Source organism: Diadema antillarum, unplaced genomic scaffold (genome assembly GCF_040938485.1).
Source record: "Diadema antillarum isolate AM-2024a unplaced genomic scaffold, OU_Dant_1.0 seq00000961_RagTag, whole genome shotgun sequence".
NCBI lineage: Eukaryota > Metazoa > Echinodermata > Echinoidea > Diadematoida > Diadematidae > Diadema > Diadema antillarum.
In genome coordinates this window covers 609-72697 of record NW_027271808.1, presented here as the reverse complement: position 1 = coordinate 72697, position 72089 = coordinate 609, and the positions used below count along the sequence as shown (strand labels likewise).

Genomic DNA, 72089 nt, shown 5'->3' with positions numbered 1-72089 from the left:
AAGATAGTGGTGGCTGCCACCATTAACGGTCATAGCCAAGTGAGGCTACCAGACCCCCCCCCCCCCGGGTGGTTTATTCTTTTTATTATGCCCCTAGTTTTTTAAAACGGGGAGGAATGTAGTAGTAGCGCCCCCTGGTGGTTGCTGGTTAACCCCCCCCCCCTACCCAAGGGGAGCATATAAAAGGGGCAACATCTTCTGGCGCCCGCCAGTTGTGACCTGGAACCTGATTGAAAGACATACTGACTGAGCTACAAGACAAGTTACAGTTGCAACTCACCAGTAGTGCCGGTAAGTACTACCGTTACTACAACAGTATGTTGTGTACTGCGTTCGCTACCACCGGTATGTATACGTAAGAACAAACGGAAAGCTGAAGCGAAATCATCACTGGAAAATGGTGCTCAGGGCAATATTACGGTGAGTTCACTAATCATTTAGTTAGCATTTGGTTGTCATTACCATCAGTCAGGTTTCAAAATCTTCATTTCAGTACTAGAATACACCAAAAAGAATGATAATCTTCTTCTACACTTGCTATTACTGATATACTGCCACTGCCAGTGCACTGAAGGGACAGTTTGAAGTCGGTGCGGCTCCGTGCGCGGACGGACCCATAGAGATGTATACTAATAATGTTCTTAGTATGGTTGGGTGTTCATAATACCGCCACATTTTACTCGGTAGCGTAGCCCAGTGAAGAATCGAACACCGTTGCGCGTAGACCCAAGCGTACATTTTCTTTCTGTACGCGCAATGCCATTATAGTGCGCGGTCGGCCGATATGGACCCGGTCGGTGTGTTGCACACCTACCATACTTACCCGACCGGGGTCAGGCTAAAGTCGGACTCGGGGATAACTCGGCTTCGCTTTGACGGCGGGATGAGCTCTAATGGTTGTCCCTCTGATTGTACAGTGTTGTCCTATGGGAGCGGCCTGTACAAACTAGCGCTTCGTGTTCTGGCTACTCGCAGTAATGGTCCGAGTTGTTACAACGCGCGCATCAAAAACCTCTTTTGCGCGCATGCAAAATTAGTGTGCGCCGATCAAGCACCTCTAAAACAATCAAAGGCGCTTGATAAACAATAACAAAAACTCCAAAGACCGCGCGTCTCAGCAACTGAGGACTGCGCGCTGTCATTTTTGTTTTGTTTGTACAGGATTACGTCAGCACGCACTTTCCTGTCCATTCAGTTAGGCCTCATTTGGTATTATGCAGTGGCCAGTAGAATGTGGCAATCACTTACTGCGTGTAAATTGTCTGAAGTAGGGTCGAATTTTTCCCGAGACCGAGATAGTCTGGAGCCTTCTTGAATAAAAGTCGGTTTTCCTACTATTATTATTTTTCTCAAAATACTCCAAACCGACTCATCATTCCGGCAAACCGCGTCAGCCAGGTAAGTTTCTTAGTGGACTCTTTCGATATATTGCAAGAAAAAATGAAATGGTGCTATAATAGACGGGTTCTCAAGCACTTACCGAAACTTAGTTTTCACTTTAATCACAGAGTTAATTACAAATCGGTATTCTGAGCGTGTAATTAAGTATGAAAGTTAATGATACCAAAGAGTGTCATTAACTACTCCGATATGAATGAATGAATGATTTATTAACAAATTTAAGTTCAAGTTTACAATCACAGATAATTTATACAATCATTGAGGATACAATAATAATACAATTAACAGGAATACAAGACATGAAAGTATAGAATCAAACTTATCAACAATATGAATATGAAAAAATTTGGTACAAATTTGGTAAAAGGGTCCAACAAATAGCAACGCTAGTGGACGTTGGCCCTTGAATACAGAAGAAGAACATATAAATTCAACAAGAAAATTATTTACATTATAAACAAGTATATTTACACTATGTACAAGATTAACATTTTGAATTTGATAAGTGTACTTATACATTACTTATATTACTAGAATTGCAGTTTTTGCTTTGTGGATTACAAAATAAACAGATCTATTCCAATTATGTGTATTCTTCCAATAAATTATTTTTGAAGACTTTACAAAAAAATTTATGAGAGAATAACGTAAATCAGTTGAAAGATTGTTCCATATTTTAACACCAGAATATGCTATTGATCGCTTCCCTAATTCTGTTCTGACAGTTTTTAGTTTAAAATTGCACATTTCTTTGTTTCTTGTTTCGTATGTATGGTCAATATGAGAAAAATAATACGATGCTTTATGAGGTAGGTTATCATTCACTAGAGCATAGATAAATATTCCAATTAGGTATCTATATTCCTTAAATACATCCAATAATTTTAGTTCAAACAATAAAGGTGCTGAGTGATGCCTGAAATTTTGGAATGTTATCACTCTCGACATTCTCTTTTCTAGAATTAGAATAGGATTTAAGAAAGTTTTGTTTGTTCCGCCCCAGACCTCCAATCCGTAGGTTATGTGAGGTAGAATAAAAGCATTGTATAACAGTAGTAGTATTTGTTTGGAGACGAAGTGTCGTATTCTGTACAAAAGTCCTATTTTTTTTGCTTAAAACAGTGCATACATTATTGATGTGTTTCTTCCAATTTAAGTTTTCATCAATACAGATTCCGAGAAAAGATATTGAATCAACTGACTCTAAAACAGATTTGTTAATTGACAATTGACCAAATATTTAAATTTTTCTGCGCCTGCTTATGAAAATCATATACATGTACTTAGATTTATTAATATTAACTGTTAGCTTGTTTGAATTACACCATGCAACCACATCTTTTATACTCTTACTAACATCTGCTAAGTTTTTTATTGTGCTCATTTGCATTGAAAGTATGAAAAAGATTAGAATCATCGGCAAATAATCTAAAATTGAAATATGAAGTTGAATTGGGCAAAGTTAATCATTAATATAGATGAGAAAAAGTGTTGGACCCAAAACAGATCCTTGAGGAACACCACACGAGATCAATTTATTTGAAGATATGCAGTCATTATAACATACAAATTGTTTAATGGTATATCACGCATTACAGAGTTTTTTCTCGGCCACAACGCGTAACGATGCTTACCGTCTTCGGTAACCGAGAAGCGGTTGAGTCTTGTCATGGTATCCGTAGAATTCAGAGAAAAAAAAGAAATAAAGGCGATCTTCGGGGAATTTTGTCATTAATTTTTATATGAGCTCTTCGCGTGCGTAGATGAAGGGTTGTAATCAAAGACCGCATAGTGTGCGCACGGAGCTCTTGCGTTGTAATTACAGGGGGTGTGTGGAGGAGCGCGCATTCAGGGCTTATTTGCGCGCGTGATCATCATTTTGGCTTCCAACAACGCGTCTGATTCGATGGAATAACAATTAGATGGGAGGAACCTAAGATATACTATAGACCGATTCTGTGACGCGCTATGTGTATTTTTGGCATGGGCAGCGCCATTAACGCGGTGTCTTAGCCGATTCTGTGACGCGCTATGTGTATTTTTGGTATGGGCAGCGCCATTACTGCGGTGTCTCAGCCGCCCCCCCCCCTCCCACTCCCCCACCCCTCTCCCTACATTAGCATGCGCACGGAATGAAAAACTGATGCATGGTTGCTTTAGCCAACAGGCGTCTCGTACTGAGTGCGCGAATGCTTGCTTAGTGCGCGAACCTTTGTTACAGGTGCGCGATAAACATGTTGCCCGTGGGGTGGGGGAGAGGAGGGGGGTCGGCTGGGACACCGCAAAATGAGCTAATGGCTGCGCCCTGTGCCACGAATTGTCTGCTGCCCTCAGCGAACCCGAATCGGTCTATAGGGGACTTAATCATACCGTAATTACGTCCTCAGAATACCGATTTTGCCCATGATTAAGGGCCTATTAACTTCTCGACTTAATTACGAAGCTAATCACAGACTTAATTACGACTTCAGAATACCACCCCAGGGGGGCATTTCATGAAGGAACTTGTCGGATAAAATATCTGACAAGTCAATTATATCCGACAAGGTTTGAGAAATTCTTTAGTCTGATTGGCTGATTTCTCTGAACTTGTGGGATATAATTGACTTGTCGGACATTTTATCCGACAAGTTCCTTCATGAAATGCCCCCCAAGAAGGTGAGTCCCAATTCCCAGGCTGGAGAGACCGAATTCCGCGTCCTCGAGAGGGTCGTAATGGTATTCCTCGTAACGATGGAGATGGTATACCGGTAGTAGGCCTGTCTGGTTGAGGACGAAATTGGCTGAACAAAATGCCCCAGATAATGCCCAGCTGCCGCATGATAACCATGCTGGTAGTGTGAGACAAAAGGAATATAATGACAATTAAAAAAGAAAAAAAAAGGGCCACCTATAGGCCTATAATATGCGACAAAGGTCGAATAATCTAAAATAATTGGCTTTTTTGTTTTGCTTGTAATTCAGTGTCGATTAGAAACCGTGGTAGAAGAAGTGCGGGTACTATAAGCCTACCCCTTATTTTTATTGTTACTGTAAAAGTGGATATTTTCGCGAGACTAATTTTTCGCGCTCGGCCAAGTAAGAAGAGTTTCGCGTGTTTTTAAATTCCGCGGAATCAAGCCATCAGCTACTGGAAAACATGGCAAGCAAAAATATTCGCGTGCTTTTATTTTCGCGCTAGTTTCTGGTTGCGCGAAATGCGTAAAAATTTCAACACCGCGAAAATTTCCACTTTTACAGGTATATAGCTCTACATGAAACCCGGAAGTGGCATCAGAAATATAAACTGGGCTCCGAGCACGTGAGATGATGATTTCGTATCTGCAAAGTTTCTATAAGACTTAATAAGTTAGTTCGAGTGGAGTACCTATAAGCACAGCGGTGGGGCTTTTTTTCCCCTAATTAAAACTTGTGAATGCGGCCCAACCAAATGGCGTTTGATACAGTGGCGCTGTCGATTTCCACAGCAGCCATACATAATCTTTTGTCCTTTCTTCTTTCCTTTTTTCCCTTTGTTCTTTCACCCTTTTTATTTTTGGAATCGAAGGACTTCCTAAGAAATGTCCCTCGACTGATTTAACCAGGACTCTTGAGTCCTGGTAAACCTAACCTAACCAAGTAACCGTTAACGTTTGATAGGCCTATAAACAACAGTAACACTGACTTAGCCCTGTATTGACTTTGTCTTTGACCCACTTACTGAGATGGCGAGTCTAACTCTTTAACGTTAGTCTAAACGTAGTCGTTAGATCTGTCAGTGTCAGTGTCACCGGTTATTGTATATGGTGCCATCTCTAAAGTACTTTAACAAGTTGATGTTAGATCTATGTCAACTTACTGATTTTGTAATAGTGGTACTGTCATCCTGTTCGACATCGCCGAAATATCATCCGTGATGTGTTAATTTCGGGTCACAAAGACAAAAGTTGCCAAGATCTAATAGTATTAGATGTCTAGATCTACATGTAGTCTAGATCTAAGTAATATAAAATCTGTGTAACTTAAAAGTCAAAGGTCTAGACTTCACTTAGTCTATAATTAGACCAGACATTCATGAGGCAAAGGCCTATTTAATAGATCTATTCTTATTCTATTTTAACGTCAATTCCTGCTAACTCGCCACGTGTTATTCCTAAGGCCAAAGACTTCCGGGTTAGTGATTTTTTTTTTTATGAATACCAAAGAGCAGACGTGTTTCATTTGCATTCTTGCACAGACTTCATGAAAATATGTGCAGTATCAAAGAAATATGATGCATATGACAATGCCACTGTTTTATAGGTGAATGGTTAATACATTTAAAAGCTGAATGATCATGTAGAGTCTAGGTCTAATTAAGATGTTACAGTCTCTGATAAGAAACAGGTTTGATTGTCGTAGACTGTTTCCCAAATACAGGTAGTAATATTCAGCTATTTCAATGCAATGCCTTGTTTACAAGTACATGTAGATTTATATTCATGTGAATGATAATTCAATTTCTACATGAGACTTACTAAGTGCTAAACATAATATCTTGCATCATTAAAATGTGTAAATGACGAGACAATTTGAATATGCATCAAAGACGAACAGCAGTATATTTTGACATTCTTTGATCCTGCATAGGCCTACCATTTTGTTTTATGTTTAATATAAATAGAGTAAAATAATTTCAACTTCAGTTTTGTTGGCTGATTTTTTTTTCTTCTCAAAATTAAAGTTGTATCTTGTACCATGATGTTTGATTTTAATCAAAAGTTCTTAATTTCTTTCTTTTCTTTCAGATGACTGGTGCCATGTAGTAGCGAAGAGCTGGACTGTCTCAGAAAAGAAAAGGAAAAGTACAGGGTCGTGTACATCATCAACGGATGTGAATACAATGGTAATGTAGAGTCTAGGTCTAATCAAGATGTTAAAGTCTCTGATAATAAACAAGTTTGATTGTCGTAGACTGTTTCCCAAATGCAGTTAGTAATATTCAGCTTTTTCAAAGCAATGCCTTGTTTACAAGGACATGTATATTTATTCATGTGAATAATAGTTCAATTTCTACATGAGACTTACTAAGTGCTAGACATAAGATCTTGCATCATTAAAATATGTAAAAGGCGAGACAATTTGAATATGCATCACAGACGAACCGCAGTATTTTTTGACATTCTGTGATCCTGTATACCATTTTGTTTATGTTTAATATAAATAGAGCAAAATAATTTCAACTACAGTTTAGTTGGCTGATTTCTTTTTCTCAAAATGAAAGTTGTATCTTGTATCATGATGTTTGATTTTAATCGAAAGTTCTTAATTTCTGTCTTTTCTTTCAGATGACTGATGCCATGCAGTAGCGAAGAGCTGGACTGTTTCAGAGAAGAAAAAAAAGTACAGCATCGTGCTTATCATCAAGGAATGTGAATACAATGGCTTAGGAAAGAAGACAATCTACAGATAGGATAGAAGGGAGAAATTGGGATGAAGGGCGACAACATTATTCATTTGTCTCCATCCGTAGTCACACATGCAACTGCAGTGTGCAGTTTGTGGGCTGCTGTGAAAAAAAAAAAAAAATCACAGGCAGCCCAAGCGGGATTCGAACCCACGACCTCTGGATTACTAGACCAGCGTCATAATCACTGGACCACCGGAGTGCCGTAGCACTACCTTTACACATGAATAATTAAATATAAAAGGGCTTGGGGGCGCTTCAAAGTTTACTGCTCTTATAAGATATGTACATGTCATTTGCAACTCAACTAAAGATGATTAAACACACTGAAATTCTTACTTTAATATTCATAATTTGTTTTTTTTTCTTTAATAGCTTGGGATGTACACTTTATACACTGTATCGCTCTACATTTCACCTACAATATGGAATTCTTTACGTCGAGATGTTTGTTTTAAACAACTTTTAACTTTAAAGGTGCTGTAAAACAGTGGCGGTTCTTTTTTTTTTTTGGTGGGGGGGGGGGGGGGGAGTCAAATTAGCCTTGGCCCCTCTCCACTGTCCTTTTTTTTTCCCCTTTAGCTGCATTTTTTTAGTCATCACATGAAACTTCGTCTGCATCCACCCCGTAGTTTTGCTGATGACCTTTCTTTTTAATTATTTTAGCCACACACAATTTTGGCCGAATTTCCCCACCCCTCTTGTGAATTTGCTAGTACATGTACTAAAACACATTCTCAGAATGTATTTATAGTACTGATGGATTAAAGGATTCACGGGGGGGGGGGGTCAGCCAAAATTTCTCTTTTCTCATATGTAACAAGCCTACGAGGCGAAAGGCTGATATTATTATGGGCTTTCTACACACATTTTTAGATGCTAATTATTGGTTAACATGAGCACGATCATTTATGTTGTGATTAATTTGTTTCCTTTTCATATATGTATGACTTCTATTAGAGACTTAATTGGCTTGACACTCCTTACATCGACCTATTTTAGACACCCATTTCCTTCTCTCTCTCTTGCTTTTTCTATACTGTCCTGTGAATAGTGTAACTACATGTACAACATGCAGTACCTCTTCTCTTTTGTATGATATACATCAAGTTTCCATCTGAGCATATGGATGTTGCAGCACTCTCAAGCTTCATGCATATGCAGCAACATCTTTGTGTGTTCATATACATAGTTATGCTTGATATATCAATTTGAGAATGTTATTCTTTCTCTTGTATATGTTCCGTCCGCACTCTATAGATGTAAATGTACATTGTAAGATTTGGTGTGCATGTTCGAACTGTGTTCCTCTTTTTGTGAACACACAAGAACTGATATAATAATGAACTTGAATTACACATATTCTTGAATCTTGATTCCATCTCCATTTGCCATTAGATATTTATTGATTTATGGAGCTCTTCCACAATTGTTATCCTTCCCATTGTCATTACTCATCTCTGAATAATTCAAATTTGATATTTTATTGAGGACCAATGTTTCTTCGATTACATAATGTACCTCCTCAATATATTGCTGCAAAAGGCATAATAAAACATGACCATTATTATATATTCAAAATGAAGCTTGAAATTCTGATAGTGTTGATATTCATGTATTTTTAGGAGTTTATCAGTTTCGAAGAGTGCATGCAGGATGAGTTTTATGTTTTTATATGATCAAGTGCAGCTATCATAGAATCTGTTGAGCAGGAATGAGAAAGATGGAAAATGAGGAATTATGAGTGAATTCGCATGCGAGCCAAATGACAATAATGACACCGATAAAAATTGTGACAAAGTAAAAGTCACAAATATGTGGAATAATAAGAAATAAAGAAATTAATAGATTATTTCAGAGAAAGAAATAACAGAGTGCATGAGTATGAAAGATGAGTAAATGCAAGTAATTATAACTGACTGGCACGTCTTTTTCCCAATATTTAGCGGTATCCTTCATCTTAGAACAAACATTCATAATTATCATGAAAGAAGTGAACTGAATTTAAATTAAAAATAATGTGAAAAAATAAAAAAGTAAGTTAAAAAAGTTATTAAAAAAACAGTAAAAAGTAAAAAAATATGAAACACAGTATACCGAGTACATGTATTACCAAATGATAGATGTTCACATGCAAAAGTGTTAAATAATATATCCACAAAAAAAGGGGGGCAAAGAAATCTTTGGAACAATCAACGACAGCTCTAATAACAATACTAAATGAAGATGAAAACAATGACAACATCATTGCATGACAATTAATTTCAATTAATAAGGTTATTGTTGATAAGCAGGTATAGCCCTAACAGTATTTGCATGTAAACACATACGAAAATGAAATAGCGACGGTTCGTAAATACACGCGTATTGCACGTTACCTATTGCACAGGCCCTACAGCGCGGGTCTCCGGCGAACCGGCGTAATACAACTTACGTCGGTTCGTGAGACCCGCGCTTAAGTACATAACCTATGGTGCGCGCAAGAAACGATGGATTTACGAACCGACGCAGTGAGTTTGAAGACAGAAATATCGTAATTTTTTTGAATTCACACTAAAATTACACTATGGATAGGAAGAACAACTTCCACTCTCATCACCCTGTCAAAATTTTCACACACAAGACAGGAAAAGTCATTGAAAACGTTGTCTAAAACTTGTGAGATCTTTAAACGCGATTTTCTCAGAATTGCATTTTCGCTCAAAAACGAAACGTCGGTTCGTGAAACCACCGACGAAATTACTGCATTACATTATTGTCATAGTCTGTCAATATTGTACAAATTCATGCATCAATTGCGCCTGAAAATTATCCAAATGGAAAAAGAAGAGACAGTAATTTATTGTAAAGTTTGAAAAGGGATTGCACATGGCTCTTCTCCACAATTGTCACAAACTATATCAGTGTATTGAATGATAGGATAGCAAATCCTTTGAATGGATATGGTTTAGCAATTTAATTCAATCGATTTTTGTAGACTCTGTCATTCAATGACAAGATGCATCTGTATAGAGGATTCCGTTGCGTTAGGGAAATTATTCATGCCTATATGCATGATTTTATCAAAGGGACGAGATTTTCAGTCTGTACTCTTATGATTCAAAACAAACCAACAGAAATTCACGTTTTTCCATTTCAATTTTATTTCCCATGACCCCTCTTTTGTTTTTATGTTTGGTGCTTTCTTTTCGTAATTCATCAATCTTATTATACAATGACATTAAGAAGTTCGCCCATATTTATAAAGTTTTTCTCCTTATATTGTGGTAATGATTTTGTGTTCATTTTGTGTGTGTGTGTGTGTGTGTGTGTGTGCGACTGTGTATGTGTGCATGTGGGATGAAAATTCATTACAATTTCTAAAGTGACATCTTCCATACGCAGAGCGCGTTTTGAAAAAGCACTCATCTGAGTGCATAGACAGGTATAGGGCTAATACACGCAAAGTCTAGTTCATGAGCCCAAAGCTGCGCAGTAATATCTCGGGAAGTAAAAGTAACTCATCAAAATGGAAATGTAGGTCGTACACAAGGAGTAGATGCAGAAATTTTACATTTCTGTACACATTTTACATAGGTACCTTTTGAGTTGAAAATTAGCTGTTTTTCACCTTAGGATTCAGTACTCCGCATAAGGACACACATTTTCGCGCGTTATATGAACGGCGCGGTGCGCGCGAACAGGCAGGGAGAGGTCCCATCAGAATGACCTACTTCGAGACGTAAAAGAACCACTATTCCTGTCGCACAACCAAAAAGTAACTCCTTAAAATGAATAATCATATTCTAATGAATATTCATGTAAAATATCTAGCCAATTGGAAAAACTTTCCCATAGGTACCTCTGCAATATTCATATTCCTTAGCTGCTGACGGAATCTGCCTCTGATACACTGTATTTAACGCGTGCCGCACTTTAGGATACCGCATTCTGATTGGCTAATAGGTTTTCGGGCAATCGGTCACCGCGTGATCATTTCATTAATATTCATCACTACTCACGCCACTGGATCGCTGTGATTGGCTTCATGTAAATGAACCTCAGATTCAAAAATAATGATCTCGCTGCATCGCGATCGGATACAGTGTACTTTGTGACCTCCACACTCTGTACTGTTCATGGCCGCCTTACTACATCGACACTCTTTCCTGTCCACTCATTTACACCACACACTGCACTGGCGTGCTCTGCATCTCCTGCCTTCTATAATCCCTTCCATACACTTTTTTTTGGACGTACTACTACTACTACTACTACTACGACTCCTCCTCCTCCTCCTCCTCCTCCTCCTCCTACTACTACTACTACTACTACTCGTACTACTACTCGTACTAGTAGAGTATGACAAAATCAAAATACGGTATATATGCCCATTGAATATTAAAGACAGCTCGCACAGCTAGAAAAGTATTACATCAGTAATATAAAAAAAATATCAATTTGATCATTACAGAATTGACACTTAATCATTCGGATTAGATTTTTGTGTACGGCTATGAATAAACTTCGAACTATTAATCACTTTTCAATGTCGTTGTGTGGCTGAATTGCATAATGTACTTGTATGTCACTGCGCTCTGCACTGTCGTAATTACTTTTTGATTCCGTTGAGTTCGATCCCCCGCCACCCCCCCCCCACTCTCTCTCTCTCTCTCTCTTACACACACACGCACACACACACACACACACACACACACACACACACACACACAGGCACACCTCTACCCAGCAAAATCGACACAAGCACATGCTGTATACACATGTCATACACTGACAAAACCTTTTGGACATAAACACAAAACAGTGTATATATGAAGGTAGACCAACAGCCATTTGCTTTTATTCAGTCTTTTTTTTTTTTTAGTCATCTGCAAAATTACAATACGTGCAAATTCTCTAACAAGATACAGAACTGGTACAAATGCTCTAACAAGAGACAGAATTGGTACAAATCATCTATTGTCTTTATCAATTAAATATTTAGTCCTACAAGGTAGTAGATATCTGCAAAACTATGTGACGGTTTAGAAAAGAATCCAGCGCGTGTGAAATTGAATAACAAGTCATTGTGTCAACAATGTACGGATTAATTTCATGGCAGGATTGTACCTTTGCGCGTAAAACTTGTAACAAAAAAACAGGGGTATATTTTTGCTTATACGAATATAGTGTAATGTATACATAATACACTGAAGTTTGGAAAAGCGCTGAACTAGGGGAGCTGTGTGTATAATTGCATTGGTTTGAATGGTTTAGCTAATGAGACGTACAGGATGTTTCACCATAAGGCTCATCAGTGACTGACCATTTGTTTGTTTTGTTTTGCTTCTTTCATTTATGAGGGAAGAAGACGGCACGAAGGGTTGTATCGTCTTCTCTTTTGAATGCAAAAATACTGGTCAGTGCTGATGAGCTTTCGGGTGAAGCAGGCTGCATGACTCATAAGCTAAACTATTCCAGCCAATACAATTATATTTTTGATGACTTTATCTTTAGGATATTTCGATTATGAGAGAGTCAATTTATACATTTCACGGAGGTTTGGAAAGATTTAAAATGAATTACATTATAATTCACCACATTCCCTAAAAAAAAAAAAATAACCTTATATAAATTTCATAATCTGCAACGATAACAAGGAACATCATGAAAATTTCAGTTGCTAATATAGTACAATGTATTACCTGTTTGTATCATCATTGTATCAGAGTGCATGTATTCAGAACTACCATTTAGGAATCCATATCCAAAACTCATTTCTATTTCAGAACAACTGGGCCATGTGTTCATTGCTTCTAAGTCGTTTAACTGATATACATGGATATGATTATGAACACTTTTTTAAGTGTGCACGACACAGCACTTTAGCATGTACTGTGAAGGAATACAATAGGTCCTAACAATGATACTGCACTATCATTTGCAAAAATTCAGAACACCTTATAAAAAGTAGAATTTGACCCAAAGCTGTACTCTATAAACGTGAGATATGTTTGAAAAAAATCAAATATAAACATTTTAAAAATTATTTCAAAATAAAGTTGAAGAAATACTAGTAGTTTGCATAGTTGCAAGCCGTTGTCATTATCATGATTATTGCGTAAAGACTTACGGCTCAATGAAGTGCACATAATGTTCAAGACATACCAGTAATTGAGACCTGCGATCATAGAAGCTAATGCATATTACATCAACGATTCTTTTACGGGCTTTTTAGATGGCATTGTATTCTTTAAATCATATACAATTGGTAGCATTTTGATTGATCCACGGACGGACGGACAACCCGAAAACTTCTCGGACCTCTTCTGGCGGAAGCATAAAAAGTTTGCCATGTACATCCATCATAGTAACATTATTAAACATGAAACGGTGACATTTGAAAATAGAACTTTATACCCTTATATTCTCAGGAAAGATACACAATTATGCAATGTTCTTCAAAGGGTAATTTTTAAGTTTCAAAAAGTTGACTTCCATCAGAACAGTACTGCTCTACTTTGGCAATTGGAAGCAAATGACATACCATCCAATCTGAGTTAGTGATATTTTCATACTCTATCTAGTGCGCTCTTAGTAGTCAATTCTTGTGCATGGACACTCATCCTACCAAGTGATGTGCTGGGCAAGACATCATGACATTACATTGGCGTCAATAAAGAATGACAGAAACATTTATCTTTTTTTTTTTACAATAACTGTCAGTTTTGTCAATTGATTCCTTTACCCAAAGTAGGGCAGAGTACCCCAAAGTTTAAACACCTGCGTTTTTCTCCTTTTTTTTTTTTGGACATGCATACTATCTTGAACATCAACAACATCTCTGTACTATTATACAAAACGATGAACATAAAGATCCATATTAATTTTTCATTGCTTCTGTATGGTCTGGGTGACTGGATGTGCATGAACCATTTATGATTCATTGTGACATAATTCTACATTTGACAAGTAGCACTATTATGGCCAGCATATTTGCCACACTTTCCACACTTGTAGGATTTTCGTGGAAGTTTTATGCCTTTGTGTGCACGGTAGAGGCGTCTATTGCTCCTTCGCATGATCTGGACTAGTGACTCAACTCCTCTTCGATGATTAGTACCTCTAAAGTACTCCGTTGTTGTCATGTCATTTAATTTTTCTAGTCCCTGAGCATTGAATATGTGGATAGAACCTAGCCTTTCTATGATATCAGCGGCATGTACTACAAAGAGATGCATGTAGGGGGTTGCTATCTTCGAAGTGCAAGCATCTACCAGGTTGTCATACCACTCAACCAAGTCATTTCTCAACTTTGTCAATTTGGCAGGCCTGTCAGGAGACATGGCCTCAGCCTTCTTGAATGATCGAACATCGTCATACAGAACCCTAAACCTGCGCCATGCATTTACCACTACATGTCCGTGTGCATGAGAGTCAACAAGCTTTTCTATGTCATCCAAGACTTTCTCAACTTTTTGTTTTTCTGGTCCTCTCAGATCCCGGCATTTGACCATTTTGGCATCTTTGTCATAAGCCAGAGGAGCACCACGCACACCTGCTTTCTTCAAGATGTCTTCCATCTTAGCGCATCTTTTCATTTTTTCAGGAGCATAACACCTACTCACTGATCCAATTTCTTGCAAGTCAAGCTCGTTGATCATCTGAATAATCTTCTTCAGTAACCTGTCTGTGATTCTAAGATACATGTGCAACGTATCAAAAACTACGTTCTCCGTTCCGATCGACTTGAATATAGGATCTCGTACACAGGAATATCCCTTTTCACCGATTCTCCTGGGCTGTTTTGGAGCTGTAACATGCAAATGTTGACTATCAATCAGGCAGTAGATACACGGATATTTGGAATTGGCCGCTCCCATTCCACAGATGGTTAGAAGAAACTTGTAATCTCCTAATAAATGATATCGAATAGTGTACTCCAACTCGTCAATGACAACACTTGTGAAGGAAGCTACATCCTGCACTATATCCACCAAGTGTTCTTTCAACTGACTGTATTTCTCTTCATCGCAAAGTATCGCTATGGGATGATGTACACTTGCGGAAGTTGCATTGGCTTCATCGTTTAGAATTGTACATGTGACATTCACGTAATGCCAATGGCCTACCACTGTGCCATCTCCAGTTATCTTCACATCTACGTTCTGCTTACCTTTTCCAAGTATGCCCTTGTCTACAAGACATTCAATTTCTTTTTTCAAAAGTACCTTTATATCTCTTTGAACTCCTGGGTTAGACGACTTGGTTTTGGACAAAGGGATATCCATTTCGCATTCAGTGATTGTCATGTGGCTTTTTACTTTATTGAGATTCGGGATATTGCTGATACACGCAAGTGCATTCCAAGACTCATCTGAGATGCCATGAGCATCCTTTACTAGCACGGCGAGATTTACCCTTTGTAAAATGTCCTCTTCATTACATCCTGTCATGCTACACAACTCTTCTGTATCTTCAATCAGAGAAATATCCTTCAGTTCTCCACTGTTTGTGTCTGTTACAGTGATATGTATGACACGAACTCCCCACGAATCAAGAAATTGCAACCTGGCCCGACACTCTTCTTTGAGATGCATTGAGAGTCTCCTGGCATGTCTCCTTGAGTAATGTTCTTTTCTCATCCATGCTGATCGCTTGCCTGATTGTCTATTTCTCAGTAACATAGAGAGATGCAGAGCACGTTTCTTGTACTTTTTCCTGATCAATTCAAGGCGTTCATTCTTTTTCAAAGCTTTTTCAAGCTTCTGTTTTATGTCTGTCAACTTCTCATTTTTTCTTTTCAGTTTCTTTATGGTATCAAGCAGACTTTTTTGCGGACATTCTGACTGCAAAATTTTAAGCTGCCATGTCTTTGTCTTTTTAAGCCACTTACTGAACAGAGCTCGCTGCTTCCCTCCACGTCGTGACTGCTTTATTCGAGAAAAAAGTCCTTTAGGTCTGATTAGATACGATTTTATTGCATTCAGTAGACGAGGAGTTGAAGAAATATTCATAGAATAATGTTGACATATAGAAGAAAACACAATGTTTGAAACCTGTTGTGGACCCTTATGCATATGTAACTTTGTAACTTCAGTAACAAAAGCCAAATCTACATTTAAAAAAAAGTATGCCATAGTTCATGAATGAATCAAACTGCATAAAAAATATGGAAATGACGTGTGAGTGTAAAATGTCTCAATAACTTTGAAACTAAGAAACTGTAAAACTCTTAAACAACCCTGAAACAAAACGTTGTTGTGTCTTGACTTCATTTCTGTTGTTTCCACTCTTCTCGAGTTCCATACGACCTTATGAACCTCAACATCAGATAGTGCCCTCTCTCCAGGTGATGTTCTTGCAGGGTACCACTACGTTCCACAAATTCGGTAATTGGTCTCATTTTCCTGAGCTTTAGGTAAAGGCCCTTTTCTTTCACGTATGCGAAATCCCCTGCCATATTGGTTATTCTTACGTTCCAGTCGGGTCCGAGGATGGCATTCAGCTCATTCATTAGGTTACGGTCTTGAGTATTTTTACAAAGTGCAAATACTTCCTCGAACACCAGTGGATCTACAGGGACACGTGCCACGCACTCCGGATTCTGGTTTATGCTGATTGTAAGTTTTTCCTTTATGGCAAGCCTGAGCGCAGTCTTGACATCACTTGCTGTTCCGCAGCTGCCTGAAAAATCTTCTTTGGTGATGAGATCCGCCTGAAATTAAAAGTCAAGTTCATACAATCTCTCTGTAAATCAAAGATGATAATACTAAGCACCCATCATTTATTAGAGAAGTGGTAAGTATACACACGAAGGATAAGTAGGTAGAAAGGAATCATGTACAATGTATAACTGAATTATAACAATGGCTTTATCCCTTCGGCAGTTTAATGTTAAACATGGGTTACATGATTAGGAATATACGTTTTCCTGTTCAATTTCGTATTAGTGCATGGAAGAGTATAGAGAGTCATTCAATTTCGATATAGGGCAACAAAAAAAAAAATTCATAATGGGCATTCAGTTTCACATTAGAGCAATCTACAGAGTAAAAACATTATTTAGATTCCATATACCATAGGGCATTCAAGTAAGCACGAAAAGACACGTGACTGAAGATTCCTGATAGATTATTTGAATTATGTTACACAATTAAGAACAAGCATCTCTACCAATTATACATGTTGATTCCTGGTGACGTGCAATACCGCATACATCTCATTTTATTGCGTTACTTGTTCATCTTCACATTGTATACAATGTATGACAAATTTTCTAACATTTTTGTCAATCATATCATTTCCTCAAATCTAAGCTTCCCCCTAAAAACAAAAATATAAATATAAACAACCCTCCAGATCACACTCTATAAGGTGACATCATTTGTCAAACGCAAGTCAGCTAAACTAAATTCTACAATTGACAGTGGAATTTAACTTCCCAAGAGCTTTTGGAGCATAGGACTTTTTTAGGGACTTTGTACAACACATTCACAGTGCCTTCATTTTCCAAGAGATGGACAGCATTTCTGACATAGGAATTCTCTTCTATGCTGGTATTGTATATAATTATGAAGAAGTGATCAGCTCTGGGAAGACAACATTGCAGTATCTATTGTACGTTCCTGTTAGTTGAACTGATTTGTGTTTGGCAAATGATGTCCTCTCCAGACTGTGCTCTGGAGTATTTTTTATCTTTATTTGAGCTTAGGTTTGAGAAAATGAAAAAAATGTTTGAAAATCTATTCAAGTACATGTGAAGATGAATAAGTAGCACAATAAAATGAGATGTATGCAGCATCCATGCACATCAGCAGGAGTCAACAGGCATTTGGCTTTCCATTGACCATAGTTTAAATTTTGGAAAATACATCTTACCTTTTCCAGCCACTGATCCCACTGATCCCCCCATCCGGTATAGTGAACTAAAACCGTGTGATCATCTTCCTCCAGAATCTTTCATGTAAAAATAAACAGAGCATCAATAATTAATTGTAAGAACTAGAGTTTCTATGATAAGTTATCAAATGAAATGATGAAAACGATTTTCTAGAATGAGATGAACAATCTAGACAATATACTTAATAAGCTATCACCTTGTGCTATAAGTATAGTATAATACTCACGGAAATAAGAAAAAAGCTACCCACGCACTACTGTCTCTAAAGTGTTCGATATTATTTTTTTACTGGGACTTTTATTAAATACTGCTGTGCTTCAGTGCTTTAATATGGTTGACAGTTATTAAACACTAACGTCAGATTTACAGTCGATGAAAATGAAAATGAAATGATGAAAAAAAAAATTAATCCAATTTTTTCCATTTTTTCCCCCGGGTCGGGGGGAGGGGGGGGGGGAGACAGGAAGTAACCATGGTGTTACGATTACGTGGTCGAGGACGTGATGCGTTTCATGAAACGGTAAACTTTTTGTCAGTGATATACACTGACAACTGTTGAAAGCTACTGAAATCCTTGCGTCTGATTGGCTGATAGCAAATTTGTCGGTGAAAACCTCCGACGAACTTGTTGATGAAACGCCCCCCAGATGGGCGCTCATATCACCCGCCTTCCTGACAACATGGTCCATGTTGGGGGACCTAATTTACACCCTAAGCCTGAGGCCTGCTCCCGAGACTGTAACTTGGCTAGAACAATTGAGGGACGTTATTTAACTGCCGCTGAATACGCAAGAAAAAGGCTCATTCGTGTTAATTACCGCTCACTGACCCTGGTGGACCGGGTTACGGTTGGTGCTGTTACTACGTTAATACTACGTACTACTAGTTACTATAGCTAGTACACTACAGACTAGAGTGTATACCTTACAGTAAGTGTTACCTTACAGTAAGTGTAAGTGTATACCTTACAGTATACCTTACTGTTAGTGTTACTGACTGTTTTTACTAGTGACTGTTTGATGAATGCATAAATAGTTTTGACTTTTACTAGTTTAATCCCCTCTATAAATTACACTAGTTTGATTCGTTATATTCTACATCGGCGCTAACAGTTACATGAGACAATACTACATGCTTCAAAATATTAGAATGATGTTTAGTAGAGTTTAACGTTAGGCCTACCTCGACATCAAATGCTGACTTTTTGTTCCACTGGCACTGCAGTTGTTTTCTCCTGGGTCTCCGCGGTAGGCCTAATTCTGGAAGTTCTTGAAGTTTTTTGAAATGTCCGATGCAATATGAAGCACATCTTCTCCTTGGTCTTTGGGTTGGGTGTTCATTCATTGGTTCCAGAATGAAGTAGTCTCGTACTTGTAGAATAGAGGTCTAGAGCCCTACTCGATGAAGTCCAAATATGAAATAAGTTCTAACACTTTCTTGTGTTGCATGCATACGTAATATTACGTATACAACTACATCTAGTCACATTAGCTATATTACTAGTATAGCTAGCTAGCTATCCCCTCAGTGCATGCATAATACAGCTAGCTGCGCGCATCGCATGCTGGTATTTCGCGGAGCGCGACCACGCTAGCCAGCCGTCCAGCGCTAGCTCGTGATTGGCTAATATCTTTGACCTGTGTTTGTATGCAAATGAGGTCAACGCGTGATCAATTAATGAATATTCATTATACACTACCAGCAACGGGTTTCAATTGGTTGTATGTTAATGAAAATATGACATCATACCTCATTAAGAGTTTGTCCGCCGACGTGTGTAGACTTTTTGTAATGTATTGTAATTATTATAACTTCAGTTTCAATTGACTTTAACCAGTCGATAAACGTACTTTATTCTCAAGGTCATGTTTTATCTTATTTCTACTATCTTTTTCCAGAATGCAGAGTATCAAAGCATTTATTCAGGGCGCAAATGAGTCTTTCTTTGTATACATACAACAGTCATTATGAAGAATCAGTGGGCCAACTGCCTGGATATCTTTGCGCGTAAGAGTATGATAGATATAAAGCCTATAGTAAAACGGAGAAAATAGATATCAAACCCAAGACCAGTTGAGTACGAGAAGATTAAAAAGAGACTCGCGGATCTAGCACTTCGCAGGAGGCAAACTATCATAAGATTGAGGGATAGCTGAACCCTCCCCCCTTCCTTGGAGAAAATTCCATGATTAGGCGAATGCCATGAACATTGAAATACAGTGTCATGAAATAAAACTGAGAAAATGTCGCTAAATGCTGTTCACACAATATTCACGCTACAGAACTGGTTCTGCACGAAACTACTATGGACAGCTAGTGGTTATTGCACTTTAGTTTTTGAAGGGGCTGCACAAACGAGATTACTGTCTGACATTATTTCAAATAAGCTAGGCTGTTTGTGATAATAGAGTTGATGTCACGCAATGGAATTATGAACTCAACTGCTTGTTTCAATGTTTGGTAGAATGATAAAGTGCTTTTAAAAAATCTATGAACAACCAAACGAGGTGATAATAAAAAATACATTGCATCGAATGATATTCATGATAAAGATTGCACTCTTACGGGTGTTATGGACCACATGAAAGAAATGACTCATAACAGAACATCAGAGCGTAATAATGCAGTTGGTTGTCACTTGTCATGGTGGGTTAATTTATTACATATTTTGATGAAAACAAACAAACAAACAAACATACATACAAAAATGGTCATGGTCATACAGAAGGAGTTACATACTTCGGTAAAATACAAAGGTAAAAACACCAAAGCTGCTACGAGAAAACAGTAAATATCAAATGCGAGGGAAAACCAAGGCCAAAGGCCTATCAATGCCTTATCCCAAGAAAGTTTAAAAAAATATATATAATTGTTACTAAACAGACACAATTTTTTTTTTAATTTTTTTTTTGGGGGGGGAGATGCTGATGTCCTATAGATATTCCCATTAGTTTTAAGATAATGGACGTTAAGAGACAGTCATGAGGACATCTATAAAACTAACATTATGTTAGTGACGTTCTAAACGTTTTGATACTAGTATTGAATGACTGTATACAACAGCTCCAATAACTTTCTTCCATCATTTACAATCTATCATAATGAATAACATTACAACGGTATTAAAACATCAAAATCATTCCTCCTTTTAAATGTGATTATCGAGTCTTTATAAAAACTAACCAAAACTACACCACGTTTCTCAGGTCTACCTTGACTGAGAAAACTATTACCATCTAAATCAAAATTTGTTTTTCGAGTAACCACGTTTCTGATATGATGATCAAAACTTATGATAACTTGAGGGGGTACATGAGGGCGCCTTCATATCGTCAAATTTTTCATATTTCTATACAACTGAAATAAATCAAGATAAAACATATTTCGATATCAGAACTGTCTACTACAAAGTTATCATAATCATGAAGTAGAATATAGCGTGTGCCACATACAAAATCATAATGCATTGCCCTTGCATCATCATATTGACAAGTGATTGACTATATGAACACATCCATGATTATGGTTATCGTTGATATGAATTCTACTGACTAGAACATGGTGCGAGAGCATGACAAATACTGTAATAAATGTTTAAATATATTGTACAAGTTCAAAAGTGTAATAAGTGGAAAGGAGGTAGAGAATTCATTCATTCATTCATTTAATGAATGACAGTTGGCGCATTCTGAGTGACACAGATGTGTTCGCTCATTCAACCCAGTTATGGGCTCAAAAGGTCTTTGACAGTGCGAACTACTTTTGTTATCAAATTCCCACTTGAGACACTGACAATACAAGGCAAATTACTTAAAAAAACAACAATCAAACCCCAAAACATGCAATTTTGATTTTCATAGCACGCGATTGCACCGCATTTATGGTGATTGACATGACCGTACGTCCTGTAGTCTTATCCTCTGTTTTCCATAATGTTTTTAGATGTACGATCCATTCAGTCAAAGCTGGAAAACCATCTGTCTCAACCGACCAGGATTGTGTTTTATCATTTTCCGTTTCCTTTTCATTGTATGTGCTGGCAGAGAAAGTACACTCACAAAAACCATCGTGCAGTATTTTGAAATACACTGACGCTACTATAGTTCAATGATCCTGCAATGACCACTTTAATAGTCGTATAGGGCCTATCCCAGGATGATGACTTTGTCTGGTGGTGCAAAGATCATCATCTCTCACTGAATATACAAACAAGCATGAAGATAATGATCATGATTTCAGGAACGACAATGCACGACACGAACGTATTCAAGAAAGTGTCACTGAACAGGTTCAGGAGTATTAGTAATTGTGAAGAGTCATTGACGACAAGCTATGCTACAGAAAGACTTGTATGTCTATTCAAAAGAGACCAAACCAGAGGATTTTTTTCCCTCCGAAACTTAAGACGTTACAAGCCGACCGGACCATTAATTTTACCTTCATCAATCCATCATTGAAGTGGAACAGCCTTTAACATTATCATGCGCATTCGGGATTATTATCCTGGTCTGAGCCAAGACAAGAGGGTTACTGAAAGGGGTATGATATAACTACATTAATGAGTTCAAGTTCGACAATCATATGCTACTTTGTATAAATAAGTTTCGAGTTTTTGTTTGAAATTGTCTATTGGCATCTGACTTTTCAGTGGGTCTGGCAGAGAATTCCACAAAGTAGGTGCGGCAAAAGAAAAAGCCCTCTCCCCATAAGACTTTGTTCGAATGGTAGGTACAACAAGTAAGTTTCGAGCAGAGGATCGGAGACACCTTGAAGGCTCGTATGGGTTAATCGAGTTCTGTAATGTAGTGCGGGGCTGTTCCATGTAGTGCTTTGAAAGTGATGAGGAGGATCCTCTTGTGCACAACGATAACAAATAGCGCCAGTAGAATAGTGCTCGATTAACGTGGCTTTGCGGTCAAACCATGGCTCGCAGTTCTTAACGTTGGGAAGGGGCAGAGAAGGAGTGTATGGGTTTTGAAAACGTCAGGAAATGATCTTTTCTTTGATAAAATCAGCGTAACTAATCTGTTATGCTGGAGGAGAGGGTAGAAATGACAATTGCATGACGATTTTATGACGATTGTCATACGTAAAGTGTGTAGAAAGCCTGCTTCTAAAGAGTGTAACTGCACACCCATCGGGATCATCCCACGAGACCGACACCCACGAGTCATACGGTCCACGAGACCGACATCAACAATAGGTCCATGAGTCATACAGCCCATGAGTTACACGGCTCACGAATCATACAGCCCATGAGTTCGACACTACGCACAAAAGGCTCACAAGACCGACACAAAGCAAAGAAAGCCCACGAGACCAACACTGCACAGTAAAGGCTCACGAGACCGACAGTACGCAAAAGAGGCTCACGAGACCGACACTAGGCAAAGGAGGCTCACGAGACCGACACTAGGCAAAGAAGGCTCGCGAGACCGACACTAGGCAAAGAAGGCTCACGAGACCGACACTAGGCAAAGAAAGCCCACGAGACCGACACCAGGCATAGAAGACTCACGAGACCGACAGGATGAACAGCGCCATCTACATGTCAATTACCTGTACAGGGTGTTCCATGAAGGGGAAAATTACATATTGGCGTCACGCTATCGAGCGAGAGATTGTAACTAATTGAACAGCAGCATCTACATATCAACGATATCAAGTAACTATGTATTTCTACACGTGTGGTTTTTAGAGGGCAGTTCTGCTACGCTACGGGGAGCGACATTGTTACCAATTGTGACCCTGCACCTCAAAACAAACAAAAAGTCGCCAGACATGAAATTTTAGTAAAGACCATATTCTGAAAGAGCAGACTTTAAGCTTTAAAGTGATGTATAACTCAAATCAAATGGACTCTCCTAACCTATCTAAATATTGGAAAGAAAGCACAAACTCAGGAAAAGTGTGAACTGAGAAAAGAGGCTCTGAAGTACAGTGTCTATTCAAGCGCTTAATCTTTACCAAACCGTGCTGGCTGTGCGATGAATGGGACAAAAAACAGGAAGTAAACCACCAGAGTAACAACAATGAAGGGATTATTAGATTAAACTGAAATTAAGCATGCCTCATTAACACATTCTGTCCATAATCAATGCCAACTTTCAAAGCAGTATCACTATCCTTTCAAAAGTTATTAGAGTTGAAAGTGAAGAGTGTGGACAAGGTTTTTCAGAAATGAAAAAGGGATTCTAAAGACCCACCTAATCACACTATTCTACCAAAAATGTTCGAGATAAAGTGCTAAAAAAACACACTTTCCTGCCCGTTTTATGATACCAAATTTTAGCATAATGTAAAAGAAGACCCGCTCTTTCAGAAAATATGAACAAGTCAAGTTCGGCTAGGTTGACCCATTTCACTTATTTCAGTCCTCACGCAAAATCAGTGTGTGCGACTTTATGTTCGTTTTGAGGTGCACGGTCACAATTTATCTCTTCTTTTTTGGGGGGGGGGGAACAAAATTATCCTCTTCATGGGACCCCCCCCCCCAAAAAAAAATGTATGAAAAAATAGCAGAGGACAAGAACGATGTATGGTTGGATTTTAGATGCCATCGTGCTATTTTTGATAGGCTCTCCCAATTTCTAGATAGGCGGTGGACAGGATGTAAGTTGTTTTTTTCGCCTTTTCTTTCTCGCTTCACTAGTTAAGTATTCCTTATTAAATCCTATCCCCATGCTTATACCCGCCTGCTTAGAATTCAATTTGTATTTTTTTTTCTGTAACTATAGTGCATGACATTTCAAAAGATGAAAACGTGTTTTTATCGCAGCGATTCACCTCGATTTTTGGCTTGTATTTGTAAAATTATTCTCCTCAAAACGGTACATTTTTCGTGAAATAGAATAGCTGTCTTCATGGTTGCATCTCCTTTTCCCGAATCCTTAAAGCTACATTAATAGACGATTATATCATTTTCTGTGAATTTGTACTAAATCAGCACCTTTACAGATGACTACTCCCCTTCCATATCATGTAACGCAAATGTGCACTGCAACATTGACCATTTTGTGAAATATTTCCTTGTAAACTTCATTTCACACCTAGGTATTATTTTAGTTGGTTGATCTGAATGTCCACATAATTTTATTTTATTTTATTTTATTTTTCTAAGCAGGTGTATACCGGTATATGTTTTGCGGAAAGGGAAACGAGAGTGTTTGTGCATTTTCGAAATTAATGTTGAAACATCTTATGCACTTTTATTGAATTTTGTTTATTTTTTTCACAAGCATTCAAACGCGCAAACACAATTAAAAATCTTGAACAATTCGGGGGGCGAGGGAGGGCAATTGACGGGGTAATCCCCTAGCAACTCTCGAACCCTTTTCCATCTCTCATATTTTCCTTATGCCATTATCTGGACACCCTATACAATTAATTGGTCTATAGGTGGCGCTGTTTATCCTGTCGGTCTCGTGGGCCTCTTTTGCCTAGTGTCGGTCTCGTGAGCTTTGTTTGCCTAATGTCGGTCTCGTGAGCCTTTTAAGTGTAGTGTCGGTCTCGTGGGCTTTGTTTACATAGTGTCGGTCTCGTGAGCCTTTTGTGTGTAGTGTCGAACTCATGGGCTGTATGACTCGTGGGCTTGTTCTACTTCATGTCGAACTTGTGGGCTTTATTTACTCAGTGTCGAACTCGTGGGCTGTATAACTAGTGGGCTGTATGACTTGTGAGCTGTATGACTCGTGAGCTGTATGACTTGTGGGCTGTATGACTCGTGGGTGTCGGTCTCGTGACGTGCACCCCACCCATCTCCATCCACAATGCACCATAGAAAGTCTCATCAGTAATTATTTAAGCACCATGCTTCTTGTCATAATGATCTGTTTTGTGATTACGTTGTTACACAGTGGATGAGACACTGCATGATGGACTGTACAATAGTTGATCCAAAGCTCGAATCCGGTATATTATTGTGCTGACACTATAGTAGCTGATGGACAAAATGCCTATACAAAACATCTTCTCATCCAGATATCTAAATGGTCATCGAGCAATGCTGCGGCAGTAATAATGACAAAGCCATCCGGAATGGCAAAGTGAACACCAACGAACATTGATGATATACCCTTGGTAGATCAGTGACATGATTAGGATACCCCCCGACTCTAACATATTTCATACCACGGATTCTCACACGTTTCGCTTATCAGTAGATCACAACTTTCCACGGCTATTTTACTTTTTGTCATAATTGAAAAGTATGCAATGTTTCTCTCATTTTGAATATCCATATATCATACTTTGTATTATACTCTGTGGCTTATCCTTCATACAAATTGTTAAGCAATGTAATTTCCCGAATGGATACTTTGTATCATGTTTTTGCTTTGTTGGATGGAGAGTACAATAATTATTGAATTGGAATTGAAATATTCTAAGAGCGATAAATTTCTATGCGGCCCTACGGCACTTTAGGCAGAATGGTATATCTTAGGAAGTTTTTAGGACGATGTGATTATAAATTTTGTATTTAGTGGAGAATCTGGTGAGGAGGGCATAGGTGAAGTAGCAGAAGAACATGAGTAGCTCTGCTATGCCAAACACGACGAAGGCCAGACGATAATCAGACGTAACATCGAAGAGGAGACCTGAGGTGAAACGGAAAGAGTAATATAAACAGAGTGATGAGTTTCCATCTGGCCAGACGAGTTAGGAAAGAATCATAACTGGCAAGCTAGCTTTTCTGGACTTGTTTGAAATGTGGAGGTAACAATTAGGACTCGATGAGTAATGTGTTATGTAAAGGACTGTATAGATAAAATTTGTTTCTGGAAGTCGCTGCTTGGCCGAAACTCTGTCATCCTTTCAACTTACAGGCAAATTGCCCGCAAGTAATATTCTTTGTTTGCGAGCTTAACGTCTTACCATCTACTTGACAGGATGAAGACTGTGTATGCACGTAGTAACTTAAGTTTGTTAAATATTTAGAACTTTTTACAGCGAAAGTGTACAGTATACATTCTCTCAAAAATAATGAAAAGTAAACAAAATAAACGTCCGACTTCTATAAACGAACAAAATTCATAACGTACTATCAACATTAGCATTGTGTCAGTAGTAGAATGAGTAATTCACCTGTGACAAAACTTCCTGTCAGGGTCCCGGCTCCATTTGCGACTAATGTGAGACCAAGTCCCATGTTGAAGTCTTCTGGAGGAACAGCATACTTGACACCTACGACGATTAAGGCACACTGGCTGTAGAGGATGAAACCGATGATGAAAGCATGGACGGCCTGAAAGGAGAAACTGCTGTCAATGTAATCAAGAAAGAACACCACGGAGCCAACGACACCGGAGACAGCGGCAGCATCGACCCCACTGTTCGGCTTGAAAAAGAGCACGGACGAGGAGATGGCAAGTCCGAAAAACCCACCGATACCGCCGATCATCGCTAGATACGATCCGTTAGTTTGAGACATTCCTAAGTACTCTGCATGAGGAACGAGAAATAGCGTCCATCCAGCCCAAACAGCCATTAGGAAGAAGTTTGATATGATAAACAGCGAGAAGAGCGGTGATCGATGCAAGACTGACAAGTTGGTTGCTTGGCAGAGGTAGGTACAAGCTAAGAAGTTGCGCCGTCGATCTCTCTTGGGTGATACACCGTTATATCCGACGTCCTCTACAGGATAGTTTTTAACTTCTCCGTGGTTGGATTCCGAAGTGGGCAATTGCTTGAAATCGGCACATTTCTCAGGAGCTGAAGATTTTGTCAGGGGCCTGAGCGTCGCGGCGCAGACAAACGTGTTCATGTAGAGGGAACCCAGGATAAAGATGGTTCCCCACAGTCCGTAGTATTCGAACAACTTCTCGGACACGACTGGTAGCAAGAAAGCACCGACTGGTGAACCCATGATTGCAAGTGTGTTGATCACTCCAAACCTGACCGGAAAGTGTTCGTTGATGCCGAGTATGGTGCATATAATCAAAATGTTGTTTCCTATTCCTGGGAATCGAGAAATGAAAGCGGGGACCCATTAACAATGCCATAATCTCGTTTGTTGGATATCGTGCACAAATCCCTCTCTACTACATAATGAAGAAAGTCGTAGATAGAAATAATCTAGATAAAAAGAAACAAAACAAACTGGGCGTTCAATTACCACAGTCATGATCTGCGTTGCAGTATGATTGTGCAGTTCCATGAGTGCTCCAGTTAACGTGGTATGATCAAATCCTTAAAGATGATGCAGTAGCTTAGAATCAGTACATGCTCACCGAGGAAAGCCATGGAGAAACCTAGAGCAATCTCACTCTTTGAAAAAGCTGCCGAGACCAGTCCGACGCTGCAGGAGATTGCACCAAGGAACGCCGCCTTTCGAGGGGAAGTCCGCTTGATGAGGTATGACAGAAATGGCGCTGTCGGGAAATACAAAATGAAAGACAACAAGGACATTCGTTTTACCAGTATATTATGGTGACCCATGACCTTTCCTCATAAGTTCCCCGAAGAACTAAACAAAATGTGTTATATTTCCCCTTTCCTGATTATCATCATTACCTACCAACTACCGATGATGGATGTATAAAATCCAGCATTACCTTACGTATATTTCAAATTCGTTTTACATAGAAAATGCCTGTATTTCTTTAGCATAAACATTGCATTTGAGATATTTCTCGTACCATTCTCCTGAATGTTCCCAGATGTATATTCTGTATGTCTTTGTCGAATGAAAGTACAAGCATCATCTAGTACACTGTACTAATTTCATACTCTCGAAAGTATTTTTTGATCATCGTTGACTCAACGTGTTGATAGTTTCATATAATACATTTACCATGTTTTGTATGGAATACGGTTAAAGGCCGTGGACATTTTTTCTTTTCCTGCCTTTTCCCAGCTCGCTCACTCCACTTGTTTATAATCCTGAAAATAATCGTCATGGGAACATCTCAGTATATGTATGATACACGAAGCATGGAACGTAATTACCTCAGCCATAGTAAACTGGGCTGGCGGAACTGGGAGGCACCCCGGCCCCCTCCCACACACTACTAGTATTTCTTTTTTTTTTACCCCGGAAGTGGGACCCAGAGCGATTCTTTTGTTTTCCTTTTCTGAAGAAAGCCGGGAGTGGAATCAGAAAGGGGTTTGTTGTTGTTGTTGTTGTTGTTTTGTTTTGTTGTTGTTTTTGCTTGTCAGCTGAAGAAACCCGGAAAATGTTTTGCTTGTTAGCTGATGAAACCCGGAAGTGGTAGCAGAAGTTGTACTGAAGCCCCCCCCCCCCCACACACACACACTCACACACTTTTTTTCTTTGTTTGCTTGTTAACTGATGAAACCGAGAAGTGGCACCAGAAATATAAACTGGGCCCCCTCCGCTTTTGAAAACTTGGCGCCGGCCGTGATAAACCTTAAATATAAAGCTTTTCCGCCACCACCCTTGCCCCTCCCCACCCCTGTACTCTCATTACACCAACGAAAGCAATAGAACGACCTGTCCTCGTGAGAGAGGCTATGCTGTTGTCAACAGCAGACTGTAGGGGTATTTCATATTGGAATAACACCATAGTAATGGACACTATAGACTGAAAGAATCATGACTGCCTACTTCTGTCGTTCACCATGACGAACAAGCGGATATCCTGAAAGATGGCGTTCTCACCGCATGATAACGCGGCAGCTGTGAAGCTACGGATGATGGCATATAATCTCTGCCAAATTGATAACCCAAGGGCGCTCCTTTTTTAAAGGGTACTCCTTTTTTTAACCTTCAAAAGTCGGTGTCAGATTCTCTGACTAACTGTTTGAATGAATGCTAATTTTTTTTCAGGAATTTTCTGAAATTAATCACCAAATATCTACAGTTAAGCGTGATTGTCTCAATTGGAGAAGAGATTTTGATCGTTGGTATTGAGCTGGATGAGAGAATTCATCTTGTTCAAGATCGATTCGTTGACTTGTACAAGGTGCTTTCTGTGCTTGATGAAAAACGGTGATCAGGGGCCCGTTTCATAAAAATTGTTATCAGTGACAACTGCCACATATCTAAGACAAATTTGCTCTCAGCCAATCAGATGCAAGGATTTCCGTAGCTTGTCACATCTATGACAACTTGTCACTGATGACAAGTTTTATGAAACAGGCCCCTGGTAACCGACCTGCAAGTCAGCAGGGTGAACCGAAGCTATATCGTAGGACGAAGATTGGGCGTGACGTCAAATTCATGACTAATGAGTACCTTGCGTTAGAACTGCACATACTGAATAATTCATTTTGCACGTCAGTCCCCATTGGCATAAATAGATCACAATGGATCAATGCTACCTTGAACGTATGCATATACTGCCAGGTCAGTGAGTTAGTCTCAGAAAAAATACATATGAGTGAAAATTTAATAGTAATGAATGACATGATGTCTTTAACTGATTCGCATGGAGTCAATTTATATGCATGACCGAGGAAGAGGTATATGCTGTCATACTTTCGTGTCAGTTCATGAATATATAATTGTAATCGAGATACGGTGAAGTGTTGCATCCGAATCTGGTTAATGCAAGTCTTGCTTTCCTGAGGGTTTTGTGCTATTCAAGATGGCCGCCAAAATGGCCGCAAAATCTTGAAAATCTCAAAACCATTAACCAGATTAGGATTCAGCACCTTTGAAATAGGATAATCCCATCAGTAGTAATATTTCTTTTTCAATTTATTCATCATATTTAAGGATGTACTTATTGTTGGAATTTTAATTTTTGACGACCATTTTGGACATCTCAAACCCTCTGGTCTGCAAGAGTTACATCATCCAGATTCGGATTCAGCACCCTCGAAATAGAGTAAAACTATCTAAAACATGGGCGGACGGTGAAACAAAATTAGGCCCAAAATCTGACTTTTGCATCCAGACTGTTACATCTGTGCATCACGATGTTTATAGTAATTAGATAAAAAGAAAGTGGATCACACAGAAAGTGATTCAACTCAGTACAATTGTATTTCAACTGTAGCTCGCATAACCTTACTCATGCGAGATTCCTTCTACAATACTTCAAGGACACGAACTCTCTGAAACAATAACAATTTAATTTCAGTTTTTATATAGTTTCAAATTATTTTTGCCTTCATTCAAACAATATAACAAATTTTCAATCTTTGTACATAATTATGGAAATGAATGAAAAAGAAGATTGGGAAACCTAGCACAGCCTATGATAAAGAATCCCTCTTATACCAGCAGCAAACATACTGTAACACTATATAACAAAAGGAAAAATAAACCCATTGTAAGCAATCAATTATAGAAAACAAAATTTTAGAGGCTTTGGTGTAAATGGCTGTACACGTAATATTGGAAACAGACAAAGGAAGAGAGAACAGGAAGGGGAAAGGGAAAAGGAAAATGGGGAATGTAAACTAGATAAGCACAGAAAAGAGGAGCATGTGATATATTGATACATTAGCTAACTAGAGATTTTAAACTGATACACCTACCAATAAAGTATACACGAGCATTCCAAATGATTAAAATATCCATGAATCAAAGCAATACCTTTGGAGAAAATAGGATTTTGGTCAACGTTTAAATACACACAGACTGGCAGCCTCAGCAATCTTGAATCAGTGAGCACAGAAGCCTGTTTCAGGCTTGAACATTCGAGATCCTAGCTGCACTGGTGTAGATGTCCCCAACTTTCAGAATTTGGTGTTTCTGGAAAAGTGCGCTAGATTGCAGGCCACGAGATTTAACATCGCATGCGACATTATGATCCTTAAGACCATTTTTATCAGTAATAATGTATCTTAATGAAATCATCATATGTATTTTTAAATTGTCCTGTGATGGTACACCAATATTGATGTAGGGAAAGCAGTCCACGAGATTTAACATCACATATACGACATTATGATCCTTCAGACCATTTTGATCAGTAATCTTAATGAAATCATATATATTTTTAAATTGTCCTGTGATGGTACACAAATATTGATGTAGGGAAACAAAAAGACTTACGTACAAAACAAAAATGAACAATGAATAGTGTGGAAAGCAAGATTTCACTTTCCGTATCACGCCAGCGTTCTTTGACCAAATTACAAGGATTGTATTGATATTACCATTCAGATATTACCATTGAAAAAAAAATCATCTGTATAGTATCTTCTGCTTGCACTGTTGAAAAATGCAGATCTCTTTAAAGAGTTACAATTTGCATGAATCCAAGTAGTAATATTATGAAATTCTAAGTTTAGCTTCCCAAGTTCTGATAAGGGTCGATAGATTTGAGGTCATCAGCTAATACAATGACGGAAAATTACGTAAGAGGAATATTGAATATCACTGATATACCGAAAATAACAGTGGGCCTAGGAGAGATCCTTGAGGGACACAACTTTTTTTCAATTCAGAATCACTTCCACCTAATCTCCATGTATTCCAAACACAATCAAGTCCATCATATAATATGCAAACTGTTTTCATGTCGTTTCATTTCATTCAATTCAATTCAATTCAAAATGATTTTATTTCCATATAAAGTAATACAAAGTAATGTACATAACGCTTACATGAGTACATAATATTTAAAGGAACTTTGAACCACGTAAATTTCATTAAAATATGAATAAAATTATTATAATGATATCAACTCTGGTTTGGATAAATAAACAAGTAAGCAATATAATCTAAAAATAACTCTACATGGAAAAGAGGAATTCACAAGAAAAGCATAAGTTTGTAAAATTTGTGAATTACTCTAGAAGGTGAGGGCATCTCAAGATCCGTCAAGGACAAGAAAACATTCCAAAATATTTCTAGCTCAGTAAAAATCTGGTATGACTGCTTCACTGTATGTTTTGATATAAGCCTCTGTGCACAAAGTAATTCCTAAAGTCTTCATATTCTAGTAACTCGTTAGGTAAACTGAACACAACTTTGGCGGTTGCACTCCGTGTGGCTTCCGAAAGAAGGCTGCAAAGAAAACCATGACCCCTTGTATCTTCCGAAAGTTCCATTTCATGTCCATTTCATTTATTGTTTCTGCATGATACAAATTAACAAATCACCTGAGAAAAAAATACGAATCAATTTGCCGTTATTTTATCATGGCTATTTTATCACATGAGAGAATATATGAAAAATCATCGTGACAAAGAAACACAAAGAAAATCAAATCACCATGCAGGTGGGTCCCCAGTAGGCAAAGCTAAATGCATGGTGTTAATACACAGAAAAAGAGATAGTTACATAAACTATCATTGTACATAGCTACAACAAAAACAACAAACTATTTCAGAAAACAAAACAATAACAGACAATAAAAAAAAGGAATGACAAAAACAGATGATAATGAGAGGGAGTAAGACAAAGGGAAGACTCCGCGTTAATCTGCACTGTGATTATTCATTAACACGCTAGGCCTATATAGGTGCGCCAGGTAACGGCTGTGTGAAGCAACTGAACGCCCATGATAAAGGTAAAAACATTCCTATGGCAAACTAAGTCTGTATACATAAGACAGAGCAACAACACTCAAAATGTTCCAAATAACACAGTATACATTTGATGGGATGTTGTAGGTCAGGTCACTGATAGTTGGCAACAAGCAAACCTTTCTCTCTCTCTCTCTCTCTCTCTGAAAAATCAGTTGGTTGGGCTAATTGCACGAGACTGGGCTGGTTAAAGGGTATACATGGCATAGGTAACGACATGTTACTGATCGTATTACAGGAATGTACACACAATACACATACACAACGTGCACAAACATGTGTCGGGCATGCAAGCAATGTATGCTCCTTCCCTTTTGAAGAACACTGATACAAACGCCTGTTTAAAAAAATTAAATTAAATTAAATTAAATTAGATTAAATTAAATTAAATTAAATTATATTAAATTCAATTCTATTCAATTAAATTAAATGCAGATTGTATTTTTTTCAATAGATTATACAAAGTAATGGTGAAATTGGACATGTGTGCGTTAGAACAAAGTCAGATTTTATGAAATTTCATACATTTTGTCAATTGTGCTGGACAAAAAGAAATGTGTCTACGAGCCCTAAATGTAGTTTTAGTTGATGTTCTAGGCCTAGCCCACTCGCGAATGTAATAAAAATACATTGATCTGAATTGAGTTCAATTGGATTCAACGCTTGCACACATTCATGTGCGTGTAAGGAAAGTAGGAGGCCCTACATGGCTGCAGTCATTGTAAAAGTGGGCTGTGAAGTTATCAATTCGCATGCACTTTGTACTAGTAGTCCAAGAGTATTAGCTTTAACCTGGACATTTTTGGTAACAAGCTGATTTTTTCAGGATAAGTCCAGAAAAATGTCTAGAATAACAAACTAAAAGTCCTCATAAATCCTCCTTGAGCATTTTCCGCAATCCAAGATGGCGTCCAAAATGGCCGCCATTTCCAGAAATTCTTATAACTTTTCAACCAGAGAACCCAAATACAAAATTTGAATGTCTAAATATATGTTTTGAAGCATGAAGAACTCAATAAAATACATATCAAGAGATGTTGATGCATGCAAGTACCGAAATCCAAGATGGCGTCCAAAATGGCCGCCATTTTCTGAAATTCTTATAACTTTTCAGCCAGGTAGCCTAAGTACAAAATTTAAATTTCTACATATATGTTTTGAAGGATGAAGAACTCAATAAATTGCATATTAAGAGTTGTTGAAGCTCACAAGTACCGTAATCCAAGATGGCGTCCAAAATGGCCGCCATTTCCTGATTTTTTTTTCATAATTTTGCAAGCAGATTTCAACTGTACACACTTGGAATGTCGAAATATACGTTTTGAGTCTCAAGGAACCAAATATAATACTTATTCAGAGATTTTGAAACACAAATAAAGCACTTGAGCACTTTCAGAAATCCAAAATGGTGTCCAAAATGGCTGCCATTTCCTGTTTTTCTCATAACCCTGCACCTATGTAATCGCGATACGCACTTAAATGTATACATATATATTTTAAGACATAAGGAACCCAACGAAATACTTATTTACAGATCATGAGGCACATAAGTACAAATAAAACCACGTGAGTTCTTCCCGAAAACAAAATGTTGCCCCACATGGCCGCCGTTTGTTTATCAAAAATGGCTGTTTTTAGCCTGTTTCAAGAGACAAAGAAATTCAACATAATGTTCGAGATTCAACAACTCAGAAGGTCCAGTGGAATCTTTCCCTTAAATGTGCACAAAACAGGTATAGGTTGGGTTGGATGCACCCCCCCCCCTCCTCCTTGGGGAAGGTGGTGGCCTGTACAATCATTATTTTCCAAATTCAACCTGAAGTATTTGCACTTTGTCATTCAGCACTTTGTCATTCAATTGCAATCATAAAGATGCTAAACGTCCCTCGCTCGGCCCCTTTCCATAGACTTTGTACACTTTTGAGATTAACAAATTTCCGAATCTGTCATCAAAAAGTGTGCACTAGATCTTTCACTTACAAAATGCAAAAGTTAGTTCCCTCATATTGAAGGGTAATTTGCCCTAACTCTTCAACCGCTCACTTCCCCCAATATATATTAAATTCCCCTTTTGATTAACAATTCCCAAATATTCCATCAAAATTAATGTGTGTAAATGATATAATTATTTCATTTCTATTCAAGTGTAAAAGCTCTCTCGTTTCGGTGGGGGATGGGGATATTGAGACTATTATTATCTACTCTTCGAGGATGGATAATTTTCTCTATATAACACCAAGGGTGCATTAGGCCGTTTAACGACGATCATCGAAATGCAAAACTCCCTCCAGTCGAAAGAGACCCCCCCCCCATCATCTACTAGCTCATAGCCTTGAATATTCTAGTCTTTATTCTACTTACACTTTTTAATAGACACAAATATCTAGTATTTCACCAACAGAGCGCACCATGAAACTCGTAACCTAAAAAAAAAAAAAACATCTCCATTTTGTGGGAAGGTGCATCACCTCATACACCTCCCCCGCATATTTCCATAAGTATATATGAAGAGTTTGTTTGCAAAAACCGATAAGTCCATTTTTGAAGATTTTGAGGTACGGTCTCTGTAATGAAGTACAAAATAATACCTTTTAAATGATATATTGGTGGCTACATAAAGGTACATTTTTTAAGTTATGGTAAAAAGAAGCAAACATTTTCTCATTATTCTCTTTATTTTTCTTGACCTTTAATCGCAAATATCTCCATTTGGCAAATATATAGACTTATCGGTTTTTGCGAACAAACTCTTCATATTTTCTTACTTTTAGGACAAAAACAAATCTCAGATATTTCACCAAAGAGTGCGCTAAATCTCTGAATTTCAAATTGGAAAATCCAAAGATTTCCGAGGTATGGGAAGGAGTATTCTCCTCTCACACTTCTCCCTCCCCGACACTTTCCTGAATATATATTTTTCCTAACGTTTTCAAGTAGAAAAACAAATATCGGGTACTTCACCAAATGGATGCAACAGCTCTGTGAATTTCTAGTCCGAAAATACGAAATTTTCCCTCGTGTGGGAGCAGGCAACCCTATAACAGCGCACTTCCATGATTGTATATCTGTTTGTTCCTTTTTTGATGGAAACAAAAATCTAATATTTCACCAATAGGGTGCATCAGATCAAGGAGCTCGTAGCTCTTTGATCAGATGTCTGAATATCAGGTCTGAAAATGCAAAATCTCCCTCATGTTGGAGGGGGGAGGGGGAGGGGACCCCCCCCCCTTCCACACCCTTCCATAATCATATTGCCCATTTCCCTGAATACTACTTTATATCCAATTTCCTACTCTTTGATGGAAATAATTCAATATCTTACCAAACGTTTGCACTATGCATTTCACTTTCGAGTAAAAACAAGAAAGAAAAAAGGTCCCTCGTGTGGTAGAGGAGTATCCCTCCTCCATGTACCAGTAACTTTACTTTTCAAAGAATTGTTTTTACTTCTCAAGTGGTAGCTGACAGTTTCAACTGGAACTCACCTCATGGTAGACATCAAATGCATTGGTAATAATTCAATTCAATTCAATTCAAAGTTTATTTCATTTTCCGACATAACATATGTTTCACTTCTTTTGATAACAGAGAACAAGGTAAATAGAACATAGTGAAATGAAAAGACTGTACAATAATTGAGGACCTTTAGTAATCATACATTGTATAGTAAAAAAGAAACAGAAGTGATCGAAATGAAGTACATGTATACCGTGCGAAAAATGGAGGGACCCACTAAAAAGACAGAGCTTGTAGTGTGTGGGCCCCTCTGGAGAAGAACATTGATGGAATTGAATCATCGTAGATACAAAAGATAACAAAGTGGAAGAAGTCTGGATACAAAAGATAATAAAGTGGAAGAAGTCTGGAAGCCCACTAAAAATTAGATTACCATATATACACTTTCATAGACGCTAAAATAAAAAGGGGCTAGCGCTAAATTTTCATCTCATGTGCTTAAGGTGACGAAAATAGACCATGTGGTAAACAGATATAGCCTTCTAGTAGGCTTTCTGTTTAGCAACAAATCTGTTGGTGAAATATTTCTCTCGTAACAAGGACACACTCCTTGAGGTTAACATGCAAATGCTATTATTTGTATACTTTACACATAAGAACTATATTTTAAATAAAAAGTTTCTTATAAAATATTTTTGACATTTCTTTACATAATTGTGAGATAAAATTGTGACATTTTGCACCCCATTTTCCATATTAGGAAGAGCTCGAGCGTTAAAATCGGTACATGCGTGCGTCTAAATCTCTTAATATGTATTTTAATGAGTTATTCATGTTTCGAAACTTGTAAAGACACTTAAATTGTGTATTGGGTTCTCTAGTTGAAAGGTTATAAGAATTTCAGGAAATGGCGGCCATTTTGGTTGCCATATTGGATTACGGTACTTGTGTGCGTCAACATCTCTTAATATGTATTTTATTGAGTTCTTCATCCTTCAAAACATATATCTAGACACTTAAATTTTGTATTTAGGTTACCTGGCTGAAAAGCTATAACAATTTCAGAAAACGGCGGCCATTTTGGACGCCATCTTGGATTTCGGTACCTGCGTGCATCAAAATCTCTTGATATGTGTTTCATTGAGTTCTTCATGCTTCAAAACATATATTTAGACATTTAAATTTCGTATTGGGTTACCTGACTGAAAAGCTATAAGAATTTCAGAAAATGACGGCCATTTTGGACGCCATCTTGGATTTCGGTACTTGCGTGCATCAACATCTATTGATATGTGTTTTATTGAGTTCTTCATGCTTCAAAACATATATTTAGACATTTAAATTTTGTATTTGGGTTCTCTGGTTGAAAAGTAATAAGAATTTTTGGAAATGGCGGCCATTTTGGACGCCATCTGGATTGCGGAAAACGCTCAAAGAGGATTCATGAGGACTTTTAGTATGTTATTCTAGACATTTTTCTGGACCTATCTTGAAAAAAATCAGCTTGTTACCAAAAATGTCCAGGCTTAGGCCTTTTTTGACCTAATGCTCTTGGACTATAGCAGGGGCGAGACGATAAATGCTCCACTGACAGAGAGTATCGGGGTTATGTTTTTCGTCTCCTGTTTGAGTATTCACGGTTGATCGGTGAAACTGCATGTATAAATGCAGTGTGACCAGTGATATCTCGCAATATAACTCAGAGTCAATATGAACAACCAAGGACCTCTCCTTTGTGATACAAAGCCATAGAAATAGATGTAGCAGAATATGAACAACAATCTAAATATATTGTGGTATGAATCCATATTTTCATGCTATAAAATGGACTAAAGGGATGGTATAGATTTTGTTGAGATGGCGCTTCATTTCTCCAGTGTTTTTGTGAGGTAATGGAAAACCTCTCATGAAACATTAGGTATAGCATTAATTATTCTGAGACGAATTCAAAGTTTATTTCATGAAAATTGGTTTTGAAATGGCTGGGATATCTTTAAAAAAAGACCTTTCCAAAACTGATTTTCATCAAATAAACTTTGAATTCCTCTTTGAATTATGCTGTTTAATTTCATAATTGGTTTCTAACCATCTCGCAAAAGAATTCCCAGTCTCGACCAAAATCATACCATCCCTTAAACGCCATTCAAACAAGGAATTATTCAATTTTGATAAGGTTTATCTCTCAATAATGATGATAATAATAATGATAATGATAATTGTATCTATATAGCTCTTTATGCGGGTGTTTCTAAGCGCACTGGTGCTCTTTTTACAAAAAATGAAAAAAATAATAACATTAGAACAATGCAAAACCAAAGAAACATGAACGAAAAAGAAAATACATATGTCATGATGAATAGACAATGACTGTGTGTATAGTTATCATTGAAAACAAATGTATATTAAATTGTGTTCAAGGATTTTTTGAGATTTAAAGTAATTGTAGATCATCAACTATTGACAATTATTGATTCCTGGAAATATCTTGTTTCACACGCAGATATATAAAACTATGACCCCCCCCCCCCAAAAAAAAAAAAAAACAAAAACAAAAACAAAAAAAAAAACAAAACAAAACAACAACAACAACAACAACCAACAACAAACAAACAAATACAAAACAAAAACAAATACAAAACAAAACATTGCAACGCATTCCCTCTTAGGCCCACATAAAGTATATTTACTTGTGTCAATTACAGGTAACATTATGCAAACATTCGTTGACATCTATAATGTTTTGTTAGTTTGTTCGTTTACATAATAGAGTTTGCTGAAAACTTGCCCAAGCTTATTATGCATGAAGATAAAGTCATATAAGATTGAACTGAATTACCTAGCAGACTTCCGAGTGACTCTGGAAGGCCGCAAATCAGTCCAACCACGGCATTGGTAGACCCGAGTTGTGCGACAAGGTGCGGAATAAATATGCCGAAAGACTTCACGACGCCCGTGCTCAACATTAGGCACACAAATTTAGCCACCATACAGGCATAGCCCCAATTTAGAAACGTCTTACAGTTCTTCATCTTACCCGGCAGTGTCGGGGCAAACAGACTCGAGCGGAGTGCTTGAGCTTCAAAAGTGAGATAATCACCAGTAGATCAGATCTTCCAGGTGAAGTCCTTTTCACGGGCTGGGATCCAGCTCTCCCTTCGAAAACCAAGACCGATGCGCACGTTATCAAGCGCATAGAAAACAGGAAGAACAATACGATGCAGTTTAGCGTGCACGACAGCTATTATGCGTTTCAGGATCGCCGGGTGCCGGGGGGGGGGGGGGGGGGGCTTGAGTGGAGGGACTGAAAAGAATTAAATGTGCGAGCATGGTGGGAGCGGAGCGACCGATCAGCGGGGGGGGGGGGGGGGGGGGGGGGGGGAGGGGGTGCAGTAGAAGCTCCCACCCCGATCCCAAAAAGGGGGATTTTGGATGTTCAGAATTGAAATTCAACTATCTGATGCACGCTTTAGATAGAATATTTGGAAATTGTTTTTATCTATAACGTCAAAATTTTAGAATATCTAGGTATCTGTCACCTTCTGTTCCGCGTGTGCGTCGTCAGTGTGTTCTACGTACGTCTTTGAAGGTGGACCGAACATGGGTGGGGGGGGGGGGTTTGGAGGGCTACCTCCCCCCCCCCCCCACACACACACTCACTAAGGAGCCTTTGCCTTTCTTGAATTTATGAAAAGATCTCAGGCACAAATTTTATGGAATGTTCGAAAAATTGTCAATCCCTAATATTTAGAGTACTTTGTCTACGGAGGGGGACCAAGCAAGACCCGGAGAAGATTAGAGGTAGATACCCCCCCCCCTCACATCAGAGAGCGCACTCTTTAGAAAAGTATCTTGAAATCAGACAATGCAAAAAGTGTTCTAAAGTCAATATGGAGGGAGAGGTAAAGGGTAAGGGTATAGGACGGGATATCCCTCCCCCCCCCCACATACATCCTTTGTCATGTTCCAAACACATTGTGAACCTAGATGGCCCATGATATATTCAATCTTTTCTCCCTGCTTTTATCTTAATCGGCACCAGTTTGCTGCTTATCTTACTGCACGTCCAATAGTACATGCTTGAACAAATAAGATACCACTCTCGCACACACAAAACAAACACACACACACACACAAACACAAACACACACACACACACACACACACATATATATATATATATATATCATGGGCGTAAATCCCGGGGGGATGGGGGGGATATATCCCCCCACTTTTGGAGGGGGATGGCCTGTACAAATATCCCCCCTTGAAATTCTCCCAAGAAAAAGATGTAGGAACAAAAAACAAACAAAAAGAAATGTGGCGATATTGATTTCAGCATGATGGATTATTGCTGTCACATTGAAAATGCATTTCCAGGTTGTTTCATGTACAACACCTACCGGTCATTCAACTAGACAAACATGTTTACGGGTAGGGATAACGAGACAAAAAGTGCGAGTGAGGGAGCGAGAGAGAAAGCGAGAGCGAGAGAGAGAAAGTGATAGGACAGGTGTAAATGTTTTACAAGTCGCGCCATCGATGACCGAGAGGAGTTCATTTATTTTTGCATGTCAATTAATGTAGAAAGAAAAGACAGGAAATAGCTCCAGTTCCGGGAGAGTGCGGTATAGGTGTTTTCGTTCAAGTCCTTTTAGTTGTATCAAATATTCCAAATGCCTCGAAAAGGAGTGTCGTAGTCGAGTAGCAATTTAACAGTAGAGTTGGATCTTTTCGTGGCAGACACCATTTTGATTTCACCGAGAGAACATTGAGTTAGCTCCGTGATGGCAGAAAACCAACCTGCCACACCCAGGCGCCAGTTGGCAAGATAATTTTGTGTCTAAGCCCAATTTCGTTTGCGGCCAGGAGCCGTCCGTCCACCTTACCGTCAGCCTGTATACTGGCTGATTTGAGTTCAGATTTTGTTTGCTGCCAGAAGGCGTATTCCAACAGCCTTTGCAGCCTCCCAGTAGACAAGAAGAAGAGGCATTTTGGTCATATTACACCGGTCATTGGTAAGTTAAATTGCGATTTGATTTCTGCTTTGTCGTGTAAAAGGATGTGAATGTGTTTCAGGGCACCACATATAGCCCCGGAGAACCCCGTGAATAAGTGATAAAGTATATTATAATGGTGTACAGTTTTTGAAAACGATGCGGTGATGTTTGATAAGCTATGCACTGTTATATTTCCAATGTTTGAAACATTTCATTATGTGAATTTTGTATGTTAATTGGTAATAATGCAGTTCTCAAATTTTCACTGTGATGTCAGGATTTAAGCTGATAATGTTTTTGTGTGTGTGGTTAGAACACACCCCATTGGTATATGTTGCATTTAAATAATTTTTGTAGATGGCGCCGAGGCCGAGGTCGAATCTACTCCCAGGCCGACGCATTCGCAGCGGAGCGACTGTGCCCGCCCCTCGCTAGGGAGAACTTTTGACGCCAATGAATACGGAACGCGGGTCCCTCGCGAGACTTTGGAGCTGGAACAGCAACCTCGCATACAAGGACGCTCCACCCACGAATCAGTTATGTTCTGGAAGCGAATAGTTTGACAATTAAGGTGACTCTGTGGACAACGCAGGTGAGCGATGAACCTGGCGGGTGCATGACACCCTGTTGATATGATTGGTTACGACGAGGAAGTGTCGCCGAAGTAGAGAGGTGAAGGTCATGTTAAATTGGTAAAAGGATGAATATGATGTGCACATAATTCGAATGTTGGTATTTATACACTCCATGAGAGTTGCGGGTTAACACAGAACCCGGATGTAAACGGAAGCAGTGTAATTGAAGGCAAGTGTTATAACCGCGGTAAACCGTCGTGCGTGCAGGCTGGTCATCTCAGGATCAGCACTACGGTGGTGTGAACCATATAGTGTTGCGCTTGATAGCAGATAGTGTATTGTCAGGGATAACGAATTAATAGTGAAGCTGTTATAATTATTCTGAAGAAGTGTCAAGCCAAAAGTACAGGTGGAACCGGACCAAGACAGGGTCCCGTTCACATGGTTGTCGAATATAAGAGTATTGTAATTTAATTTATCTCACTCAGAATTTTGATTTTGCATTTTATGTTGGTCACAACTCCTTGATTTCAGTCTTGTAAATATTCTACAAATGGTTTATTAAATTGTACATTAAAGTGAATGGCACGAGTGTGATTGAGTATTATTTAAGTCCGCCCATGTGACATTTTCTGGGGGCTTGTCCGGGAGTATAACTCGTGCCATTCGAAGTCACATGGGTATATAAACGGAGAAAACAGAGTAAAGAAAAAGGTTGAGGAAAACTTGTGATTTGTTTTGTTTCCTCTACATTTGTATGTATGTACTATCTATGTATGTATCTATGTATGTACTATCTATAGGTGCACCGTTGTATATTCATTGTGTACATGATCTGAACTGATCTGAATACATTTTTGTATTATAAGTGCTCAGGTAATTCAGAATGGAGCTAGCTAAGTTAACTGAAATTGGAGAAAAGTTCGGATTCAGTGGAGAGGAGCTTAGGCAGTTTGTTACTGACGAGCAAAAGAGACTCAGAGAGGAAAGAGCGGACATGTTAGAGTTAAGGCGACAGGAAAGAGAAACAGCCGAGCTACAATTGGCGATAGCGCGTGAAAAGCAAACCAAAAGCGAATCAAGTTCTAATGGGTGCAAAGCTCGATCTCCAAAATTGCCTCTATTTCAGGAAGACAAAGATAACATAGATGCCTATCTACAGCGGTTCGAACGATATGCCAAAAATCAAAACTGGCCAACTACAGACTGGGCACTCAACTTAAGCACACTGCTTACAGGTAAGGCTCTTGATGTCCACTCTAGATTGTCAAGTGCGGAATCCAATGATTATGACACTTTGAAACATGCACTCTTGAAATCCTTTCAGCTCACTGCAGAAGGATTTCGCTCCAAGTTTTTTTCAGGCAAACCGACAACAGGAGAAACGGCATCCCAGTATGCAAACCGACTAGAGAACTACTTGAACAGGTGGGTAAGCCTCTCTGGTATAGAGCACACCTTCGAGGAGCTGGCAGATCTACTCCTCCGGGAGCAGCTCATCAGTGGGTGTCATCGAGAGCTGGCCATCTTCCTGAAGGAACGGCAGCCCGAGACTTCGAAGGACGTGGTGAAACTAGCTGAGCAGTACTTAGACGCCAGAGGAGGCACCTTCAAACCACCCCCACCGGCACAAAGGAACATCCAGACACACGTGGGACAGATGCCACGGAGCAACACCAGACCTGAAGGTAAAATCCCTCCAAATAACATTTCAGGAAATAGGCCCCCATCTCAACCCAAATGTTACAACTGCCACCAACACGGTCACCTTGCCCGTGATTGTACAAAACAGGGAAACAGAGGCAGAACGTGTTTCATATGCCACAAACCAGGTCACATTGCTAACTATTGTCCTTTCTCCCCCATGAAATCGGCAGGTCTAGTCCTCGCCCAGGATCCAGAGCAAGGAAACCCCCCTATCTCGGAACACAACCTGGCTTCATTGGAACCCGATCAGGTAGAACCAAATCCACATACTCCCTGTCAATGTCCAGCTTGCACTAACACAAAGGTCAAAATTGAGGCTTCTTGTATGATGGTTCGGATGCCACTCAATGCCCCCAAGCTAGAATCCACCACAGACCATATCCAATTCAAATGTGGACACTCCTTGCCGTTGATGAGTGCAGCATGCACCAAAGAACATGTGGTCAGACAAATGCCAGTTACTAACGGACTAGTCAATAACAATCAAATTTCTGTTCTCAGAGACAGCGGCTGCAGCGGAGCTGTCATTAAACAAGATCTTGTCCAGCCAAACCAAATGACAGGTGAAGAAAGTACTTGCGTGCTGATTGACGGCACAGTGAAAACTCTCCCCGTCGCTAGAATAGATGTTGACACTCCCTTCTACGTAGGAAAAGTTAACGCATTGTGCATGAAAACTCCACTCTATGACCTGATTTTAGGTAACCTACCCGGAGTAAGAGAACCAGACAACCCAGATCCTGACTGGACGGCTACACCAATGCCTGTCGGCGCAGTACAGACGAGAGCCCAGGCTCAACGAGACGGTAAGCCATTTCGTCCTCTCAGAACCCCACACCCAATGGAAGATATCGTGACTCCAACAGCTCTCAAAGAGGCACAACAGAAGGATGAAACATTACACCGCCTGCGAGAACTCGCCGATACTCGTTCAGAGAAGGTAAGTCGCAATAACGGTCTCTCTTCCTTCTTTTACAAAGACGGAATGCTGTATCGCTCATTCCACTCTCCCCAAATGGACCCCGACACAACAATCACACAAGTGGTAGTACCAAAACAATACCGCAAACAGGTTATGCAAACAGCCCATGAAAACATACTCGGAGGGCATCAAGGTACCAAAAAGACAACAGAAAAGATACTTACCAATTTCTTTTGGCCCGGTATGAACTCTGACATTACCAGGTACTGTAGATCGTGTGACGTCTGCCAACGTACACTATCAAAAGGTCGTGTAACCAAGGTCCCACTCGGAAAAATGCCGCTCATCGAAGTCCCCTTCGAACGCATTGCTGTAGACATAGTTGGACCAATACACCCAATGACTGACCAGAAAAATAGGTACATACTTACCGTTATTGATGTTGCTACTAGGTACCCCGAGGCAATCCCACTCCCAAGCATCGAGACAGAAAGAGTTGCAGAAGCCCTAGTGAGCATCTTCACCAGAGTCGAAATCCCCAAGGAAATGCTGACCGATCAAGGGACTCAGTTCACATCTGATCTCATGAAAGAGGTAAGCAAATTACTCTCCATCAAACACTTCACTACATCCCCATATCACCCTGCCGCGAATGGACTAGTTGAGCGCTTCAATGGCACTCTAAAACAAATGTTGAAACGTATGTGCGCTGAAAACCCAAAAGACTGGGACAGGTACATTACTCCCCTTCTATTTGCAGTGAGAGAAGCACCACAAGAGAGCATGGGGTTCTCCCCGTTCGAGCTTCTTTACGGCCGGAAGGTACGCGGACCCCTCGACATCCTGAGAGAACTCTGGACAGGAGAAGCCGAAACAGGTGAGACCAAGTCTACTTACCACTATGTACTTGATCTCCGAAACAGGATCGACGAGACATGCCGCAACGCCCACACTCAACTTCAGAAATCAGCAAACAGGTATGCAAAATACTACAATCAGAAGGCAAAACACAGGGAGCTACAAGTCGGAGACAAGGTACTCCTACTCCTACCAACTGACAGGAATAAGCTCCTTCTACAATGGAAGGGCCCCTTTGACGTGATCTCCAAAATCAGCTCCATGGACTACAGGATCGACCTCAACGGGAAACCAAAGGTGTTCCACATCAATCTTCTGAAAAAGTATCACGCTAGAAATGATGTTCCCTCTATTTCAGATGCCGAAGCTGCTTGTACCGCCGTGATCGAATGCGAAGAGCAAAATGATGACGAGGAAGAAACGCAGCAACCACTAACTAACACATCTCTCCTACAGCCTTTCCCATTTCAGGCGAAAGAGTCACTCGACGATGTCTCAATTAACTCAGCCCTTTCCTCCCCACAGAAAGAACAGGTCAACGAACTCCTCAACGAGTACAAAGACGTCCTGTCTGATCTTCCCGGTCGAACCACGTTAGGCGAACACCACATCAAACTCAAAGGAAATGAACACCTGAAGAGTAAACCATATCCCATTCCCCACTCTCTTAGAGACACAGTCAGAGAAGAGGTAAAAACCATGCTATCGCTCGGAGTAATTGAGCCATCAGAAAGCCCCATTGCCTCCCCCATAGTACTGGTTAAAAAGCCCGATGGCAGCAACCGGTTTTGTGTAGACTTCAGAAAACTCAATAAAGTGACTGTATTTGATGCTGAACCCATACCAGATCAAGATGAACTCTTCACAAAAGTCGCCCATGCAAAGTTCTTCACCAAAATAGATCTCAGCAAAGGATACTGGCAGGTACCCATGGCTGCCGAATCCAAACCACTAACCGCTTTTCTTACCCCCGATGGTCTCTTTCAGTTCACAATGATGCCCTTCGGCTTAGTGAACGCTCCCGCCTCCTTCAGTCGACTGATGAGGAGACTGCTAGACCGACTCGGAGGAACGGTGAACTACATCGACGACATCCTCATCTATTCGACCACGTGGGAAGAACACCTACGTACACTCACAGAACTCTTCAGACGACTACGAGCCGCAAAGCTCACTGCTAGACCAAGTAAGTGCTTCATCGGACAGACAAGCGTCGAATTCCTAGGACATGTGATCGAACACGGACAGGTAAGACCCCGCCCTGAAAAACTCAAAGCCATCCAAGAGGTAAGTCAGCCTCAGACCAAACGAGAGCTCAGATCCTTTCTAGGTATGGCGAACTACTACCGGAAGTTCATTCCGAACTACGCCGCCGTCGCCGCACCACTCACAGACAGGACCAGAAATGCTGAACCAAACAAGGTAAAATGGGAAACGAGCCAAGAGCAGGCCTTCACAACACTGAAGGAAAAACTTTCTAACCCCCCTATCCTTCATTTGCCAGATTTGTCACAGGACTTCATCCTCAGGACAGACGCCTCCAACGTTGGACTAGGAGCAGTCCTCCTCCAAACACACCAAGACGAACGATTTCCAGTCTCCTACGCGAGCCGAAAACTGCTTCGACGAGAACAAGCATACTCAACCATAGAACGTGAGTGCTTAGCTGTAGTTTGGGCAGTAAAGAAGTTCGAACCATACTTGTACGGCAGACAATTTGTGCTAGAAACCGACCACCACCCACTAGTGTACATGAACAAGGCTAGCCCTGCAAATGGGAGGCTAATGCGTTGGATTCTGGCTTTGCAACCCTACAGATTCCGGGTGGAAGCTATCCGCGGCAGCGAGAATGTTGGCGCAGACCTACTAAGCCGGCTGTAGAGAGAAAGATAGTGTTATATAAGTAATTTCTTTTAATTATGAAATGCATTTTTCGAAAGGGGGAGTGAAATGTCACATTGAAAATGCATTTCCAGGTTGTTTCATGTACAACACCTATCGGTCATTCAACTAGACAAACATGTTTACGGGTAGGGATAACGAGACAAAAAGTGCGAGTGAGTGAGCGAGAGAGAAAGCGAGAGTGAGAGAGAGAAAGTGCTAGGACAGGTGTAAATGTTTTACAAGTCGCGCCATCGATGACCGAGAGGAGTTCATTTATTTTTGCATGTCAATTAATGTAGAAAGAAAAGACAGGAAATAGCTCCAGTTCCGGGAGAGTGCGGTATAGGTGTTTTCGTTCAAGTCCTTTTAGTTGTATCAAATATTCCAAATGCCTCGAAAAGGAGTGTCGTAGTCGAGTAGCAATTTAACAGTAGAGTTGGATCTTTTCGTGGCAGACACCATTTTGATTTCACCGAGAGAACATTGAGTTAGCTCCGTGATGGCAGGAAACCAACCTGCCACACCCAGGCGCCAGTTGGCAAGATAATTTTGTGTCTAAGCCCAATTTCGTTTGCGGCCAGGAGCCGTCCGTCCACCTTACCGTCAGCCTGTATACTGGCTGATTTGAGTTCAGATTTTGTTTGCTGCCAGAAGGCGTATTCCAACAGCCTTTGCAGCCTTCCAGTAGCCAAGAAGAAGAGGCATTTTGGTTATATTACACCGGTCATTGGTAAGTTAAATTGCGATTTGATTTCTGCTTTGTCGTGTAAAAGGATGTGAATGTGTTTCAGGGCACCACATATAGCCCCGGAGAACCCCGTGAATAAGTGATAAAGTATATTATAATGGTGTACAGTTTTTGAAAACGATGCGGTGATGTTTGATAAGCTATGCACTGTTATATTTCCAATGTTTGAAACATTTCATTATGTGAATTTTGTATGTTAATTGGATAATAATGCAGTTCTCAAATTTTCACTGTGATGTCAGGATTTAAGCTGATAATGTTTTTGTGTGTGTGGTTAGAACACACCCCATTGGTATATGTTGCATTTAAATAATTTTGTAGATGGCGCCGAGGCCGAGGACGAGCCTACTCCCAGGCCGACGCATTCGCAGCAGAGCGACTGTGTCCGCCCCTCGCTAGGGAGGACTTTGGACGCCAAAGAATACGGAACGCGGGTCCCTCGCGAGACTTTGGAGCTGGAACAGCAACCTCGCATACAAGGACGCTCCACCCACGAATCAGTTATGTTCTGGAAGCGAATAGTTTGACAATTAAGGTGACTCTGTGGACAACGCAGGTGAGCGATGAACCTGGCGGGTGCATGACACCCTGTTGATATGATTGGTTATGACGAGGAAGTGTCGCCGAAGTAGAGAGGTGAAGGTCATGTTAAATTGGTAAAAGGATGAATATGATGTGCACATAATTCGAATGTTGGTATTTATACACTCCATGATAGTTGCGGGTTAACACAGAACCCGGATGTAAACGGAAGCAGTGTAATTGAAGGCAAGTGTTATAACCGCGGTAAACCGTCGTGCGTGCAGGCTGGTCATCTCAGGATCAGCACTACGGTGGTGTGAACCATATAGTGTTGCGCTTGATAGCAGATAGTGTATTGTCAGGGATAACGAATTAATAGTGAAGCTGTTATAATTATTCTGAAGAAGTGTCAAGCCAAAAGTACAGGTGGAACCGGACCAAGACAGGGTCCCGTTCACATGGTTGTCGAATATAAGAGTATTGTAATTTAATTTATCTCACTCAGAATTTTGATTTTGCATTTTATGTTGGTCACAACTCCTTGATTTCAGTCTTGTAAATATTCTACAAATGGTTTATTAAATTGTACATTAAAGTGAATGGCACGAGTGTGATTGAGTATTATTTAAGTCCGCCCATGTGACATTTTCTGGGGGCTTGTCCGGGAGTATAACTCGTGCCATTCGAAGTCACATGGGTATATAAACGGAGAAAACAGAGTAAAGAAAAAGGTTGAGGAAAACTTGTGATTTTTTTGTTTCCTCTACATTTGTATGTATGTACTATCTATGTATGTATCTATGTATGTACTATCTATAGGTGCACCGTTGTATATTCATTGTGTACATGATCTGAACTGATCTGAATACATTTTTGTATTATAAGTGCTCAGGTAATTCAGAATGGAGCTAGCTAAGTTAACTGAAATTGGAGAAAAGTTCGGATTCAGTGGAGAGGAGCTTAGGCAGTTTGTTACTGACGAGCAAAAGAGACTCAGAGAGGAAAGAGCGGACATGTTAGAGTTAAGGCGACAGGAAAGAGAAACAGCCGAGCTACAATTGGCGATAGCGCGTGAAAAGCAAACCAAAAGCGAATCAAGTTCTAATGGGTGCAAAGCTCGATCTCCAAAATTGCCTCTATTTCAGGAAGACAAAGATAACATAGATGCCTATCTACAGCGGTTCGAACGATATGCCAAAAATCAAAACTGGCCAACTACAGACTGGGCACTCAACTTAAGCACACTGCTTACAGGTAAGGCTCTTGATGTCCACTCTAGATTGTCAAGTGCGGAATCCAATGATTATGACACTTTGAAACATGCACTCTTGAAATCCTTTCAGCTCACTGCAGAAGGATTTCGCTCCAAGTTTTTTTCAGGCAAACCGACAACAGGAGAAACGGCATCCCAGTATGCAAACCGACTAGAGAACTACTTGAACAGGTGGGTAAGCCTCTCTGGTATAGAGCACACCTTCGAGGAGCTGGCAGATCTACTCCTCCGGGAGCAGCTCATCAGTGGGTGTCATCGAGAGCTGGCCATCTTCCTGAAGGAACGGCAGCCCGAGACTTCGAAGGACGTGGTGAAACTAGCTGAGCAGTACTTAGACGCCAGAGGAGGCACCTTCAAACCACCCCCACCGGCACAAAGGAACATCCAGACACACGTGGGACAGATGCCACGGAGCAACACCAGACCTGAAGGTAAAATCCCTCCAAATAACATTTCAGGAAATAGGCCCCCATCTCAACCCAAATGTTACAACTGCCACCAACACGGTCACCTTGCCCGTGATTGTACAAAACAGGGAAACAGAGGCAGAACGTGTTTCATATGCCACAAACCAGGTCACATTGCTAACTATTGTCCTTTCTCCCCCATGAAATCGGCAGGTCTAGTCCTCGCCCAGGATCCAGAGCAAGGAAACCCCCCTATCTCGGAACACAACCTGGCTTCATTGGAACCCGATCAGGTAGAACCAAATCCACATACTCCCTGTCAATGTCCAGCTTGCACTAACACAAAGGTCAAAATTGAGGCTTCTTGTATGATGGTTCGGATGCCACTCAATGCCCCCAAGCTAGAATCCACCACAGACCATATCCAATTCAAATGTGGACACTCCTTGCCGTTGATGAGTGCAGCATGCACCAAAGAACATGTGGTCAGACAAATGCCAGTTACTAACGGACTAGTCAATAACAATCAAATTTCTGTTCTCAGAGACAGCGGCTGCAGCGGAGCTGTCATTAAACAAGATCTTGTCCAGCCAACCCAAATGACAGGTGAAGAAAGTACTTGCGTGCTGATTGACGGCACAGTGAAAACTCTCCCCGTCGCTAGAATAGATGTTGACACTCCCTTCTACGTAGGAAAAGTTAACGCATTGTGCATGAAAACTCCACTCTATGACCTGATTTTAGGTAACCTACCCGGAGTAAGAGAACCAGACAACCCAGATCCTGACTGGACGGCTACACCAATGCCTGTCGGCGCAGTACAGACGAGAGCCCAGGCTCAACGAGACGGTAAGCCATTTCGTCCTCTCAGAACCCCACACCCAATGGAAGATATCGTGACTCCAACAGCTCTCAAAGAGGCACAACAGAAGGATGAAACATTACACCGCCTGCGAGAACTCGCCGATACTCGTTCAGAGAAGGTAAGTCGCAATAACGGTCTCTCTTCCTTCTTTTACAAAGACGGAATGCTGTATCGCTCATTCCACTCTCCCCAAATGGACCCCGACACAACAATCACACAAGTGGTAGTACCAAAACAATACCGCAAACAGGTTATGCAAACAGCCCATGAAAACATACTCGGAGGGCATCAAGGTACCAAAAAGACAACAGAAAAGATACTTACCAATTTCTTTTGGCCCGGTATGAACTCTGACATTACCAGGTACTGTAGATCGTGTGACGTCTGCCAACGTACACTATCAAAAGGTCGTGTAACCAAGGTCCCACTCGGAAAAATGCCGCTCATCGAAGTCCCCTTCGAACGCATTGCTGTAGACATAGTTGGACCAATACACCCAATGACTGACCAGAAAAATAGGTACATACTTACCGTTATTGATGTTGCTACTAGGTACCCCGAGGCAATCCCACTCCCAAGCATCGAGACAGAAAGAGTTGCAGAAGCCCTAGTGAGCATCTTCACCAGAGTCGAAATCCCCAAGGAAATGCTGACCGATCAAGGGACTCAGTTCACATCTGATCTCATGAAAGAGGTAAGCAAATTACTCTCCATCAAACACTTCACTACATCCCCATATCACCCTGCCGCGAATGGACTAGTTGAGCGCTTCAATGGCACTCTAAAACAAATGTTGAAACGTATGTGCGCTGAAAACCCAAAAGACTGGGACAGGTACATTACTCCCCTTCTATTTGCAGTGAGAGAAGCACCACAAGAGAGCATGGGGTTCTCCCCGTTCGAGCTTCTTTACGGCCGGAAGGTACGCGGACCCCTCGACATCCTGAGAGAACTCTGGACAGGAGAAGCCGAAACAGGTGAGACCAAGTCTACTTACCACTATGTACTTGATCTCCGAAACAGGATCGACGAGACATGCCGCAACGCCCACACTCAACTTCAGAAATCAGCAAACAGGTATGCAAAATACTACAATCAGAAGGCAAAACACAGGGAGCTACAAGTCGGAGACAAGGTACTCCTACTCCTACCAACTGACAGGAATAAGCTCCTTCTACAATGGAAGGGCCCCTTTGACGTGATCTCCAAAATCAGCTCCATGGACTACAGGATCGACCTCAACGGGAAACCAAAGGTGTTCCACATCAATCTTCTGAAAAAGTATCACGCTAGAAATGATGTTCCCTCTATTTCAGATGCCGAAGCTGCTTGTACCGCCGTGATCGAATGCGAAGAGCAAAATGATGACGAGGAAGAAACGCAGCAACCACTAACTAACACATCTCTCCTACAGCCTTTCCCATTTCAGGCGAAAGAGTCACTCGACGATGTCTCAATTAACTCAGCCCTTTTCTCCCCACAGAAAGAACAGGTCAACGAACTCCTCAACGAGTACAAAGACGTCCTGTCTGATCTTCCCGGTCGAACCACGTTAGGCGAACACCACATCAAACTCAAAGGAAATGAACACCTGAAGAGTAAACCATATCCCATTCCCCACTCTCTTAGAGACACAGTCAGAGAAGAGGTAAAAACCATGCTATCGCTCGGAGTAATTGAGCCATCAGAAAGCCCCATTGCCTCCCCCATAGTACTGGTTAAAAAGCCCGATGGCAGCAACCGGTTTTGTGTAGACTTCAGAAAACTCAATAAAGTGACTGTATTTGATGCTGAACCCATACCAGATCAAGATGAACTCTTCACAAAAGTCGCCCATGCAAAGTTCTTCACCAAAATAGATCTCAGCAAAGGATACTGGCAGGTACCCATGGCTGCCGAATCCAAACCACTAACCGCTTTTCTTACCCCCGATGGTCTCTTTCAGTTCACAATGATGCCCTTCGGCTTAGTGAACGCTCCCGCCTCCTTCAGTCGACTGATGAGGAGACTGCTAGACCGACTCGGAGGAACGGTGAACTACATCGACGACATCCTCATCTATTCGACCACGTGGGAAGAACACCTACGTACACTCACAGAACTCTTCAGACGACTACGAGCCGCAAAGCTCACTGCTAGACCAAGTAAGTGCTTCATCGGACAGACAAGCGTCGAATTCCTAGGACATGTGATCGAACACGGACAGGTAAGACCCCGCCCTGAAAAACTCAAAGCCATCCAAGAGGTAAGTCAGCCTCAGACCAAACGAGAGCTCAGATCCTTTCTAGGTATGGCGAACTACTACCGGAAGTTCATTCCGAACTACGCCGCCGTCGCCGCACCACTCACAGACAGGACCAGAAATGCTGAACCAAACAAGGTAAAATGGGAAACGAGCCAAGAGCAGGCCTTCACAACACTGAAGGAAAAACTTTCTAACCCCCCTATCCTTCATTTGCCAGATTTGTCACAGGACTTCATCCTCAGGACAGACGCCTCCAACGTTGGACTAGGAGCAGTCCTCCTCCAAACACACCAAGACGAACGATTTCCAGTCTCCTACGCGAGCCGAAAACTGCTTCGACGAGAACAAGCATACTCAACCATAGAACGTGAGTGCTTAGCTGTAGTTTGGGCAGTAAAGAAGTTCGAACCATACTTGTACGGCAGACAATTTGTGCTAGAAACCGACCACCACCCACTAGTGTACATGAACAAGGCTAGCCCTGCAAATGGGAGGCTAATGCGTTGGATTCTGGCTTTGCAACCCTACAGATTCCGGGTGGAAGCTATCCGCGGCAGCGAGAATGTTGGCGCAGACCTACTAAGCCGGCTGTAGAGAGAAAGATAGTGTTATATAAGTAATTTCTTTTAATTATGAAATGCATTTTTCGAAAGGGGGAGTGAAATGTCACATTGAAAATGCATTTCCAGGTTGTTTCATGTACAACACCTATCGGTCATTCAACTAGACAAACATGTTTACGGGTAGGGATAACGAGACAAAAAGTGCGAGTGAGTGAGCGAGAGAGAAAGCGAGAGTGAGAGAGAGAAAGTGCTAGGACAGGTGTAAATGTTTTACAAGTCGCGCCATCGATGACCGAGAGGAGTTCATTTATTTTTGCATGTCAATTAATGTAGAAAGAAAAGACAGGAAATAGCTCCAGTTCCGGGAGAGTGCGGTATAGGTGTTTTCGTTCAAGTCCTTTTAGTTGTATCAAATATTCCAAATGCCTCGAAAAGGAGTGTCGTAGTCGAGTAGCAATTTAACAGTAGAGTTGGATCTTTTCGTGGCAGACACCATTTTGATTTCACCGAGAGAACATTGAGTTAGCTCCGTGATGGCAGGAAACCAACCTGCCACACCCAGGCGCCAGTTGGCAAGATAATTTTGTGTCTAAGCCCAATTTCGTTTGCGGCCAGGAGCCGTCCGTCCACCTTACCGTCAGCCTGTATACTGGCTGATTTGAGTTCAGATTTTGTTTGCTGCCAGAAGGCGTATTCCAACAGCCTTTGCAACCTTCCAGTAGCCAAGAAGAAGAGGCATTTTGGTTATATTACACCGGTCATTGGTAAGTTAAATTGCGATTTGATTTCTGCTTTGTCGTGTAAAAGGATGTGAATGTGTTTCAGGGCACCACATATAGCCCCGGAGAACCCCGTGAATAAGTGATAAAGTATATTATAATGGTGTACAGTTTTTGAAAACGATGCGGTGATGTTTGATAAGCTATGCACTGTTATATTTCCAATGTTTGAAACATTTCATTATGTGAATTTTGTATGTTAATTGGATAATAATGCAGTTCTCAAATTTTCACTGTGATGTCAGGATTTAAGCTGATAATGTTTTTGTGTGTGTGGTTAGAACACACCCCATTGGTATATGTTACATTTAAATAATTTTGTAGATGGCGCCGAGGCCGAGGACGAGCCTACTCCCAGGCCGACGCATTCGCAGCAGAGCGACTGTGTCCGCCCCTCGCTAGGGAGGACTTTGGACGCCAAAGAATACGGAACGCGGGTCCCTCGCGAGACTTTGGAGCTGGAACAGCAACCTCGCATACAAGGACGCTCCACCCACGAATCAGTTATGTTCTGGAAGCGAATAGTTTGACAATTAAGGTGACTCTGTGGACAACGCAGGTGAGCGATGAACCTGGCGGGTGCATGACACCCTGTTGATATGATTGGTTATGACGAGGAAGTGTCGCCGAAGTAGAGAGGTGAAGGTCATGTTAAATTGGTAAAAGGATGAATATGATGTGCACATAATTCGAATGTTGGTATTTATACACTCCATGATAGTTGCGGGTTAACACAGAACCCGGATGTAAACGGAAGCAGTGTAATTGAAGGCAAGTGTTATAACCGCGGTAAACCGTCGTGCGTGCAGGCTGGTCATCTCAGGATCAGCACTACGGTGGTGTGAACCATATAGTGTTGCGCTTGATAGCAGATAGTGTATTGTCAGGGATAACGAATTAATAGTGAAGCTGTTATAATTATTCTGAAGAAGTGTCAAGCCAAAAGTACAGGTGGAACCGGACCAAGACAGGGTCCCGTTCACATGGTTGTCGAATATAAGAGTATTGTAATTTAATTTATCTCACTCAGAATTTTGATTTTGCATTTTATGTTGGTCACAACTCCTTGATTTCAGTCTTGTAAATATTCTACAAATGGTTTATTAAATTGTACATTAAAGTGAATGGCACGAGTGTGATTGAGTATTATTTAAGTCCGCCCATGTGACAATTGCATAGCCTATAATTTAGGCGGAGAATGCAGTTATTGTCTTTGTAATTTGCTGTTAAGCTAAACGTATGATGCAGCGAGGTAATTGTCTTTGCCAAGCGATACATCTGATGCGGCGAGACTACGAACAGTGGACGCATCTACCGCGTCCGCTAGGCGCCACGATCGGTGGCAGTTTTTTTCCCGTGTAAGAAGACTGCCACCGATTAAAAAAAAAAAGAAAACAACGACAAACAACTGGATCATAGGCGGTGTATTCGCGCGCATCCACTGTTCGTAGTCTCGTCGCATCAGACCAGCTGCATCCCCACCTAGGTTATAGGCTACATACTGTAATGCATGAGCCATGACGTTCGCACGCCCGCCTTGTGACGAGAGCATACTGCTGAACAGTGCTAGCAGCGCTCGCGTACTTCTCTCGCACGCCAATGCATGTAGAGCAATATCGACCGTAATGCATGCTTCGGATGTTGATATACAAATGATGCACAGGATAGAGTGCGTTAGTGTAGGCGTAGTGCACTCGAGGGTATTTACAATGTAGTGCAACATGCACTCGGCTTCGCCTCGTGCATGTTTCACAATTGTAAATACCCTCGAGTGCACTACGCCTACACTAACGCCACGAAATAATCCTGTGCATCATTTGTTTTATAAAATGGGTCGAAAATTCGAAAACTAACATCATTTTTCAGCGTTTTTCACGTACCTTTGTGGGTCAAGACGTCCGAAGATGTTCGTCCCAAACTTTTACGCACGTCGCACTCGCGGAAGTCCCGCACATACAGTATAAGTATAATGGGGGGTTGGGTTTCCGGACACCCGCATGAAAACTTACTTATTTTACATAGAATATGCACCCTTTACCTTAAAGACTTGATATAGACTCCTCATATAGGCCTACTAGACAACATACTCTGAAAACGGCGTGAGAATTAACCTGCTAAATCGTTGGATTTGCTCTTCAAAGTGACTCCATGTACGCGTCCGGTCCCATAACGCTTGGTCTACTGTACTGTACAAAGTGTACGTATAGTACAGTATACGTACGTACGCCACATATGTTATGCACAAGGGAAGACAGGCCGGCCGGCCGGCAGCCCGAACTAGAAGTTGTTTACAGGATTGACAGCGCGTACGCGTATGCATGCAATTCATCAAAGGAGCCGCCGCGCGCACAGACGATCGGCAATCTACCATAGGATTACAGGCAGTGCAGTTGTACTGAAGTAAAGGAAGGAGGTGTGTCTCATTTCAGCGCTTCCTATTGGCTACATTCTTGAACCCATTTTATAAACTACTATAGTAGCCACACAACCAGATGGCAACCAGCGGCATGCAACCAGGGAGGTGCTCTTCCCACCTCCTTGATGCAACGTAGGGCCATGGACGCAGGCGCGAACGAGTGCACATGCCGAGCGCAGATACGACTCACGTCGAGCTCCGCATGAGTTACCCAACGATCTAGATAACAATAGAGTTCGTTAACAGCCTTGTACGCAGTTTCAGACGTTAGGAACTTGCAACACATTACCCTCTCCATATTGGCAATGATTTTGCTCAGTTAGTAGGCCTATATATTCGTTTGCTCTCAGAAAAAACAAAAGGAACGGGTGTCGATTCTAATATTTTGCCCATATGCAAAGACCTCCTTTAATCTAATGAACATGCTTTCAGACCTATTAACCAAATTTCTTTTTGTTTTCATGGGAGATGTGCAAAAAACACAAGAAAGTTCACCTGTTAACAAACATACATCAATAGATTAATAAGACAAGTTTATTCGCAGCCAATTTCATTGATATGCAACATTCATCTCACGAACAGAAAAATGGATTCTTTAATCCCTCATAAACAATCCCACAGAAAAGGCAAGACATTCTAACAGTTTGCCAGAATAGTACGAAAAGATTTTCACTTTTTTTTTTCCAGTGAATAGGACCTACTTGGAATTGAGTACTGAAACGGATATTGTACCTTACCAAATCATTTTCACACGTTGGTAAGAATGTATAAAACCTGAAGTGTGCCTTGATCCAGAATGAATTTTACAACTGTATTTATGAGCCTGTTATGTTGTTGGAAAATAACGTTGCTTATCATGTCATTGTGCTTAGTAGGGGCCAGATATGAAGCCATTAACTTGACAAAGATGGAAAAAAGGTAAGCAAAATAAATAGAACTATCTCTACGAAAAGGAAGGGCTAAACTCATTTTGATTTCTGCAAATATGAATGGTGTTTAAATGGTAATAAAATATACAAAAGAATCTTTAAGAAAAAAATCTCAGGAAATTATTCAAATTGTAGGCATCATATGCCCAATTATGTTTGAACTTTCAAAGGCTACAGTATGTTAACATCTGATAGACCTGGGCTTCAGAAGTGCTCTGATATGTAGGCCTATGTTGCGAGATTTATAGTTAGTAAACGTTGGGTTGTCTTCAATAAAGTACAGTTTGCTTAATCTATTCCTGTGAGGTAACTGAAGTTAAAAGGTAAAATTTCCTTCAATACGAGATGAACTTTCAAGTTTTCAATCTCCGCCCTTGCGTTTCTGATAATGTTTATTGTTTACTCTCCAAAGGAATGGGGTTAGACATAAAAGATAATAATTATTCTATATGGTCGATTGGAATTACGGAACATAATTATTTTATTAGAGTCCACAAAGATTGTCATATAGAGACACATACGGAGAAAAAACTGTGCTTGTTTGTTTAACCTTGTTTGCTTTGTTACTGTTTTATGTTAAGGTTTTTAACACATAATGTACAAAACTGATCTCGGGGAATAAATTTATTCAAGTGAATAAAACTATATATTATATTCACCTTTATCCAGCAATTTGTTCTCAATAGTGTTTTGATCAGAGGAAAACTAGTGTGTTTAGTTGTCGCATGTCACAAGTTATCCCGGGTTACATAAAGAGCTGTCACTATACCTTGGCACTACAACTCGACTTCTGTGGAAACCGTTCTTTGTTATTCTGCCAAGTACCATTATATCCCCCCCCCCCCGAAAAAAAGCGCAAGCGCGCGAAACCGCGCGAAACCGAGCGCTTTAAAAGTTCAATCGTGTGCAGTGGATGAAGTTGGGGGAGACAAATCATTTTGTCCCCCAAGCAATTCCCGAGATGAGGACAAATCTCGAACTTTCTTTATGGAAAATTGGACAACTACCGCCAGAATTATGCACCGGATCGCTGAATTGCAATCATAAATATGCAAAAGCTATACTGGGTCCCTTTCGATAGACTTTGTACACTTTTGAGATTGACGTTTTATTTCCTTATTTTATCAAAGAGTGTGCAGCAGATCTTTCACTTACAAAAGCTCCCTCATATGCAGAGGCGTCGATGGAGGGGGAGGGGGATGGTTCCCCCATAAAAGTATTGGGGACAAACAGATCATTTTGCTCCTCCTTGTAACTCCCGAGATGTGGAAATGTTCTTACTTTTTTTGATAGAAGACTGTCTAAATATTTCACCCAAAGATGGCTGAATTTCAATTCTGAAAATACAAAATCTCCCTCCCGTAAGAGGGGGATAGGCCTATCCCCTCCCATACCCTCCCCGTTCAATCATTTCTATTTAATTCACTTTAGATTGACAGATTTCAAAATGTTTCATCCAAAGTGTGTACCACTGTGACTACCAGGTCTGTTACTTCAGTTTAAAGAAATGCTAATGTTCCTTGGGTGGAAGGAGATATCTAGATACTTTCAATTAACGGAGGATCCCCCCCCCCCCTAAAAAAATATTATACACTTCTGGGATTGAAATTTCCCCAGATTACATCATAAATGTGTTTACGAGATATTTGTTGCTGCCAGTAATTGCCAGCAGTTGCGCCCGGTGCGCCCCCATCCCTTAACAACTGCTTAATTTCCAAAGCGAAAAAAGTACAGCTACAAACGGCAGTTTTTGGACTGTAAAATGTCAAAATATAAAGCTCGCTCGCTTCGCTCGCTCGCATTGAATCGTCATGCCATTCTCCTGATGTTGCTGCCGGGTAATTGCCAGCAGTTGCGCCCGGTGCGCCCCCCCCCCCTTATTTTTCAAAGCGAAAAAAATATAGCTACAAACGGCAGTTTTGGAACTGTAAGATGTCAAAATTTTCAAGCTCGCTCGCATCAGGGAGGTGGGAAGAGAAACACCTCCCTGCTCGCATTTAATCGTTATGTCATTCTCCTGATGCTGCTGCCAGTAATTGCCAGCAGTTGCGCCCGGTGCGCCCCCACCCCCCTTAATTTCCTAAGCGAAAAAAGTACAGCTACAAACGGCAGTTTTTGGACTGTAAAATGTCAAAATTTTCAAGCTCGCTCGCTTCGATCGCTCGCATTTAATCGTCATGCCATTCTCCTGATGTTGCTGCTGGGTATTACCAGCAGTTGCGCCCGATGCGCCCCCCCCCCTTATTTTTCAAAGCGAAAAAGATATAGCTATACAAACGGCAGTTTTGGGACTGTGAAATTTCAAAATTTTCAAGCTCCCTCGCATTTAATCGTTATGTCATTCTCCTGATGTTGCTGCCAGTAATTGTCAGCAGTTGCGCCCGGTGCACCCCCACCCCCTTAATTTCCTAAGCGAAAAAATATAGCTACAAACTGCCATTTTGGGACTGTACAATGTCAACATTTTCAAGCTCGCTTGCTTCGCTCGCTCGCATTTAATCGCTATGCTATTCTCCTGGTGTTGCTGCCGGGTAATTGCCAGCAGTTGCGCCCGGTGCCCCCCCCCCCCTTAATTTTCAAAGCGGAAAAAATGTAGCTACAAAAAGCAGTTTGGGGACTGTAAAATGTCAAAATTTTCAAGCTCGCTCGCTTCGCTCGCTCGCATTTAATCGTTATGTCATTCTCCTGATGTTGCTGCCAGTATTAAATTGCCAGCAAATGCGCCCGGTGCGCCCCCCTTAATTTCCAAAGCGAAAAAAATATATATAGCTACAAACGGCCGCTCTTGGACTGTACAATGTCAAAATTCATGATCGCGTTCATGATCTTCAGTGTAAGAATTAAGACAAGAAGTTTCTCTACCATTTTATAGGCAAAATTGTTCAATAATAATCTACATAAAATGTACTGCTACCTTAAACATGTTGGACTGTTTCAAGTCGATAGAACACGCAAAAAAAAAATCAAATTGCACCATTTCCTACATCAATATGCAAAAAGTTCTCACTGTGGGAGGGGCAAACCCCCCTCCCACACTTTCCCCCCTCGCTCGCATCTCTCCCTCGCATCTAACCGCTCCCCCTAAGATCAAATCCTGGCTACGCCGGTGATAGGCCCCACTATTAAGTAGGCCTTCACAGTGATGTCGCACAGGCGGAGCAAGAGCTGAAATACCACGATGTAGTCATTCAATTATCTATGAATATTTTTTTCTTACTTGTTTTTTTATAGGAAAAAAAATCCCAAATTTTACCAAAAGTGTGCACCAGATCGCTGAATTTGAGGTCTGAAAATGCCAAATTTTCCTCCCCCAGGCCGCTCCGCTCCCTCGCACAGATATTCAAACTCAGAGTCCCTCCCCTACCCCCCATCATTAAAACGGAACGATGCCTCTGTGATGATTGCTTCACTGACTTAAATCAAGAAAATTGAAGAATACAATTAATAGCTACAGGAAAATATCTACTACGTTATTAAAGAAATGGATATCCTTATTAGCATTTTATTAAATTTATTTGGGCATTATTCAGGGCTGCGCTACGTTTTTGAAAGGGGGGGGGGGCACAATCGCCTGTCAGTCAAGAAGAAAGAACATCAAAAGACAAGAGAAACAACAACAAAAAAAGTCTTCATACTTTTAAGGTCTGATTTTCCGCCGAAAGTCGGCTGACTAGAAAAAAAACAAACAAACAAAAACAAGAACAAAAAGTCGTCATATTTTTGCTGCCACTTCCCTAACACTTTGCATGGAAAAGAGTGGGACATTTTGATCCCTGTAAAGTGTGTGTGTGTGTGGGGGGGGGGGGGGGGGGGAGCTTCCCTCCCCCAGGGCTGCGCCGGTCCAGTTATGGGCTTGTAATCGTGGTGATGGTGACTATCGCCAATCATCCCCCCCCCCCCCCCACTCCTCAGTACGGATTTACGCCGTTGATATATTTTCTATACACAAATACAGTATTCCACCAACAGAACAAACACAGACACGCTTTACATGGCAGAGTAAAACCTGCCCATCCTCTGCCCTTTCACAAGGTGAACCAGTTCATGTCCAATACAATACCAATGTAATGAGGTACAGTGTTGTGTACTACCGCTTACCTCAGTGATATCAGCATCCAATGTTGCTCCGTATTGCTTCATTGCAAACTGTATTTTTCTTTCTTTTCTCTATGTGTTCATACACTTGGTCGGAGGCATCGGAGGACCTTGCGAGAAATGGTCGGGTGGGGCGTTACTCACAGCAATGCACCATCTCCTCTGCTTGACTGAGCATCCAGGCTACACAGTATGTCCCCTCCCCCCCCCCCCCCCAAAAAAAAAAAAAAAAAAAAAAAAATCACAATCAGATTTTCGCATGATGACCCAATGACCCAATATTATTAAATTGTCTAAATGCTACTTGAGAGTCTTAAAAAATAAAGTTTTACCTCTATTTTGCTGAAAACCCCATTCGATTTGGTTAAGCGGTCACAGAGAAATGTGGATTGTTCCAAGTTTAGCACTTCGATGATCTTGTGTGTGAATACAATAGACAGAACTTGGAGGGAAGCAGCTATGATTAAGGGCTGGTATAGTTTCCGTTGAGATGGGGCTTCAGGTTTCCAATGTTTTCGGTGGTGATTTTTTTTTTTTGAAGATAATGAAAAACATCCTAATTATATATGAAAGAACATGTAATTCTAAGCATATGCTAAGAGGAAGTCAAAAGTTTGTTTGGTGAAAATTGGTTATGAAATGTAGTGGCTGAGATATCCAAAACAAAGTGATCTTGACAATAGGTGGGACCCACCTTTCGTTAGGATCGCTTTGTTTAACATTGTTTTTGCATATCTCAGCGATTTGAAAACCGGTTATCATCAAATAAACTTTGAATTCTTCTTAGAATTGCATTTTTTTCATATTTCATAAAGTGGTTTCTAACTTGCAAGAAGTTAAAAGCTGAATCCTCATCTCAACTGATACTAAACCATCCCTTAGAATATCGCCATTTTGTCGGCCGTATCTTCAACACAAACAGAGGTATAGGGACATCTATATCCAATGCATTTCTTGCTATACCTTTGACCGTATGACCAAAAATTTAATTCTTTCTTTCTTACTTCAGTCCTTCATTATTAACACACCCTGCTAGTGAAAATCCGATCAGTTCTTGAATTATTTGTTGATTAAGCATATCTATGTCCTTATAATCCCAAGACCTTTGATCTTTGACCTCATGACCCATAAATAAATTTTTAAATGATATCTTTATCACTTTATCATAAACACACCCTGCAAGTTTGGTGAAAGTCCGATCATTCGTTCTTGAGTTATTGGGAGATTAAGCTTATTTTGTGCCCTGTATGACCTTTGTGACCTTTGACCTCATTACCCCCAAATTGAATAGTTGCTTGCTTACTTTCATTGCGCAAGATATATTTTTTGATTGTTCTCACATGGAAAATTTCTTTATAAACGGTATATTTTGTTGTGATATATACAGGATCGTCTCCCCATTTTTGTTGTTAGGAAAAATGCACCCATTTCACCCCATGACCAGCAGGCTGAACATCGACTGCTTAGAAAAAAAAAAAAAAAAAAAAAAAAAAACAGTACCAGCATTGACTCATTACATTTTGATTTTGCGCAGGAGCAACGGCTGGGTGTTTACCAAGAAAAGGACGCCAATATGATGAGGCATATGAAAACTTTAGTCGAAACATTGTGTATTTTTATGATAAAACATTCCTCTGTTTGAGCAAAATGATAACACATAAAGAACCTTTTGGTTCATGCGAGCTTAAAAATGAAGTAAAAAGAAATACTGAAGCACAAACGAACTCCGAGGAAAATATTTGACTCTGTTGTTTGGTTTAGCTCAAGTGGAAATCATCTGTGGCAATTCCCACAATGCGTTGCTCAAGTACCAATGAACATGTAACAGATTATTTTATAGAAATAGAAAAACTGTATAGAGAGGTATCATGCGGCTCATGTTATGAAAAGAAATCACGGAAAATGAGAGGTAAGAAGGTGAATAACCAGATGTCGCAGACTCTCGCCTATACGAATTTGAATATTCATAACGTGTTTACATCCCTGTTCGACATATAAGAATAAAAGTCATGAATGAATTATGGAAAGACCTTTGATGACAAGAATACACGGACGATGATTATGAGAGGAAGTATTTGCTTTTATTTTTATATGTTTTTACGATTACCAACGCACAATATTGTCCTCATAATCAATGTTTTGTGCGATGAGAATCTTTTTGTTGGTAGGTTTTGTTTAAAATATAAATCAACAACGGGGAAATTCAATCATTTTGCGCTGAATTGTAATGAAATGAGTTCAGAGTGCCATGATGTCTCTTGGCGTCTAGTACGAAGTCGAAGGTGACCCCATGATGACTGTAAGAGACTCGGTAGGTGATCATCAGTTGCAGGTGTGTGCTCTCGATCAGACAGTACCCGTAAGATCTGAACTCCTCAAAGATGCGAACGTGGTCTCTCCGTGTTTGCAGCGCCCCTGCATGTGCGCCGATCACTGTTGGTGTATCGAATCAGACCAAGAAGGTTTTATACATGGAGTTCCAACTGGCTGTAATTATTCAAACAGTTGTCAGATTTCTATTGATGCACAAAAGAATTCCACAGGTGCACTTGTGCCTTTGATGATCGATGTTCCAAGCCGCCGGCTTGCTGAGCAATCTGAAGATTCATTTTGAACGTTGTCATAATGTTGGCCATATTTTGCTTATTTATTTATTAAATGAAATGAAATTTCACTTAATAATAAAGCATGTAAAACAAAAGTCAATTCAGAAATTTGCGCAAAAGTGTAAATCAGAGCTGTATTATGTGAAAATGTTTAAAACTGTACCATCCTGGAAAGCTGCTTTTATCACTTTTCGACTTATTTCCCCAAATGAAACTAACATGTAATAATCTTCAAGTATAATTCTTTATTGATAGATATATCAGATTAGTGCCCACGTATGCCCAGTCGAGTAATTTTCATCTTCATTTCAGCATTTTCCCTCAATTTCTGTTCTCGTGTCCTCGTGTCTGTACCACCTACCACCTAGCTTTTATAAGAAGGGATAGCGAAAAGTAATTACCATCACAAAGACATATCTTCCTTTGAAAGTGGCTGGTGATTATGCAGTGAGACACGAGTCAATTGTCTTCGCATCGGCGCGGCAGATCCTGTTTGGCACATGCTTCAAATATTTTTGAGCGGCGGCTTCGAACATAGATCAAGGGAATAAATACTCTGTTGTTACTCCATCTCTTCAACCTCCTTGATCAGACGAACCGTCCCGACTCGCGATAGCCGAGTTGGTGAGAAGGATCCTACGGTAATGAAAGTCTCTTCTTCATTCACGCACTTCCAATCGGGATTCACGTGATTTAATGGTGTTGAGTCCGCGTGATGTGATTGTTGTGAGTCTGACTGAAATGTCATTAAATCAAAAGATCCAAAACAGTAACGGGAGAAATCCACGCAGTTGCAGAATAGAAAAAAAAAAAGGTGTTAGATTTTGGCAGAAAACTAATTGCATAGTGTATTAATGTAACAGGTTAAGTTCAATTAAGAGAGATACAATAGTTCCGGTCTGTTCACTGTAACAAAACCTTATGCGTATTCATGTATCATTATATGCCTTAATGATTTGAGTAATCACTGAATATATAGGTACTGAGGACATCGATGAAAAAATGAAGTTGTTTCATTTGCATTCAGCATAACATCGGTTAAGTCACGGTACCGGAAATTATCTATCACTTTAACACTGTAACACATGAGTTATACCTTACTATCCCATTTAGTTGTGGATTAAAGCATTGAAGTTGCAGGATCGTATACGAAAGTGACTGCGATGATATCAAAAACTCTTTGATATTAAATGAGTTTTCATATTTTTCCTTTTCTCCGTGAAGAAAAACTTTTGAATCAGCAGAAAGGCAAATTAATGCTTTCACAGGTCGAGATAATTCCACGTCTAGTGAAAATCGGGAAAACGATAAATCACGACCTACATGCAGGAATGCATGATTATTGAATTAGATCAAAACTACAAGTAGTATTAGCGATCTTTGATAATACATGCAGTATCGCTGTAGATACGCTGCATTTTCCACGCTCTCAGTGGAAACAAATCTTCAACGCAAAGACCCAACACAAATTTGGGTATTTTCAAGGGTGTGTACAGTTCTGGTCGAGGTGAAGATTTAGCTTTTAACATTTTGCGAGATATTCAGAAACCACTCTATGAGATGTCAAAGAGCATGCAGTTCTAAGGGGTATCAAAAGTTCATTCGATGAAAATTGGTTTTGAAATGGCTGAGATATCCAAAAACAAGGTGAAACAAAGAGATCCTAATAAAGTTGTGGCATGTCGCCTTTTATTATTTAATTTTTTTTCTTTTCGTTTTGTCTCCTCTTCGTTTCTCAATGTCCAACAAACACAATAAAATCGATATAGCGTTGGAATAATAACAAAAAAAGATCAAGATTACCCGAAGGAGCATCAACACGGCCACAGATCGATCGAGAAGGTACCGGTACTATCTTACATGCATTGACTGAGACATCGACAAAAAGGCACATTTTACGCATTATGTACTTGAAAAAAAGATGGATTAAATTTCAAACAAAACAAGGGGCCCGTTTCATAAAACTTGCCATCAGTGACAAGTTGTCTTAGATGTGACAAGCTACTGAAATCCTTACATCTGATTGGCCGAGCGCAAATATGCCATAGAAATGTGGCAGTTGTCACTGATGACAAGTTTTATGAAACTGGCCCCAGAAACGAAATGAAATTATCTCACGTAGGCTTGGTCGGTTCACTTGACCCATAAAAATTACAGGTAACATTATGCAAACATTCGTTGACATCTATAATGTTTTGTTAGTTTGTTCGTTTACATAATAGAGTTTGCTGAAAACTTGCCCAAGCTTATTATGCATGAAGATAAAGTCATATAAGATTGAACTGAATTACCTAGCAGACTTCCGAGTGACTCTGGAAGGCCGCAAATCAGTCCAACCACGGCATTGGTAGACCCGAGTTGTGCGACAAGGTGCGGAATAAATATGCCGAAAGACTTCACGACGCCCGTGCTCAACATTAGGCACACAAATTTAGCCACCATACAGGCATAGCCCCAATTTAGAAACGTCTTACAGTTCTTCATCTTACCCGGCAGTGTCGGGGCAAACAGACTCGAGCGGAGTGCTTGAGCTTCAAAAGTGAGATAATCAACAGTAGATCAGATCTTCCAGGTGAAGTCCTTTTCACGGGCTGGGATCCAGCTCTCCCTTCGAAAACCAAGACCGATGCGCACGTTATCAAGCGCATAGAAAACAGGAAGAACAATACGATGCAGTTTAGCGTGCACGACAGCTATTATGCGTTTCAGGATCGCCGGGTGCCGGGGGGGGGGGGGGGGGTTGAGTGGAGGGACTGAAAAGAATTAAATGTGCGAGCATGGTGGGGGCGGAGCGACCGATCAGCCGGGGGGGGGGGGGGGGGGGGGGAGGGGGTGCAGTAGAAGCTCCCACCCCGATCCCAAAAAGGGGGATTTTGGATGTTCAGAATTGAAATTCAACTATCTGATGCACGCTTTAGATAGAATATTTGGAAATTGTTTTTATCTATAACGTCAAAATTTTAGAATATCTAGGTATCTGTCACCTTCTGTTCCGCGTGTGCGTCGTCAGTGTGTTCTACGTACGTCTTTGAAGGTGGACCGAACATGGGGGGGGGGGAGTTTTGGAGGGCTACCCCCCCCCCCCCACACACACACACACACACACACACACTCACTAAGGAGCCTTTGCCTTTCTTGAATTTATGAAAAGATCTCAAGCACAAATTTTATGGAATGTTCGAAAAATTGTCAATCCCTAATAGGCCTATTTAGAGTACTTTGTCTACGGAGGAGGACCAAGCAAGACCCGGAGAAGATTAGAGGTAGATACCCCCCCCCCCCCCCCCTCACATCAGAGAGCGCACTCTTTAGAAAAGTATCTTGAAATCAGACACTGCAAAAAGTGTTCTAAAGTCAATATGGAGGGAGAGGTGAAGGGTAAGGGTATAGGACGGGATATCCCTCCCCCCCCCAACATACATCCTTTGTCATGTTCCAAACACTCATGTGAACCTAGATGGCCCATGATATATTCAATCCTTTCTCCCTGCTTTTATCTTAATCGGCACCAGTTTGCTGCTTATCTTACTGCACGTCCAATAGTACATGCTTGAACAAATAAGATACCACTCTCGCACACACAAAACAAACACACACACACACACACAAACACACACACACACACACACACACACACACACACACACACATATATATATATCATGGGCGTAAATCCCGGGGGGATGGGGGGGGGGATTATATCCCCCCACTTTTGGAGGGGGATGGCCTGTACAAATATCCCCCCTTGAAATTCTCCCAAGAAAAAGATGTAGGAACAAAAAACAAACAAAAAGAAATGTGGCGATATTGATTTCAGCATGATGGATTATTGCATAGCCTATAATTTAGGCGGAGAATGCAGTTATTGTCTTTGTAATTTGCTGTTAAAGCGTGTGTACAGTTCTGGTCGAGGTGAAGATTTAGCTTTTAACGTTTTTGAGATATTCAGAAACCACTCTATGAGATGTCAAAGAGCATGCAGTTCTAAGGGGTATCAAAAGTTTATTCGATGAAAATCGGTTTTGAAATGGCTGAGATAGCCAAAAACAAGGTGAAACAAAGATATACTAATAAAGTTGGGGCATGTCGCCTTTTATTATTAGCACTTTTTTGGATATCTCAGCCATTTGAAAACCAATTTTCAGCAAATAAACGTTGAATCCTTCTTAAAATCAGCATGCTCTTTCATATTTCATAAGAGGTTTTCATTATCTCACTTAGAATGTAAAAAACATGAATCCCTACCTCAACCAGTACTGTACAGCCCCTTTAAGTAACTAAATCTTCCAGTGCTTTCCTTTCCAGCTTAGCCTTTGGTCAACGCGGTCTGGGCTTATATCCCCTATGTGTCTGAATTGAGACTAATCGCGATACGTGTACGACAACCAGCAGTGAATATTTTAATGAGAATGGAAAACGCCACTAAACACAAAAGAACAACAATAACAACCATCACATCCGGAGGCCCAGACCGTCCGTCGAGCAGCTCGTGCCGTATAGATCACTGTTGCAAACGCCATCTCAAGTGGGCACGCGTATAGTTTACAATCTAGGCAGCGGAGGCCTTATCCAAAGGCTATTCCCAGCTTGGCCACGAGGTTTTCATATACTAGTACGTCCTAAACAGCGTCCTCCTTGAGATCCATGACATCCCTCAACTACCCAACACCGTCTTTTGAATCCTCCTTCTCTCGACCAATCACTAAAATTTAGTTGATCTGGACTTGTCTAGGCAAAGCCATGCTAACTCCTTGGTTTCAGCTTGTGGAATAACATTATTATACTAATACCTTTATGGGCCTTCCTACACATTTTCAAATGCAGTACCTAGCAAGCTTAATCTTGAAATGGTTGCCGAGCGTCAAACGGACATCAGCAACCAATTAGCGACCAATAGCTAGCTGGTTGTCTTTATTGAGTAACCGGGTCGCCGGGCAAAATTTTCGGGTTTTAGTCGCCGATTGGTCGTCGATATTTGCCTCTGTTTTGTTTTTGTGTTTGTTTTGTGTTTGTGTTTGTTTTTATTTGTTTGTTTGTTTGTTGTTGTTGTTGTTGTTGTTTTCTTCTTTTTTTGGGGGGGGGGGGGGGGGGGGTAGGGGGTTCTGAAGGTTGTTGACAGTCCTCGCATGCTATGTGACCAGGCCCTTATATTTTACAATGTATTCAATTATGTATAGATGAATCTTTGAAAGTTTCAAAAGAAGTACTGAAGAAAGAAATATATCATATAATATATATTACCTTTAATAGTTTGGTTTGACGTTTGACACATGCGCAAAGAGATGACAGATGTACGACATGAAAAAAAGAAATTTACCGAATTGTTCAAGCCAAATTATTAAGTATAGTATACTAAGGTCAGCATCATCCTTTGTGATTTTGTGCTGCCGAAGATGTCAACCATCTCCTTCAGGTTGGTCGCTTCCTGGTGATGAATGTGAGGGAGTGTAAGAAACATTATAGCCGGGTTCATGGTTCATACTCAGACATTATATTTAATATATCGGGGAACACGTATACGCGAACGAGGGGGTGGGGGTATCCCCTCTACGAGGAAGCTTTGACATTTTCAGAATTGAACTTCAACGATGTGGTGCATACTTTGGGTGGAATGTTTGGAAAACGTTCAATATTTCAAACTTTCAAAACTTTCGATGCTTTGGTGATATGTTCAGGTTTCGTGAAAACGCGCCAAGTAAACTAAGCAGGCCTACTCTCTAAAAAAAATCGAGTAAAAATTTTCACTCTAAAAAGAGTGAATACAAAAAAGAGTGAATTTCGAGTGAAATTGGAGTGAATTTTGAGTGAAAATGCTCATTTTCACTCATTTTGGAGTGACGTCAGGGATCACTCCAAAATCTTCGAGTGATCCCTGACGTCACTCCAAAATGAGTGAAAATGAGCATTTTCACTCAAAATTCACTCCAATTTCACTCAAAATTCACTCTTTTTTTGTATTCACTCTTTTTAGAGTGAAAATTTTCACTCGATTTTTTTTTAGAGAGTATACTCTAATAATGTTTCATGATTTTCACACAATGACTTTAATCGTTGGGAACAGATTACGCTAAACACTGCCCTCTATGATCAACTTTGTAGAATTTGCTACTTGTTCAAAATGGTATTGTTTTGTTAGTGTTACTCCGACCACGGAACATTAATCAAAATGAGCTTGGATCACGAGTTTATATGACAATAAAGATGATGATGATGATTGCGGCTCTGTAATGAATAGTCCTAAACTTTTTTTATACAATTTTTTTTTCTTCTTACAACTGTAGACTGCAAATATTCAGTATATTGAGTTTATTCATTCTATGATAAGTTTTCATCAATTTATGAACCTATGAAGATCGTTAATGACATAATACTTCTTCTTGAGTCTTTTCCTTTGAGGTACCAATTACTACAATTTCAAACTTTTTGGCATATTAAAAACAAGCTTATTAGCATTAACGATTTTGGGATAACCTTCAAATCATAATTTATCTTATTTATTATGTTTGAATCTGTATTTTGAATAGAAGAGATAAGTATCATTTTCGAATAGACTGTAAATTGCAATAATGTACTTTATCATAAAGGTAATTTCTGTACAATATAAATACTATGCTAATACAGCTCAAGTGTACGCCATTGCGCGGATTACATTTCTCATACAACTGATACATTTTTCATACCACTGATACATGCAAATTGTTGTTTCTGACTGCAGAGATAATTTTCAAATCATTTGACTACCATATCATCAAATCCACGCAATATCGCAATAATTTTTATTGGTCCATGGTGTCAAGCTTTTTTTTTTTCCAGGTGTATCACAACACTTACATTATAGGTTTGTTTATTCTATGGAAATGAGGGGCTTCATGCAACTATCCACAAAGATGTGTGCAATTATGACGCCCATTTCGTACATCTGTGATCTAGATGGTTACAATTCTTTATTCCGAAGGTTCGTTGGTACGCACCATCTTTGTTTTGTTTGTTTGTTTGTTTGTTTGTTTGTTTGGGTGGGTGTTTTTTTTTTCAGATTAACGAACCTCTTGTATCATATTAGGGAATTTCTGTATTTCGGAATAAGGAACAT

General features: G+C 40.2%; 3 protein-coding genes across 3 annotated transcripts; 2 read left to right on the top strand and 1 right to left on the bottom strand.

The window, feature by feature from the left end:
• Positions 1-26147: 26147 nt before the first annotated feature.
• On the bottom strand, positions 26148-29290 carry LOC139741883 (monocarboxylate transporter 2-like). The gene is made up of 4 exons (XM_071652458.1): positions 29275-29290; positions 27938-28078; positions 26793-27665; positions 26148-26305 (listed from the first exon to the last, which is right to left on the bottom strand). The coding sequence occupies exons 1-4, from the start codon at positions 29288-29290 to the stop codon at positions 26148-26150; spliced, it is 1188 nt and encodes a 395-aa protein (XP_071508559.1).
• Positions 29291-42979: 13689 nt separating this feature from the next.
• Positions 42980-47548, top strand: LOC139741882 (uncharacterized). Its single transcript, XM_071652456.1, has one exon. It carries the CDS (start codon positions 43067-43069, stop codon positions 47546-47548), a length of 4482 nt encoding a protein of 1493 aa, XP_071508557.1. The 5' UTR covers positions 42980-43066.
• Positions 47549-49259: 1711 nt separating this feature from the next.
• LOC139741881 (uncharacterized) lies at positions 49260-54205 on the top strand. Its single transcript, XM_071652455.1, has one exon. The coding sequence runs from the start codon at positions 49724-49726 to the stop codon at positions 54203-54205; it is 4482 nt and encodes a 1493-aa protein (XP_071508556.1). The 5' UTR covers positions 49260-49723.
• Positions 54206-72089: the final 17884 nt, after the last annotated feature.

Excerpts from the sequence above, each read along its gene's own strand:
- LOC139741882 (XM_071652456.1), top strand. The coding sequence starts at position 43,067 with ATGGAGCTAGCTAAGTTAACTGAAATTGGAGAAAAGTTCGGATTCAGT.
- LOC139741881 (XM_071652455.1), top strand. The coding sequence starts at position 49,724 with ATGGAGCTAGCTAAGTTAACTGAAATTGGAGAAAAGTTCGGATTCAGT.
- LOC139741883 (XM_071652458.1), bottom strand. Across the intron at positions 27,666-27,937 it reads TTTCTCCATGGCTTTCCTCG|GAATAGGAAACAACATTTTG; the intron begins GTGAGCATGTAC and ends CTCGATTCCCAG. Across the intron at positions 26,306-26,792 it reads GACAGGAAGTTTTGTCACAG|GTCTCCTCTTCGATGTTACG; the intron begins GTGAATTACTCA and ends GTTTCACCTCAG.